This window comes from Rhinatrema bivittatum, chromosome 2 (genome assembly GCF_901001135.1).
Source record: "Rhinatrema bivittatum chromosome 2, aRhiBiv1.1, whole genome shotgun sequence".
In the NCBI taxonomy this organism is placed as follows: domain Eukaryota; kingdom Metazoa; phylum Chordata; class Amphibia; order Gymnophiona; family Rhinatrematidae; genus Rhinatrema; species Rhinatrema bivittatum.
In genome coordinates this window covers 251,697,280-251,769,368 of record NC_042616.1, presented here as the reverse complement: position 1 = coordinate 251,769,368, position 72,089 = coordinate 251,697,280, and the positions used below count along the sequence as shown (strand labels likewise).

The 72,089-nt window shown below is 43.7% G+C and overlaps 2 long non-coding RNA genes across 2 annotated transcripts; one reads left to right on the top strand and one right to left on the bottom strand.

Annotated features, from left to right (window-relative positions):
* Positions 1 to 21,799: 21,799 nt before the first annotated feature.
* Positions 21,800 to 39,106, bottom strand: LOC115086095. Its single transcript, XR_003855071.1, has 3 exons — positions 39,062 to 39,106; positions 24,260 to 24,457; positions 21,800 to 22,145 (listed from the first exon to the last, which is right to left on the bottom strand). It is a non-coding gene; the product is annotated as an uncharacterized LOC115086095 (long non-coding RNA).
* A 136-nt stretch (positions 39,107 to 39,242) lies between these two features.
* On the top strand, positions 39,243 to 65,434 carry LOC115086094. The gene is made up of 5 exons (XR_003855070.1): positions 39,243 to 39,290; positions 48,467 to 48,618; positions 49,209 to 49,388; positions 61,226 to 61,251; positions 64,896 to 65,434. It is a non-coding gene; the product is annotated as an uncharacterized LOC115086094 (long non-coding RNA).
* Positions 65,435 to 72,089: the final 6,655 nt, after the last annotated feature.

Below are 72,089 nucleotides of genomic sequence, written 5' to 3'. Positions count from 1 at the left end.
CAGACCAAGGGTCCATCAAGCCCACTTTCCTGTTTCCAGCAGTGGTCAACCCAGGTCACAAGTAGCTGGCAGGATCCCAAGGGGTAAGGTATATTCTAAACTGCTTATCCCAAGAACAAGCAGTGGATATCTGCAACTCCACCTTAATAATGGTTTATGGACTTTTCTTCCAGGAATTTGTCCAAAACATTTTTAAAAGCAGCTACCCTAATAGCTTTCACCACATCCTCTGGAAACGAATTCCAGAACTTAATTATGCATTGAGTAAAAAAATATTTTCTCTTATTAATTTTAAATGTATTACCTAGTAACTTCATTGTGTGTTCCCTAGTCTTTGTACTTTTTGAAAGCGTACGCAACTGATTAACATTTATTCATACCAATCTGCTCAATTTATAAACCTCTATCATATCTCCCCTCAGCCATTTCTTATCCAAGCTGAAGAGTCCTAACCTCTTTAGCCTTCCTTATAGGGGAATCATTCCATCCCCTTTATCATTTTGGTAATCCTTCTCTGTACCTTTTCTAATTCTGCTATATCGTTTTTGAGATGTGGTGACCAGAAATGCACACAATACTCGAGATTAGGTTGCACCATTGAGTGATACAGAGGTATTATGATATTCTCTGTTTTATTCTCCATTCCTTTCCTAATGATTCCTAGCATTCTATTTGCTTTCTTGGCTGCTGCTGCAGACTGAGCAGAAGATTTCAACTTATTATTAACAATGACCCTGATCCTTTTCCTGAATGTTGACTCCTAATGTGCAGTCTTTCATTGTGTAGCTATAATTTGGGTTTCTTTTCCCTAAGGGGTTGATTTTAAAACAAGCGCGCGTGCGTCCATGTGTGCGCAGTTCCCGACATGCACACATGGATGAGCTGATTTTATAACACGTGCACGCCACCACGTGCATGTTATAAAATACGGTTCCTGCATGCACATGTGCACCGGATTTTAATATCTGCGCGCACATGAGAGGGTGGGTTGCAACTTGTGCTCGCGGGGAGGGGGGGGGGGCTTAAAAAATAATGTGCAGCGACGTGAATAGGCCTACCCCAGTTTCCTCCCAGTCCACTCCAATTAAGGAACGGACTGGGAGGGAACTTTCTTATCCCCCTACCTAACCTTCTTCCCTTTTCCCCTCTCCTCTCCTCCCCGACCCCTAACCCCTTCCTAGCTAGCCCAGTTTTTTTGTTTTCATACTTACTGCTCCTTTGGAGCAGAAGTAATTTTGGCGTGGCTTCCCTGGGTCAGGACCTAATGCCAGCTGTGTTTTATTTAATTGTGTATATATATGAAATATTCCCATAATTTAAAAACCCCACCAATCAACAATCATCAAAGCTAGAATGAGCAAAATTTTTATGTTGGGGCCACATTACAAATTCTTGTCCACAGTGGGAGCTGGAGGCGGTGTCACCCTAGGATCTCCTCAGGGGAAGAGGGGTCCCTCCTGTACCTCCTCGAGAGAAAACACTAAAAATATACACAGATTATTCATATGTTTTTACTTCTTTCTTTATTTACATTTGAAAAATACTTAGCCTGAAAACTCTCTTACCAAATGTCTTCAGTTTTTATTTCACTGCTTGAAAGATGAGCAACCATGTGCACAACCATACAACTTTTTATAGTTATGTATCTTTTAGCAGTGAAATAAAAAATGAAGAATATTTTCTAAATTACAAACATTTCTTCTGTTTTTATTTCATTAGTGGAAGATGCACAACCATGTGCATACACATACAACTATTTTATAGTTGTGCATCTTCCAGTACTTAAGGACTGAAGAAATGTTGTAATACGATTTTAGCAAGCTTTCCTCAGTCTTTATTTCACTACTAAAAGGTATTCAACCATAAACCTGTATTACAAATTTTAAAGAAAAAGGCAGCTTATTTTTTCTGACATCTTTAGTTCTTTGTTGAATGTCAACAATAGAGTTGGCCAGCCTTCTTCAAGATGACATCAAAGTCTGGTGTCAGGTTTGTTGCTGAAATATGCAACACTGAGCTGAGATGCTGGTCTGACAACTGGGATCTGTAGCAAGATTTGTTGCATTTTGAAAATGTTTGCTCAAAAAGGCCTGGATTTATCAAAATGCAGTAAATATTAGGGATGTGAATCGTTTTTTGACGATTTAAAATATCGTCCGATATATTTTAAATCGTCAAAAATCGTTAGGGCCACGATACAATAACAATTCCCCCGATTTATCATCAAAAAATCGTAAATCGGGGGAAGGGGGAGGGGAAGGGGGAGGGCGCGAAAACCGGCACACTAAAACACCCTAAAACCCACCCCCGACCCTTTAAATTAAATCCCCCACCCTCCCGAACCCCCCCAAATGCCTTAAATTACCTGGGGGTCCAGCGGGGGTCCGGAACGGCCTCCTGAAATCGAATCGTGTTGTCTTCAGCCGGCGCGATTTTGCGCCGCCATTTTGCAAAATGGCGGCGCAAAATGGCGCCGGCCATAGACCAACACGATTCGACTGCAGGAGGTCATTCCGGACCCCCGCTGGACTTTTGGCAAGTCTTGTGGGGGTCAGGAGGCCCCCCCAAGCTGGCCAAAAGTCCCTGGGGGTCCAGCGGGGGTCCGGGAGTGATCTCCTGCCGCGAATCGTTTTTCCGTATGGAAAATGGCGGCGCAAAATGGCGCCAGCTGAAGACAACACGATTCGATTTCAGGAGGCCGTTCCGGACCCCCGCTGGACCCCCAGGTAATTTAAGGCATTTGGGGGGAGTTCGGGAGGGTGGGGGATTTAATTTAAAGGGTCGGGGGTGGGTTTTAGGGTGTTTTAGTGTGCCGGCTCACGATTTTCACGATTTTCACGATACTTTAAACACCCAAACGGCAACAATACGATTCCCTCCCCCTCCCAGCCGAAATCGATCGTTAAGACGATCGAGGACACGATTCACATCTCTAGTAAATATTGCATGCGATGGGAAAAGGGGTGCGTTTTAAGGTAATAGGGAGTTTGTTGCAATTATACCAATTATACCAATGTGAAGAGCTAAGTTATATTTCCTACATACAACCACTGGGGGGACCATGTTTACTGAGAGAGAGAGAGAGAGAGAGAACACACCTAGCCATAATGCCCTGACTCTCTACCTGGATAACATCAAGCTAGAACATTGCACAAATCTGATCTTTGGGTGAGTTTTCTCACTCCGAGGACCATCAAATGTTCACAAGAGAGCACTGTTTTGTTCGTACATCTCACATTGAATGTCAAAATGGCCCCTAACCCCCTACACTAATACCTAAACCTCACCTCGAGTTAGTAGGTGGGCCTCCCAAAGAGATATAAATACCTATCTAGGGTCAGGGCATTATGGTCTCTCTCTCTCTCTCTCTATCTCACTCTCTCACACACACAGCTGCATGGGAGCTTCAAACTAACACCTCCTTTTTTTCAGATTTGCATGCATTAACAGCACTTTTCAATAAATGAGGGGGATAGGTAGATCCAAATAAAACTAAGATTTTCTGAACTTCCTTATGGATTTGTGAGAACTTACCTTTATTGAAGCTTCCATAGAATTTATCCACTGTTTCTGATTTGTACTTTTCTTTTAAGATGGAGTCACTCTGGAGATCAACAAGCTCTAACTGCAATTCTTTGGGGGCTTTTTCATAGTCGAATGACAGCGGACATGACACCAGTTCCAGTGTGTTTTAAATCTTCTCAAAGTCCAAGAAGTGACAGAAAGATTCCCTTTGTAAATCACCATTTTGCTGTACCTGACTAATTGCTCTGATGATATTTCTAATACTTGGAGTGTTGTAAAGTAAGCAAAGACATTACAATTATTTTGCAAAAAAAATAGCTTGATTTTGACAGTTAACACTAGAGTACAATTCATGCACAAACATGTTCTTGCCCTGTAGTTTCAAATAAAGATCATTTAAATGTGCCAAGATAGCCACACCAGAGGCAAGGTTGCATATCCAGTTTGGATTTAATTCAAGGAACTCTTTTTTTTTTTTCTTTCCCCTTCATTTCCAAGAAGCGGCTAAAGTTCCTACGCACGTTGCAAGCTCAGCCAGTAGGCATTGCTATGATAAATTAAATACTGGTGTTCAGCATCAGTGTCTTCAAGAAGGGAGATGAACTGATAATAAGCGAGTCCCTTTGCCCTAATGTAGTTCACTATTTGCACCACCGTGTCAGCTACATGATCCATGTCCAGGACATTTTTTGCAAAGTGCATCCTGATATAATACACTGTAGAAAAATGAGTTCTTTTCTTGAGTCCTTTTCTTTTTACTTTATCTTTTTAGTCCAACCTTTTTACCAGTTAAATTTGCAGACCTGAACAGAGCAAGAAAAGAAATAAATGTGGCAACATTCACTATTTTACTCCAGGGGAGCTTCAAACAATCAAGGCAACTAGACACCGCCTCATACAAATCCACTCCTCTTGTTGTGCCTTTCATGGATTCCAATAATAGAAATTCTTCTGTGATTTCAATTGTGCTTTTAATTCCTTTGTCAAAAATCAAGAGCAGTGCTGTGTCCTTGATGTCAGTGTAGTCATCGAGAGACAGTGAAAAGTATGTGCTTTCCTTTTCAACTCAAAGACCCAAGTCTTCATTGACTACTTCAACACTGCGAATAGTTTTACTTGACAAACTAAGGCTCTCAAAGTTTTTTTGGAGAGAGAGGACACAGCAAACCAGCACAATGTCAACCATGCACTCTTTCAAAAACTCTCCAGAACAGGGCTTATTTTCTTTTGCAATCTTCTTGAATGCCAAAACATAGCTCACCTTTGTAGTTGCTTCTTGAAGTGTGGATCATCAAGTACAAATGTTTAGGGATGTGAATCGTGTCCTCGATCGTCTTAACGATCGATTTCGGCTGGGAGGGGGAGGGAATCGTATTGTTGCCGTTTGGGGGGGTAAAATATCGTGAAAAATCGTTAAAAATCGTTAAAAATCGAAAAACCGGCACATTAAAACCCCCTAAAACCCACCCCCGACCCTTTAAATTAAATCCCCCACCCAAATAACTTAAATAACCTGCGGGTCCAGCGGCGGTCCGGAACGGCAGCGGTCCGGAACGGGCTCCTGCTCCTCAATCTTGTCGTCTTCAGCCGGCGCCATTTTCCAAAATGGCGCCGAAAAATGGCGGCGGCCATAGACGAAAAAGATTGGACGGCAGGAGGTCCTTCCGGACCCCCGCTGGACTTTTGGCAAGTCTCGTGGGGGTCAGGAGGCCCCCCACAAGCTGGCCAAAAGTTCCTGGAGGTCCAGCGGGGGTCAGGGAGCGATTTCCCGCCGCGAATCGTTTTCGTACGGAAAATGGCGCCGGCCATACGCGTATGGCCGGCGCCATTTTCCGTACGAAACTTGCCAAAAGACTTGCCACGAGACTTGCCAAAAGTCCAGCGGGGGTCCGGAAGGACCTCCTGCCGTCCAATCTTTTTCGTCTATGGCCGCCACCATTTTTCGGCGCCATTTTGGAAAATGGCGCCGGCTGAAGACGACAAGATTGAGGAGCAGGAGCCCGTTCCGGACCGCTGCCGTTCCGGACCGCCGCTGGACCCGCAGGTTATTTAAGTTATTGGGGGGGGGGGGTTCGGGAGGGTGGGGGATTTAATTTAAAGGGTCGGGGGTGGGTTTTAGGGGGTTTTAGTGTGCCGGCTCACGATTCTAACGATTTATAACGATAAATCGTTAGAATCTGTATTGTATTGTGTTCCATAACGGTTTAAGACGATATTAAAATTATCGGACGATAATTTTAATCGTCCTAAAACGATTCACATCCCTACAAATGTTTTGATCTTTTAAATTAGTAGCAGGTTTCTCAGCTTTTACCACCTTTTCCTCAGTTGTTAAGTTATGCCTATAATTGGGATGCTTCTTAGTGAAATGGCAATTCAAATTGGGGCAGATTTTAAAAATTACGCACGGGGGGTACATTTGTCCGCACTACGCAAAAATGTACACCCAATTTTATAACATGCGCGCGCTACCACGCGCATGTTATAAAATCCAGGGTCGGCGCACAAAAGGGGGTGCACACATGTGCACCTTGCGCGCACCGAGCCCTAGGGGAGGCCCGATGGCTTTCCCCGTTCCCTCCAAAGCCGATTTCGGAGCGGCCTTGGAGGGAACTTTTTTTGTTCCCCCCCCACCTTTCCCTCCCTTCCCCTATCTAACCCACCCCCCAGCCCTACCTAAATCCCCCCCACCTTATTTTGTTGAGTTATGCCTGCCTCTGGCAGGCGTAACTTGCATGCACCGGCTGTCTGCCGGCGCGGCAGGCCCCGACACAGGCCGCTGTGTCAGGGCACTCGGCCACGCCCCTGACCACTCCCGGACTGCCCCCATGCTCCTGGACCATGGCCCCGCCCACGGCCCCGCCCATGCCCCACCCATTTTTGCAAGCCCCGGGACATACGCGCGTCCCGCCGAGCCTATGCAAAATAGGCTCGGCGTGCGCAGGGGGTGTTTAAGGGTTACGCGCGTAACCCTTTTAAAATCCGCCCCATTGTATTCCTGCAAAACTGCGGTGTGCTCCTGACAGATAGGCATATGGGCTTTGAGTGCATATTTATAACAAAATATTTTGCTTTCCATTCTGGATTGAAAACCCACCATTCACTGTCCACTTTTCTTTTGTTTTCTTTTTTTTTTTTTAAGCACTCTTTTTCATTTATCTCCTCAACTGGATGGCTCTTTTTAGAAGATCTGCTGTTAATTAAATCTTCTCTTTCCTGCAAAGAACAGAGCCAGAAAAAAAATGGGCCTTGCAATACTGAACAGAAATGAAGCTGTACAGGGCTTTTTTTTTGTTGTTGTTAAAACAAGCATTGCAAAGACTCTGGTTTTTTTTATATATATATCTAACCCCTGGGCTACATAAAGAAAATTTCCCTTCAATAACACACAGTCTTGTTAGTCTTCATCATGACATATCTTATATTCCCAGAGTACATTCTAAAAAAAACAAAAACAAAATAATAGTGGCTTTCCAGTGCTTGTTAAAGAAGAAAAAAAGCCCAGTGTTACCTCAGTTTTTTCAATTTATGTAGCTTTGCAATAAAATAAAGTACAATTAGAATTTTTTAACTCCAGACCTAGCTACGACATCTCAGGAACATATTATTTCTAACGAGATGATGAACTCATGTAATGCTTTTTCAATATTTTGTGGTGAGTCATAACTTGAAAATTGCAAAAGAAATAAAAAAGAAAACTGAAATTCAAATTCACTTTTATGCTCTTTCAGCCTCTATGGATGTCCATTTGTTTTACCCGAATGCGAAAGCTAAAAAATTAGGGCCAATTTGTTTCTTTGGTGGAGCCTCAAAACAAATTGAGGGGGGGGGGGGGGCAAATTAAATGAATCCTATTCATTTCATTCATTTAAAAAAATCTCCAGTCAGGCCTGGACCTGGGCACAGATTAGGGTGAAGCTCAAAGCAGGGATTACGGATTATGCCCAAGTACAAAGCCAGGGTCTTGGCCTAGGCTCGGGCTCAAGGCCAGGGCCTCAGCTGAGACCCAAGCAAAATCCCAGGCCCTCTAAAAACTTTTGCCAGGGTCGGAAAATTTTCCAGCCCCCCACTTACCTGGGGCCCAAAACCAGAGACCAGGTCCCAAAGCCTAGGCCTCAGCCTAGACCAAGGTCAAGGCCCAGGCCAGCTGGAAGGGCCCAGTCCAGAGACCTATTCCCAATGCCTGGGTCTCAGCCGAGGCCAGAGCATGGATCCAGCCCTGGTGCTTGGGCCTAGCCTAGACCAGATCTTGGATCCAGACCTGATGCCAGGGCCCGGCTTGGAGCCTTGGTCCCAATGCCTAGGTCTCCACCTAGGCCAGAGCTAGGGTCCAGGCCCAATTCTGGGGCCCTGCTCAGAGGCTAGGTCCTGACCCCAAGGCCTCAGCCCAGGGTCAGGCCTAGATCCAGAGACCAGATCCAGGCCTCCTCAGAGTCTTCTTTCTTCGCTCTTCTTTTTTCAGTCTTCTTTCTTCAGATAGTGGCATCTGCTGGTGATGGGCAGGAGTAAATTAACTTTGGCGCATCCTCCTCAGTGGAAAAAAACATTTCACAGTAGGACACTATATGGCACTGCCATACAACAAAATGGCATAGGCTCTAGACTGATATTGCAGTGGCCTACCATAGCCTAGAACCTACGCAAGGTCAAGGCTATGTCTTGGCCTAGGCCTTGCAAGCAGATCCCCCCCAAGACCGGGTAAGTGGGGTGCTGGGGAGCATCCTGGTCCTGGCATTTTTCTAGGCAGGAGGGCTGTGTGGTGTGGAAGGAAGGCCCCATTTTTCTAAGTTTATTTAATTTTTTTAAATCTAAAGAAATGAAATAAACATTAAATAAAATAAAATTTGTGGGGAAAACAAAACATATTTTTTACCCCTGCACTCCCTTGTTCTGCAGTGGTGGAACAGCAGAAGGTTTCAGCCTTTGCAGTTCTAAAAAAAATTCATATGTATGAATGAGCATATATGAGGGACTGAATGGGGTATGTGTATGCAAGTGAATGCACATGAAATATATGTACAACTGTCTGGATATGAGTGAAAGGGAAAAGCCACCAAAGCCAACAGATGATTCTGGGAGTCAATGGAATGTGTTTATGGAAGTAGTAGGAAGTGGCCAGGGAGCTGTGTATGTGACTGTCGATAGGTAGTGTCTGGAAATGTGCAAGTGCGTATGAGTGCATGGACTGTCTCTCACACCTCCAGCACAATATCACCTTCCCATTATGCTCAATTTTCATCTCCCTCTCCCAACCCTCTCTCTTCTTTTCTTGCCCCCCCCCCACTCCCGCCTTCCCTCCTGTCCCATAATGCTGCCTACATTTCTATAAATTCTACATTAATAAGTTGCAAAAATGCAATTTTTAATAAAATAACATTTTTAAGAAAGTAAATATTTTCAAACTTTTGTATGTGGCAGATTTTTTATTTCTTTTTCTCATTTTCAATCTTCCTCCCTCTTTCAGCTTTACTTTTGTGTTCCTTATGCACTCTCTCCTTTTATTTTCCAAATATTGCACAAACTTCCTGATTGTTCAACTGATAGCACCTCCTTACCATTTGTTGCCTTATTTACCATGATAAGTAGAGATGTGTATTCGATTTCCCGAATTAGACAAATTCAATGAAATTGCCTAATTCAGTATGATTCGGGGGAACCGAAAAACAAATGAAAATTTTCCAAAATTTCGGAAAAATTTGTTTTTCATGTTAGTGCGCACTAACATGAAAATTGGGGCCCCCCGGAAAAAAAATCCCCGAACCACAGGAAAAATGAAATTTCCCGCAAGGGGCCCCAAAACAAAGTCTGAGACAAAAAAAAAAAAAAAGATACACGTCTTGTTAAGTATTAAATACAAGTTGTTGTCATTTTACTGCCTCGGGATCTGACAGTGGGTAAATCATTCGCTTGGCCTGCACACAGCTTGTTCAATTCTGGGAGCAAAGTTGCTTGGCCCTAGCTACCCAGGTTTGGCACCTACCACTAACTTGAATTAGAGAGCAGCTTCTCCTGCAGTCTGAAAAGGTTGAGCTTGGGTGACCGAGCTGCTGCTGGACTGCAGAAGTGGAGAGGCTGTGGAAAGAATGAGAAAAGAAGAGAGAAAAATAATTTTAAAAAGAGAACAGTGATAAAAAAAATAATAGACATTTATCCCCCTGGCTCCTAAGCATTTGAGCTGCTTCCAAGTTTTATACTAAAAAAAATATATATATATGTTTTATTCCAGAAGAGAGAGTTAAATTAGAATGCGGGGATATGGCTGTTATCTTTTGTTTCTTGACTTTATTACCTTCCACATGAAATTTCTTTAGATTTTTATAAATCAAGCTTTTACTTATCATGCTACTCAAAATTATAAATATTCATCTTTTGTTACTGTAACCAAAACTTTGATGAGGGCAGATCTTTATCCCGCTGAATATATGGGACATGTTATCTGGATAACTTTAGCCAGATAACTTATCCTCTGAGCGGCCTATTGAATATGATCCCTTTTGTATTATATGGGACTAAACATTCTAATCACCATCTACAAGGGACGGAACCTTACCACTGACCTAATCCATAAGGATAGACAAGGAAAACTATACTTATTAATTTGGACAGTTGCCTTTTATATCTCCTAATAAATGAAAGTATAAAGAAGTCACAAGTTTATTCCAAAACCTTGATTGTAACATCTCTTAATGAAAATAAAGCTGTATGCATCATTTATATCATTGCACATCAATTGAGTAAAAGTAATGTCAGAAACCAAGTCAGCTTCTAATGTGCTTCTTGCTGTTTAATGAATTAAGGAATCATCACTGCCATATACAAGAACTGCATGTTAGGGTTAAGTAAATACAAATGCGAAAAGGGCCTAGAAGACTTGCCTTCCACCTGCTCAGCGAATTCTGGAGATTAATCTAATATCAAGGAAAGTACCATCAAAACTGTGCTACAAGATATGTCCTCTGGACCCATTATATGGGAATACTTAGCCCAATTAAGCAACCATGAAAGCAAGCCCCTTGTCGTTTTTTCTATCTATGATACTGACCTGCCCTTATCACTGCACTCTGTATCTGATCTGTACATGTTTAAACTCTGGCACAGTTTTTGTTTCTACTACTACTTCTGGTAGGCTATTCCTGGCATCTGCCACCTTCTCAGTCAGGAGGTATTTTCTCACATTTCCTCTGAACATGTCTATGTAAAACTTCAGATCATAAATCCTTGTCCTTGAATATTTTCTATAAAAACGTTCATCTTTCCATTTTATTCAAGTCTCTCAAATATTTGAATGTTTCCATCATCTCCCACACACACACACATCGGCTTACTCAAATTGTGTGTGTATTTTATTTTATTTTTATTAGATTGCAACAACAGAGGACGAGATTTAAGTATTAATTTATCTTATAGCTGATATAATTAAAAGTAGACATGACTTATCACAACCACTAAGTAATATTTAATATGAAACTATGTTACAGTATTTGATGGCACCTGTTTAGTTAATATAATTTAACACATTTAAGCAACAAGAAATTATGTGCCTTATTGTGAACCGTTGTGATGGCAGCTAGCTTAACAACGGTATAGAAAAGATTTTAAATAAATAAATAAATAAATAAATAAATAAATAAATAATCTCTCCCCTTCCCCCATCACCCACTCCTCCAGAATGTACAGGTTGAATATCTTAAACCTTTCTTTCAGGGTTTGTGATGCATCATTTTAGCCCTTCTTAAATCACTTCCATTCTCTCAATGTCTTTATGAAGGCTGGGCCTCCAGATCTGATAAAAGTACTCAGGGTGGGATTATCACAAGTGACCTATACAGAGACAATATGTCCTCCTTTTTTCTGCTGATAATATCTCTATTTATACAACCAAGCATGTGTAACCGTGACCTCAGGTATTCTTTAGCAAAGGGGCTTACGTAAGCTACGTTCTTGTCTCCCCACTGGAGAGAAGGATAAACCATCAAGGTCCAAGGTTTAATGTGCACTCTAGTGTTCCAGGTGCCAATAAACCCTTAGGGCTATAGGATGGTGTTCCAACACTGTTCTACTTTACTGAGTTTCTTGTTCAGTGGTAATTATTTGACATTGTGTACATTTTCTTCTTGTCTCATCATTTTTTTACAGAAATAAAATAAAACAACTTTCAGTATAAAACACATATTATATTCATAGCATGATCTTGAAATCCCTCATTTATCAAAGGTACAAGCATCTCACCAGAGTCCCAATTCTTTTCTCTCCCTGTCTGGAGGTTCCCCTTTTTGTTGTGTCGGAGATGGACTCCTGGGCCGAGGTGAGGTTGACACAACCCGTACGTAAGGACCTATGGGTCCCCACCGTCGGCAGGCAGAGTGGGCTGATAGACAGAGGCCGCTGGAGCTTCTCCTACACCAGCCCTCATTCCCCACGGGTTGAGCCTTTGGGTGCCGGGGCTGGCAGGTCTTAGGAGGGCCTCTGTGTGTAATCGAAGTAAGAGTTGGTTCAACCCAGAGACAGCAGGTGAGAGATGGTACAGTCTTACTCTGGACTGGGTAATGTCCTGGAAACTCGGGTGCCAATGGAACGGAGACAGACAGAGGGTGCTCGGGCAAAAGCAGGTTGAAGCCTGAAGAAACCAGGTCCAGGGAGTAAGCTGGAGAGGTGTCCAAGGGCAGGCTTGAGTCAGGGCTGGTGGCAATCCAAAGGCAGTGGCAAGCAAAGCTGAGGTCTGATCACGGAGATACTCAAGAATGTAGTCAGGCAAGGCAGGGATCTGATCATGGAGGTAGTCAAAAGCGTAGTTGAACGAAGCAGAGGTCTGGGTCTGGAGATAGGCAATAGCATAGTCAGGCGAAGCTGAGGTCTGGGTCTGGAGAGAGTCAATGGCGTGGTCGGGCGAAGCGGAGGTCCAGGCTTGGAGAGAGTCAATGGCGTGGTCAGGCAAAGTGGAGGTCTGGGCTTGGAGAGAGTCAAAGGCGAAGTTAGGCAAAGCGAAGTCAAAGTCTGTGTAGTCAATCCAAGGAATCAAATGAGGTAGGAATGAAGGGACAGGAACCAGGAACAACGAGGAACAGGAATGCAGGGATGAGACAAATCTCTAGGAGACAACAAGTACTCGACCAGCGAGGAGACCTGTTGCAAAGGCAACGCTAGGAAGCGGAGCCTGAGCTTAAATACTGTAGTTAAGTTGACATTATCATCCGGGGCCGCAGCTAGGTTCCCGCCGCGGTCCCTACTTAAGGATCAATGGTGCGCGTGCCTAGGGAGGGGCACAGTGCGAGTAGCAGCATCTCTCTACAGGCCACGCGGAGATGCCTGATGAGAAGTGGTAGCAGGACCGGGAATGCCGGGGACTGTGGCAGGGCTGGAGGAACAGGGGGAAGGCCCAAGGATGGAGCTGACGGCCCACCTCCATAAGAGAGGAGGAACCAGAAGCTGGAGTCACTGTAGAAAGGTGAGGGGTCTGTGCCACGGGTCTGACGCGGACGGCACGCGTAACACTTTTATCAAACTGGTTGTCAGCTCTGGTATGGAATGACTGCAAAATTTCTCAGCCTGGTTGTAAGCTCTGTTTTAACTCCCTACAGAGAATTTTCAGTCCAGATATTAGAACTTTCTGTTCTGGGATGCTTTGCATGGTACTACATATAAAAACTGGATTTTATTTAGATAAGAATATTTGCAGTCCACTGATCTTAGAATAAAACCTCAGCAAAGTATAATCAACATAAAGGATAACAATATATAGAAATTTAGTTATACATTAGACAGACTGTTGCTTTATACTTTATTTTATGAGTCAACCATTTTGTTCCAGTTAAATCTTAACGGAGGTGCACCTGTGAAATAAAGTATCACAGAGAAGTGTTTGTTTCCAATTCTATATCTGCTTCATAAATGCAACAATTCTAGGCAATAAACATCACAGCTATAAATTCAGAAAACATTAAACATGACACTTGAAAATTGCTTTTATTTTACTTTTTCCCTCTTAAAATTAGTTCTGAAATTACATTCCCGTAGCTGCTCAAGTTCAAACTAGCTTGCGTACCCTGTTTACTGGTAATAATCTTATTCAACAGACGTGCCCCACCAGAAGGGATTAAAAAGTCTTTTGGGTGAAGGAACTTCTAGCCTCATAAGTAACACAGGAACATGTTATAATTGCACACATAAACATATTTATATATTGTACATTTTCAACTTTTGTAGGAACTGGATCACAAAGGGGGTAAATTTCAAAAGGATTTACATGTGTAAATCTAACTACTATTGTAGCAATTTTCAAAAGTCATTTATCCATATAAAGGGGTAGATTTTCAAACGTTACGCGCTCGCGTCCATGTGGGCGCGCTAGCCGGCGTGCACGCTTAGATGTGCGATTTTATAACATGCGCGCGCTGGGGTTAAATAATGTTTGGTATTTTTCTATTTAGATTTCTGCTGTAGGATACTGAACGGATTTACCTTTAACTACCTGGACTAAATTTAGCTATTGCTGCTTTTGCTATTCGAAACTTGGAACTTCTTTGAATTTGGAAAAATAAATTATTTCTTTTGGAACCAACAAATTGTGTGGACTTGGACTTTTTTTTTTTTTTAGTAAGTCTCCCCCTTGGGCCTCTCAGACGTTTGTTGTTTTTTTTCTGGTCCCCATTTGGCAATCCTGAGTGGATTTAGACTGCTCCCAGGGCTGCAGCAGTATCACTCACAAGCTCTGCAGCATCTGAAGGTGACCCCCAGAGGAGAGGGAGGGTTTACCCAAACTAAACAGATTGCAAAATCAACATATATATCTTTAAAACAATCAATTAAGCCTAACTTATAACAAAAGACATTTTTTTACAAAAAGTCACAGCATTAAAACGACTTTTCATAGTGAACTTCAAACCAGGAATAAGGCTGCAACATTTAAGCTGAAGAAAAAGGCCAGATGGAAAAGTTGGACCCCCTGGAAAATCATTTGGTTGGCTGTGTCCTGAAGCTCTGCTGGCAAGGCATTTCCATAAAATAGGTCCCACGGTGCAAAGTGCCCGCCAGTGGGTTTCCTGAAGGTATGTCTGGAAGCATGGAAATTCAATTACCCTTTCACCACTATCAGGCCGATTCAGTAAAAGTCGCGGGAGAGTGCCCGCTCTCCTATGCGAGCGATTCAGTATTCAAATGAGGGCCCGCGGTGAAAAGAGGCGCTAGGGACACTAACGCATCCCTAGCGCCTCTTTTTTGACAGGAGCGGCGGCTGTCAGCGGGTTTGACAGCCGACACTCAATTTTGCCAGCGTCGGTTCTCAAACCCGCTGACAGCCACGGGCTCAGAAACCGGACGCCGGCAAAATTGAGCATCCAGTTTTCAAGCCGCGGGCTGATTTAAAAATTTGTTTTTATTTATTTTTAATTATTTTTTACTTTTGGGACCCCCGACTTAATATCGCTATGATATTAAGTCGGAGGGTGTACAGAAAAGCAGTTTTTACTGCTTTTCTGTACACTTTCCCGGTGCCGTCAGAAATTAACGCCTACCTTTGGGTAGGCGCTAATTTCTGAAAGTAAAATGTGCGGCTTGGCCGCACATTTTACTTACTGAATCACACGGGAATAACTAATAGGGCCATCAACATGCATTTGCATGTTGCAGGCGCTATTAGTTTCGGGGGGGTTGGACGCGCATTTTCGACGTGCTATTACCCCTTACTGAATAAGGAGTAAAGCTAGCGCGTCGAAAACGTGCGTCCAAACGCGGGTTAACAGTGCGCGCCACCGGAGCGCACTGTACTGTATCGGCCTGTATGTGAGTTCCTGCCAGAACAGGCTTCAGGAACCAAGTGGAGAAGCTTGTGTAGCTTCTGCCTGTGTGCTGTGCCTGCTCTGCGGTGGGGTTATTTACTCCAGGGTTAATATGCTTTTAGGTCTCCTTCTGATGTGAACGCAAGCAAAAGTGAGTCTACATTGAATGTAAATTCACTACTGGATTACAGCTTTATTTGAAAACAGTATTATTCAAGGTATTTCTCATATTCATAATTTGCTAAATATATTATTCCCCTATTTTGTTCCTCCCAATTAAAATATTTCATCGTCATTTATTTATATCGTGCGTTTCCAAGGAGAGATCAAAGCATGTTACTGAAGGTTGGGGTTTACAGTGAGTATAAAATACGATAAATAACAAGAATAAGAACATTCTAGTACAGTACATAAAGGGGCGGATTTTAAAAGGCCCGCGTGCCGGCGCGCCTATTTTGCATAGGCCGCCGGTGCACGTAAAGCCCCGGGACGCACGTAAGTCCCGGGGCTTTCGAAAAGGGGAGGGAGGGGGCGTGTCCAGGGGCATTCCCGAAACGACGTGGCATTTCGGGGGCGTGCCGTGGCGTTTCGGGGTGGGCCCGGGGGCGTAGCGCCGGCCGGGGGCGTGGTCGAGGCCTCTGGACCAGCCCCCAGGACCGACAAAGGTAGGGGGGGGGTTAGATAGGGCCGGGGGGGTGGGTTAGGTAGGGGAAGGGAGGGGAAGGTGCGGGGAGGGCGAAGAAAAGTTCCCTCCATTTTTTTGTTACGTGCGCTAATGGGAGTTAGTGCACACTAACTCCCATTAGCGCACGCTAAGCCGAAAAACGATTTTTCACGAAAAATTGGGGAAAATGTGATCGTTTTTTGATTTTACCGATATATAATGAATTAAGAAATATCGTAAGATATTTTAATTTGTTATAAAACAATTCACATCCCTAATTTTCACTGCTATAGACCCCTACACAGAAATGACACACATACTAGCAGAATATCTCACCTCAATCATACATGCAGAACCCACACAGACAGACCCTCACCAAATACAGAATAAAGAGACCATAAAGTATAAATAGAAATGTGCAAAAACTGAACTGGAAACCACAACAAAACAGACCCTGTATATAGTGCAACTTTGGAACAACAAAAACATCACTTTCCTCATAAAACAATAAAATCAAGAAATATAAATCATTAATCATAATAATAAAATCATATTAATAAAAATAATCAATTTTTCAAAACTGTTGAATAGAATAACATCTGAAAATTAAAAACTCAAACATTTTCCAAACACCAATAAAATATTTCAATACAACAGACACATCAAATAATACCCAATGAATGAAACTAATAAGTATTTAAAAAAATCACCCACTCTTCATACCTGGGATCTTTTGATTTCCACAAGCCCTAAGATTGTCATGGATTAGCAGGGGGGGGGGGGCTTGCTGGGGAAGGGGTTGGAGATGGGGGATGTTGTGCACATACATTCTCTTCTATCACCTTCACATGCACATACTTTCAATCGCACACACTAGAATTTATTATAAAAACTTTCCATGAAAATACTATTTATATTTTAATTGTTGAATTGCAGGATTTTGTATTGGAGCTTGGGTGGGTGATACTTGCCTGGTGCCAATGAGGGGTAAGGGAGTGAATATTAATGAGGCTTTTTAATTAAGTATAAAAATAACAATGATTTTGTTTAAAACAGAGAGAAAGAGAAAGAAAGAGACATGATGTGGTCAAAAGGGAAGACCTAATTGCTGTTCATAACAAAAGAAAGCAATTTTATGTAACCGGAAGATTTCTTGTAGTCGTTATCTGATGAAATGTACTTATCCAACAGTACTGAGACAGAGAGCTGTTTGTTATTTTTTAATGAGGGAAAAGAAAGTGATTTGCAAATATAGTCCTTGACTTTGTTTTATTTCAAGCTAGATGAACAGTATTAAGAATAGTTGCTTATACACTATTAGTATTAGGCTAACTAAGTTGGAGAGAGTTCTCAGAAGATTTATTGTCAGTTTATTCAGAATAAAGAGACAATTTTTATTCTTTATTTTAAATAAGATTCCAGGATCCATGAAGAGTGCTAGAAATACCCCCATGAAGGCTGCATCATCAGGGACTGGTTTCTAAGAGAGATTGCATTACCACCACACACCAACTAACCTCTTCTTATTGTCTCCCTCATATCTAGGTGACTGACAACTTTGAACCAGGAGAACTGTTCTAACCCTGCCCTATGAACTACCCTGCTGCCCAAAGCAACAGCATATCTAACTGCTCTTCTCTGTTTTCTTCTTTACAGGTGCTAGAGGACATCCACTCAAAATCTGTCTCGTGATCCCACTGACTAACCTACAGATTGCTGCACATGTTCACTACAACAGGACCCACCATCAGATTAGGGTAGTCATTGAGAGAATCTTCGGCCTATTCAAAACTTGTTTCTGCTGCCTGAACAGATCTGGGGATGACTTCTCTACAGCCCTCTAAGGTCTGTGAGATCTTTCTAGCCTTCTGCATGCTTCATAACCTAGCCAGAACCAGAGGCCTGCCTCCTTCAGAAGGACTAGAAGATCATTTAGATCAAGAGAAGGAGGAGGAGTAAGAACTGAGTCAGGAGGAATTGCAGGGGATAAATTGCCAGATTTAATGGCAGACTATGTGTTACGTGTGTCGGCGGCGGCAGACCCGCAGTGTGGCCCTCTCACCTTCTTACACAGACTCCAGCTCCTGGTTCCTCCTTGCTGGCGGTGGTGGGCCACCGGCTTCGACCTCGGGCCACCCCCAGTGCCTCCGGCTCTGCCTTGGTCCCCAGTGCTGCAGCTCAAGATGCCATGGCCCATGGAGAGATGCCACTACTCGCGCCATGCACATCGCTGATCCTTAAGAAGAGCCCATGGCAGGAACCTGGCTGCAGCCCCGGATGATGACGTCAAACACTTTAGTGTATTTAAAGTCAGGCCTTGCTCTATAGTGTTGCCTTTGCAACAGGTCTCCTCACTATTCCAGTATTCCTTGCTACTAGAGAATCCTCTCTACTCTTCGTTCCTGACCTTCATTGTTCCCAGTTCTTGTCTTCTTCGTTCCTGCCCTGTCTATGTTTTGGACTGATTCTACAGATATCGACTTTGCTTTGCTTGACTACGCTTCAGCCTATCTCCAGACCCAGACCTCCACTACGCCTGACTACACTACTTCCTATCTCCAGACCCAGACCTCCGCTACGCCTGACTATGCAACTGCCTATCTCCAGAACCAGACCTCCGCTACACCTGACTATGCTACTGCCTATCTCCATACCCAGACCTCCGCTACGCCTGACTACGCTACTGCCTATCTCCAGACCCAGACCTCTGCTACGCCTGACTACACTATTGACTTCTCTGTGATCAGACCATTGCCTTGATTGACTAATGCTATTGACTTCTCCATGATCAGAACTCAACATTGCTTGCCACAGTCTCTGCTTTGCCCCTGATCCAAGCCTGTCATTGACGCCTCTCCTAGCCTACTCCCTGGACATGGACTTATTAGGCTTTGGCCTACCTTTGCTCGAGCGCCCCCAAGTCACCTCTGTTCCATTGGCGCCCGTGTTCCAGACTGTACCCAGTCCAGGGTAAGACACTGCCACCTATCGTCTGCTGTCTCTGGGCTGAACCAATCTCTCTTGTTAACTACCCTCGAGGCCCACCTAAGTCCTGCCGGCCCTGGAACCCAAAGGCTCAACCCGCGGGGAACGAGGGCTGGCATAGGTGAAGCTCCAGCAGCCTCTATCCTCAGCCCACTCCACCTGCCAACGGTGGGCACCCGTAGGTCCTCACCTATGGGTTACGTCAACCCCACCTCGGCCCAAGGGTCCACCTCCGATGCAACACTATGGAGAAAAGGAACACTCTGATACAAAGACAATTTAGAAAATGAATATGGATTTATTTACATGGTGTCATCAATGTGATGAGTAATATATTAAATGAAGTTAGTGCTTACTTGGCCACCCTCTTTTTAGGGGTGGAGGAAGCTCTGTTGCACTTGATTGTCCTATTCTGGCACTGTTCCTCAGAGGTGTCCTGGCTCAGTTGACGCTGACCTCAGAAGGTAGGGGACCTGGGGCAGTGGCACATCAATGGAGCTGTTGGAGGGGTCTGCAGAGAAAATGGACTGTCAGCTGTGGTGGCCTTTCCTCCTCAGATGGCATCTCTATGTGGTAGTGTTAGTAGTAGTGGTGATGCTGCAGTCTGTATGGGCAGAGGTGGTAGTGGTGGTGGCATTACAGAAAGTGGTACTATGATGGACGATGATGGCAGCATAGGTGGAGCATCCAAGGGGGCAGGTAGAACTCCAGCCTGGTGGTGCTGCAAATGTTGGTGGGGGCTGTATCCAGGGCGCCATATTATAGTATGGAGCTAGTGGGAGCTGTGGCTGGCAGGGGAGCATCCTCTGCAACATCTCCCACCACACTGCTTCCTGGGTCTCAGTTACATCACAAATGTCCCCTAGCTCCTGCTGAACACCCTGCATTTCCTGCCACATGTCCTGCATCTCAGTCCTGAGATCTTCCATCTCATTATCATTCTGGCATTCAAGTCTATTAAGTACCTCTCCACTGGCACCTCCCCTTCTTGAGGAGAGATGAGGTCCTCCTCTGCAGAGCTGGGCTCCTCCCGACCACCTGCCAGCTGCAAGTTTAACACAACTGAACCAAATCTAAATGCTGATGTAAGGATAAATAAGAGAAAGTTGGCAATGAGTGGAGAAACCTGCATGGCAAGTGACATGCAGGGCTATGTGTGACTCAGAAGAGTTTTGGCTATAGGATGTCCTTAAAGGGACTTTATTGTTCTAAAAAGTAAAATCATATCTAATAAAGAAATTTAAGTATGTAATAAATAATGGACACACACATCCAAGTAAGCTATCATGTTTCCTGTGCTGGAAATGTAAACTGCAAGTAATTTATGCTTCCAGCTCTTCTAACAGAAGCAGTGCTGGATTGCCAGGAGTAGGTGAGTATAGAGCTCACTCACATCAGGGAGATTTATTTTGCATTGGCAGGTGGGGGATGGGGATCGGGAGGGGTCAGAGGGGGTGCAGCTCATGTATTTTGTACTGCAGGTGAGTGGGAGGGGCCGGGGTTGGGAAGACAGATTAATAAATGATTTTAAATGGGGAAGGGGTGGGAGAGGGGCACAGTCTTGGGTCATCACAATTTTCATTAATATAAGAAAGGTTTGGGGACTGGGAGAATCATAACTCGATAGAGTCATATAATCAAATATAGGGGGGTAGGAACACAATTGGAACACAATCCCCTTTACTTTTTTTTTTTTGTTTTGTTTTGCTTTGACAGTGTTACTTGCCAGGATATCTTTTGAAGATGTATGGCTAAGTAGCAAGTTATTTGGCCACAAAAAGCTGGATCACTTTAGGCCTGCTCTAAAGCAGGTCTAGCTGGATAGAACTGAAATTTGCGTAGGTTAGTTTGATAAGTTGACTTTTCCCCAAAATGACCCTGGAATGCCTCTTTTTTATCCGGCCAGATAATAGTCGGATAATTACTTATCCAGCTAAATATATCTAGATAAGGGACTGAATATCTCAAATCTTACAATTTAGACAGATAACTTTAAGTTATCCATCTAAATGGCTTTTGAATATTGACCTCATAAACTTAAATGTGTACTGTAGCTGCTACTGTGACTTCCATATTGGTCCGTATTTTTGTATTCTACTGACATCTAGAAAGAGTAGCATGACTCTTTTCACTTCCTTAATGCACCTAGAAGTGGTGTGCTGCCACCAGACCCCAAAGTTCCCCAAAACAGGGATAGTCCATAAACTGCCATGGTACCCCCTTTTCATAAGGGAGCAATCCAGCCAGTGGGATATCCCTTGCCAGACAGCTCACAGCTTTGAAGAATAACAAGAACAGTAGGATGGGGCCAAATCTCTCCCTTATGAAAGAAAAACATTGGTTTACTTTGCTATTACATGTCCTAGAGGAAGTTCTAGCTCATAATTGCACATTCACTATACTTGGTTTAAGACATTCCTTGTTATTCTTGCCTATGATTTCAGTCTTGCATTATATTACTTTGGCAACATATGTGAATTTATCATGCTATAAATGGAATATACATCTGTGACCCACGTGGTCAATTTTCTCACCTACATTATTTAATGTTTATTTGGCTCCTTTGTGTTCCTTTATTGACCAATTAGGAGTAGAATTCAGAGTTTATGCAGATGACATGCAGCTGTTTTTTCGAGATATGGGGTCCCTTCTCAGCAGTAATTAAGCATATTTCAAGCTGTTTAATTATTGTTAACACCTGCATGAGTAGTAACAATTTATTATTAAACTTAACTAAATCTGAGGCAATATTTTTCCATCAGCCTTCTCTTTCTCCTCCTGATTTGTGATCAGTGAGGAATCTTGGATTTCTTTCTGATACCCATCTCAGTTTCAAAGATCATATTCAGTCTACGTTAAGATTATAATTTATTAATTTTGATGAATCGCTTTTCTTACACATGTTTATCAATGCGATGTACATAATTAGAAACACACATACCATACATTACAGCTAATAGTGATTATTTTAAACTAAAAATGCTTCGGCATGTACGTATTATTTTAGATCCCAGCAATTTTAGAACTATTGTTCAATCTTTTGTTTTATCGACAGTTGATTAATGTACTGTCCTTTATTCCAGCCTTCCTGCTGCTCATCTCCGGGTGCTGCAGATTTTACAGAATTCCGCTGCCCCTTAAGTCTTGCTCATCACAGGAACATGTGACACTGCTGCTGTTTCAACTTCATTGGCTTCCTATGCATCAGTGGAAAAAAGTACAAAGTCCTGATTTGCATTTTTAAATCTTTGAAAATGGAAAGCCCAAGATACCTGACTGGTCTGTTGAATAATTATTCCCCATTATGCTCCCAGGGAAAGTCCTTCTTGGCAGTACCTTTCCTTAAGATTAGCCATGGAACAAGAAATAGGGCTTTTTCAATAATAGGTCCCACCTTATGGAACTCATAGCCTGAGGCATTGCATTCTTTAGAAGATCTGGGAATCTTTTGTAAACATCTAGAGGTCCATATTCAAAAGCCATTTAGATGGCTAACGTAATAGTTATCTATCTAAATGGCTTACCCAGCTGTATTTAGCGGGGTAAGATAGGGGCATTCCGTGGACAGGCAGCTAGCATTCCAGGAAGGAGCTGAATTAGCTGGTTAAGTTATCCAGCTAACTTCAATATTTGCAGATGGTCAGCTAACCTAACCAGCTAAATCTGGTCGGGTGTACAGCAGTCCAAAAGTTAGTCAGTTAAACATAACAGGCTAACTTTAAGATAGCCAGCTATATTCACAGCATGACCATGCTGCTGAATATACCCTGTTAGTCAGATGTTTATCTGGCTAATGAGCCAAGCCACACAGCAGATAAAAATGGATCCCCTAAAGGCTTTCTTGTTTCAAGAAGCTTTTTCCCATTTTAATAACTAGGGATGTGAATCGTTTTTTGACGATTTAAAATATCGTCCGATATATTTTAAATCGTCAAAAATCGTTAGAAGCGATATTTAATAGGAATTCCCCCGATTTATCGTCAAAAATCGTAAATCGGGGGAAGGGGGAGGGGAAGGGGGAGGGCGGGAAAACCGGCACACTAAAACATCCCTAAAACCCACCCCGACCCTTTAAAATAAATCCCCCACCCTCCTGAACCCCCCCAAAATGTCTTAAATTACCTGGGGTCCAGTGGGGGGGTCCCGTTGTGATCTTCCACTCTCGGGCCACGGGTGCGTTGATAGAAATGGCGCCGGCGCTACCTTTGCCCTGTCATATGACCCCCTCCTGACCCCCACAAGACTTGCTAAAAGTCCAGCGGGGGTCCGGGAACAACCTCCTGCACTCGAATCGTGTTGCCGTATGGCCGGCGCCATTTTGCAAAATGGCGCCGGCCATATGGCCATATTGCCGTACGGCCGGCGCCATTTTTCATTACGGCAACACGATTCGAGTGCAGGAGGTCGTTCCTGGACCCCCGCTGGACTTTTGGCAAGTCTTGTGGGGGTCAGGAGGCCCCCCCCCAAGCTGGCCAAAAGTCCCTGGGGGTCCAGCGGGGGTCCGGGAGCGATCTTCTACGCTCGTGACGTCGGGGACAGGAACCAAAATGGCGCTGGTGCTACCTTTGCCCTGTCATATGACAGGGCAAAGGTAGCGCCGGCGCCATTTTCTATCAACGTACTCATGGCCCGAGAGTGGAAGATCACAACGGGACCCCCCCACTGGACCCCTGGTAATTTAAGACATTTTGGGGGGGTTCGAAAGGGTGGGGGATTTATTTTAAAGGGTCGGGGTGGGTTTTAGGGATGTTTTAGTGTGCCGGTTTTCCCGCCCTCCCCCGATTTTCAATTTACACGATATTTTAAAAAACAAAACCGCGACGATCCGATTCCCTCCCCCCCAGCCGAAATCGATCGTTAAGACGATCGATCACACGATACACATCTCTATTAATAACTGAATATTATGTGTGATTTGGTATTTTAAGTTATAATACAGAAGCTGCTCTATGTTGTTTTATAATGTATTGTTTTGAAATTGTTTTAATATGTTTTATATGCTGCTTAGATCAGATTGGTCTGTTATAGGCGATAAACAAATGTTTTTATATAAAATATATAAATACTGTATTCAGACATGCCTGTTGACTCTTGACCTATATGGAGGCCACTTTGGGGACCCCTCGCATCTCCCTATTCACACACTAACCTGCCCCATCCTATCCATATATCTCTAAAGCTCCCCCTAGCTAACCCCCATGTATATCCTAACCTGCCCTCACCACCATCCCCACATTCCTATAGCCTCCCTAGTGACCCCACTATGCACATCTTAACTTGCCTCCACCTCTGCTACCCACTATTTACTTACCCTATGTGAATATGATACCTAGTGGTTAAATTCCTACTGCAAAACTTTCCAGGCCTGCTTGTTCTCACAGCGGTTCCTCCACACTTCCAGAATGGGGAACAGCATCCTCCTGTGCTCCACCATCAGGGACCCCAGGCAGGTGATGTCCCTGGCGCTGAAATTGGACTGTCTTACTGGTGGTGGCATCACAGAATGAACCTGTCACCGAAGAACCGGAAGTTGCACACTTGCAGAAGCATACACGTGTATAATACGCATGCAAAGATGTACACAAATGAGAAACCACATGCAAATATACACAACGCTGTTCCTGATAATGCTATACTATTTATACCTTAAGCACGCGGCGTGCCATGCTCTTTCCTTGCGGGGGTGATTGTACTCAGAGCTAGTCTGAGTGTCTCAAATCTGTATTCAATTGCTAGCTACTTTGATAGAATTTTCCATTGAAAAAGATATTTGTTTGATTTTGCTGCAGTGCCAGCTAGCCAGGCTTTTTTTGACCGCAATTTTTTTTTATTCATCTCAGATGGTCTCTCTGTCTGTCCCACTGAGACAAGCTGCTATCAGTGGCATTTTGCTGCTTATTTTACCCCCTGGGGTAGGTTGCAAGCAGGATTTGGGTGTTGTGGATTGGAGATATATTCAATTTCCAGCTAGTTTGATAGAATTTTCCAATGAAGAAGATATTACTTCGTTTTTGCTGCTGTGCAAGCCAGGCTTTTTTTTTTAACTGCAGTTTTGTTTATTGAACTCAGACTGTCTCTCTGTGCTCTTTTAAGCCAACAAGGCAGTGCACTGGGCATCAGTGGGCATTTTTGCAGATTCACATATATTGGGACAGCGTTGCTGTTTGAAGCCAAATCCCCAGGAGGCCTCTTTAGTAGTTACAAGTTTGGTATGGGCACATACAGTAGTCCCAGTAGTAGTGTACATCCAGGCACTGCTTCGTGGGCCTGTGGGCAGTTTTGCAAACTCACATATATTGGGACAGCAGTGCTCTTTGAAGCCAAATCCCTAGTAGGTCTCTTTTATGGTTACAAGTATGGTCTGTCCAGGCCTTATGACCCTACAAGGGCTTGACCGCTAATGCTGTGCCTGTCTGTCCAGGCCTTATGTCCCTACAAGGGCTTGACCTCTAATGCTGTGCCTGTCTGTCCAGGCCTTACATCCCTACAAGGGCTTGACTTCTAATGCTGTGCCTGTCCATCCACTATCCAGGCTTTACGTCCCTACAAGGGCCTGACCTCTATTGCTGTGCCTGTCCATCCACTGTCCAGGCCTTACGTCCCTACAAGGGCTTGACCTCTAATGCTGTGCCTGTTTGTCCAGGCCTTAAGTGCTACAAGGGCTTAACCTCTAATGCTATATCTGTCCATCCAGGCCTTATGTCCCTACAAGGGCTTGACCTCTAATGCTGTGCCTTTCCGTCCAGGCCTTACATCCCTACAACGGCTTGACCACTAATGCTGTGCCTGTCCATCCAGTCCTTATGTCCCTACTAGGGCTTGACCTCTAACACTGTGCCTGTCCGTCCACAGTCCAGGCCTTACGTCCCTACAAGGGCCTGACCTCAAATGCTGTGCCTATCTGTCCAGCTTGGAGCTTGGATATTTCATATGCTCAATAGTTTTCTTGACCTTCATAATATGGGTCATTTTCCCTAGATGTTTCTTAGGTGCCAACATTAATGTTTCTAGTACTATAGAAAACTGGTGTGGTTGTACTCTAGTTCATCATCTGTGTTCCCATAGTTTACAGAGGCACTGTAGGGTTCAAAGTCAACATAGGTTGATATTGTAGATTTGGACTTCAGTAGCAGTTTTCTTATTTCTGAGAGCTCTTTACGTTCCTTTGTCATCAGCTGAAGTGCATAAGTACTGTTAATAGCTTTTGGGTATTCACTAGACGCCAATGGAACCACAAAATGTAGGGGCCAACCCATTTCAGGGAGCCCTTTCCTGCGCAAAGGAAAGGGAACTCTCCCCGGGTATAGCCAGCCTATCTCTTAGCACCCTCTGACCCATGTTGAACCGCTGTTCACATGGAAACCTCCTCCATGTTGACTCGCCATGCTTGAAGGCTCATGCTCCACTCTAGGGGCCAACCCATTGTAGGAAGCCCTTTCCTGCGCAAAGGAAAGGGAACTCTCCCCGGGTGTAGCCAGCCTATCTCTTAGTACCCGTTGACCCATGTTGAACCAGAGCCGCTGTTCACACGGAAACCTTCTCCACGTCGACTCACCACACTTGAAGGCTCGTGCTCCACTCTAGGGGCTAACCCATTCTAGGGAGCCCTTTCCTGCACAAAGGAAAGGGAACTCTCCCCGGGGTCAGCCTGTCTTGCCCATATCAAAACCACAGGGACCAGACTACCTCCGCTCTGCCAGCTTGTCTTGCCCCTATCAACTATCTGCCACTCTGCCTTGCTGCCATACACCAGACAACTCACTCTACTCCTTGTGGTGTTCTTTCCACTATCATGGTTCCTCAGTGTGTTGGTGCTAGTCTTTCTGTTGCTTTGTCCCTTTATCGGCGCCTTATGGTTTTTTCTGACACTCTTTCTGCTTGCTATGTTCCCCCTTCATTGTGCTGTAGGATGTTGATGCCACTTGTCTTGCCACTTTGCCTGTCGTGCTGCCTTCGAGGGTTCATGCAACTGTTATTGGTGCTCTCTTATGAAGCTGTGGTGTGTTTTTGACACTCTCGCTGCTGCTTTGTACCTCTGTTAAAGCACTCTTGACACTCCTGGTACTCCTTTGCCCCTTTACAGTGCCTTAGGCTATTCATGTCACTTTGGTGCCACTTTGCCACTCCAACATTGCTCTATGCTTCAATGGCAAGAGGAAATGTGGAAAAAAGGATTTGCATCCACAAAAAAGCAGGGGAGTAGCTTGCTTGTTATGGCAGTTATTACCCCAAACCAAATAAGCCTGCTTGTTACGGCAGTTACTACCCCAAACCAAATAAGCCTGATACTTCACTTTCAATGCATATCCAGCATAGCTCTCTGCTTCAACGGTAGGGGGAATGAAGAAAAGATGACTTATATTCAGACAACTACCAACAAGGACCGAATTACATAGTCTGGGTAAAACAAATAATCATGGGTGTAGCTTGCTTATTACGGTGGTTACTACCCCGAATCAAGCCTGATACTTCACTTGGAATACATATCCAGCGCAGCTCACTGCTTCAGTGGCAGGGGGAATGAAGAAAAGAGGATTTATATTCAAACAACCAACAAGGACTAAATTGCACAGGCTGGGTAAACAAGCCTCACTGGTGGTGGCATCGCGGAATGAGCCTGTCCCCGAAGAACTGGAAGTTGCACGTTGCAGAAGCATACACGTGTATAATACACATGCAAAGATGTACACAAATGAGAAACATCATGCAAATATACACACAATTTTCACTCACAGCATGGATATAAAGTTACACATATTTTATATCATGCATGCACTTGTGCATGCATGATATAAAATTCATGAACATGAGTGTGCGAGCCCATATGCGCATAATTATTGGCTTGCATACAATTCTTTTAAAGTTATTCTCCCTGTGGTTATTTTATGTGGTTTTTATTTTTGCTCCAGCCTCTCCTACCCATCCCTAAGAAAATCTTTAGTTGTGTGGGCATACTGCATATGCTCATTCAAAATCAAAGAGTTGTTGGAATGATGGGTTATTTTCACTTCTATGCACCCTGAGCCCTGGTCTATTTTCTCGTAGCCATTTACGTGCATAAAACACATGTAAATGGCTTTGAAAATTAAGCCCTATGTGCTTATTAGCTTGAGCAGTCTGGTTACGTTTTCTGGATAAAATGAGGTCTTTAATCAATTCTGGGGTGGCTGTTTACTGTGTTGATAAATGGAAGAATTTTAGCTTCCAATGTTGTCAGGTTGACATTTTAAAATCATTAGCATGGTTTTGAAAAAAAAAACATGCTTCCTGTCTGGAAAGTGCTTTATAAATATGTAAGGCAGTAGAACAAAACTTGATTTTCTTTCACAAATAGAATAACTTTCAAACAACCGTGTGCAGCAGCATGTACACACACTTATGACCATGCACAGATTTACAATAGTATTTTATAACCTGCACATATCAGATATGCATATCTTTACTCTGCAACATATGTATGTATGCTTATGCACATACTTTTCGTACCTGTTTTTAAAAATATCTGCACACATATTTTATTTACAAAAATAAAGTAGGGCTTACTTGTGTAAAACATGCATGCATAATTGCAATTACCCGTTTTAACAATTGCTCCACCAGTTTGCCTAGTCCTTCTCCAGGTCATGGAGAAGCTTCTGGTTCTTCAGTCTGAACTCTCCACAGTTCACCCAGACCTCTCACTCAGCCAATAGTACTCAAAATAAACACATTTAATGTCACTTGCATAAGATAGTTGGCACCTTACACGCACCGAGCCTCCCCCCTTCCCTTCCCCCTAACCTGACCTTCCCACCCCTTCCCCTAACCTTCCCCCCCCCCCCCCGCCCTACTCTAACATCCCCAAAAAATGTTTATCTTACCTTTTGCGCCTGCCTCTGGGCAGACACAAGTTGTGCGCACCTGCAGCCTGCCGGCATGCAATCCTCCAACAGAGCACTGTCCCCACCCCTGCCCCACCCCCACCCCCACCCTGCCCCAGGACCGCCTCCTCCCCGACTCTTTTTGCAAGCCCCGGGACTTACACGTGTCTCGGAGCTTTGCGCGTGTCGACGGGCCTTTTTAAAATAGGCCCGGTGCGCGTAGACCGTTACGTGCGTCAATCCTCTGGATTTACGCACATGACCCTTTTAAAATCCGGCCCTATGAGTCTCTAAACAAGAACCATAAATCTCAAATTTAACTGAAGCATCTAGGAAAAAGTCACATAACTGAGAAACTTACCCCTTCAAGATGGATTACACTCTTGTAAGGAATGCCCCAGATCTTCTAAAGTTATGTGCTTGCGTATAGTACCAACTCTGTCTCTCTGTGAGGGAAGGGAACTGGGGCCAATTTTGGGGAAATGACCAGTAAGTCCCCTTTATCATCACCTGTAGTAATACTCTCTCGGACTGCTGCATGAATCTAGGACTTCGACGAAGATTTAGGGAGATGTGAATTGAGTCCCATTTCATATAGTCCATTCAAATCCAACCCACCAGCAGCAGCCTCCTTATAACTGAGAGAGTCCAGGGTGGCTGTTAAACTAGTGTCCACCCAAGAGAAGCAGCTGGAGATAGTGGCCAAGGAGAAATCTGATTCATGGGGCTAAAAGAACAATCAGACACTATATCACTTGTTCCTACTATCATTGATGTCCCTCGTAGAGCAGCCCCAGAAAGATGACAATTTAAGATGGATACCCAAGAATCCAAGGACCCTCTCATGGTAGCCAGGGTCTCAGTGGGAAGGGGCATGATTTTACCTTTCCTTTTTTTGCCCATCTACCACCATAAGGAAGAGAACCCAACCACAGTAACTGCTCAAATCCAAATTCTGAAAAAAAGTACAGTACTTGTGATCAACTTGAGACCTCCCACTTTCTCCCACAGTGCCCCCTTGGACTCAAGCTTTAGGACGCATACCAGTGGCTGCGCACACAATGGGTTGCTGGTTTTATAGCAAGTCCAATCACAATGACTTCAGCAGGGGGATTCAGTACCTCTATCTCCTGTCCGAAATAGGTGACTGGAACAACAGATGATCCCCTCATGACAAACTGCAGTTGTTACCGGTAATTCTAGGCCCCTCAACTATGCGCTTTGGTTGCAAGTTTTATAGCAAGTCTGGTTACAATATGATAATGGCAGGAGTCAGAGAGGGGGTGATTGGTGTCTTCATCTCTTGCCCAAAGCAGGTGATCAGAATGGCAGATGATCCCCTCATAGCAAACGGCAGGTCTTCCAGTAATGCCAGGCCCATCCTTGGAGAGGTTTTAATACAAATCAAAGATAGTTAGTTCTTGTCATCAGAGTTATCTGCTAGCACAGGAGTCCTCACTCTACAGCCTGCATGCCGGACCTGGCCCACCAATCTCATTTGCCCTGCCTGCTGTGCTTTTTCTTTGCACGATTGGTTTCAGCCCATAATGATTTTTTTTTTTTTACCCAGAGTGGTGGCAGAAAGGCTGCTGGGGAGAAGAGATCTGGGACTCTCCCCATTGAAGGATGCCACTGGCAGGAAGGACAGGCTCCACCAATGTAAGGACTCTGGATAAATGATTGAGGGGAGGGTTATAAGAATGAAGAGAAAGGAGGGGAGGCAATGAGAGGGAATGAAGGAGGGGAAGGGGAGTAGTGAGAAGAGAATGGAGTTAGTGAGGGGTGGGAAGGGGATGCAGTAGAATGAAAAAGGTGAGAGGAGAGTGGGGTTAGGAAAATGAGAAGAGAGATGGTAGGGAGAAGAGGGGAAGAGACTGGTGAGGGAATGAAAGGGAAGGGAGGGGACTAGGGTGAGAGAAAAGTGGGATGAGAGGGAAGGAGGGGAGCAGAGAGGAGTAGAATAAGAAGGGGGACTAGGGTAGAGGAATGTGGGCTGAGTGAGAGGGAAAGGAAAAGAGAGGAGGAGAAGGGAGAGGGTGAGAATAAAAAGTAAGGAGATAAAGGGGTGTTCACACACATACACTTCAGAGGGGGGCTGATTCAGGGGAAGGGTAAGCCAGGGAGCAGGGTTCTCAGGCATATGACAAGATTGCCAATTGCCAAGAAATCTATGAATATTATTACTATCATGTTATCTGCCACAGTCCGGGAACCCTGTTTTCCCCATTTTCCAGTATTTGGAATCATCCAAAAAAAGTCAGATATGCCCCCTCCCTCCTCCCACACCACACACACATTCTCAGGAAACCATGCACTAATTTTTAAGCAAATAAGTGCTTTCCCTGAGTACAGTGTTCACATCTCTTTCTTTATATGCACCCATAATCTCTCTTGCACTAGAATAAAAATGGAAGTACAGGGTTTTTCAGTAATAAGGCTCCAGTTGAAAGGGGATTGTGGATACAAATAATATTCATAGGGGAGAGAATTGTCATCCATTCCTAAAACCCTATTTTTTTGTGTGTCTGATGTAAATATAGCTTGGGGCTCAATGCAGAGGGCATAAAATAGTCTTTGCACTGTTTCTGAACAATATGCATTAATAATTTTTTTTAAATATAGTGGATATAGAAAGTCTACACCACCTTGAACATTTTTCACATTTTGTTGTGTCAGTGCGACAGACTTGCATGCATTTAAATGAGGAGTTTTTCTCACTCAACAGCATACCATATGCCACATCTTTCAGCACCAAAAATGTTTTATTGGGGGACAAACCAAATATGTATAAATAAAAGTGAAATACAATTGGTTAATTCTCCATCCCCTTGAGACAATACTTGGTGGAACTATCTTTGGCAGCAATTACAGCTGTGAATCTGTTGGGTTTGGTCACCACCAAATTTGCACACCTAGATTTGTCAATATTAGATCATTCTTCTGTGATGGATGCTTTGATCCATCATAAATAAACTTGCCCATGCACAACTCTAAGGGTAATCATTAGCAATTTTTTTAACTCTTTATTAAAAGAATTTTTAATTTACAAACATAACAATAGTTTGTAACAGAAATATGCGGAAATTAAAAATTTCAGAAAACTACTAAGATAAATTTCAATGAAGTAAAAATGCACTCCAAGCAGAAATTCAGAAAACAAAAGTCGGGGGAGGAGAAGGAAAATTTAAGGGAGAATATACCAGAAACACTTTATTAAGGAGTAAAGGTATAACAGTACATCCTGCGTTAATAACTAATAAATCAAGGAAGCACAAGGGAAGAAGTAAGTGGCCTATGGGACTCAACAAAAGATTTTAGCTGTTCAGGAAGGAAAAAAAAATGAAACATTTGTCTCCTTTTTTAATTATACATTTGCATGGAAAATGAAAAACAAAGGAAAAACCTAAAGAAACAACATCCTGACGGGAAGATAAAAAAATCTTTTTGCCAAATTTGAGTAGTAGAGGTTAAATCAGGAAAACTTTTAACAGATGAAGCAAAAAAGGTAACAGGACACTTCCTAAAGTAATTTCTCATTACAGTATTTAAATCTAATGAGGAAATAAAGGAGACCAATAGAGTACCTTGATCAATAACTTCCAAAGAAGAAAATTAGATAAATCATTTTGAAAGGAAACATTAGGTACAGATCCAGAGGATATAGATTTAGGGAGAAAATAACATGTATTAACACAGATGGTAAATTTTCAGGTGTAAATCCCAAAACCTCTTGAAAAAATGTCTTTAAAGTTATAAAGGGAATTTCTCCATCAGCTCTAGGAAAGCTGAGGAACCACAAATTGAGAAGCCTAACATTATTCTCCAGGTATTCAATTTGCCTAGAAAGGGCCACACGATCCTTCACAGTGGCTATGTTGAATTCCTGGACTGTCCTAATGGTATCTTCAACAATAGAAACTCTAGAGGACACAGAATTAACCTGGGTCTGTAAGTCTGACAGGTTCTGTTGAAAATTAGAAGAAAAATGATCCATCTTTAAATTAAGAGTATTAAGTGAAGACCTGAAGCCAGCCACAAGATCTCAAAGGGCTTCCAAAGGCACCACCGCTGGGTGAGCTGAAATCATTAAGAACTCACCGCTTTCGATATCCCCTGCAGGTAGGGAAGATAAAGATGGTAGCAAACTCATCCTGGGGGCCAAGCTCAACTCCAAAACCATTTCTCCAGTCACTGAAGTGTTCTTAAAAGGTCATTCACAAGGAGGCCCAGTGATACTGAATACGGAAGAGGAGCCCAGCCCAAGCGATAAATCACAGAGAGGAACCCCCTCCACTGCAGGCGCCAAAATTACATCATCACAGGTCTCCGTAGAGGTGCTCCCCCACAAAGATCTATGCGCAGGGGGTGGTCGATGATCTGGACACACACGGTTCTCCCAAACCGCACTGCACATCAGATTCCTCGGTTCCTGACAATGCTGGTGAGGACATGAAGCAAGTTATTGCCAGTTGCTGTATGGAAGAGGGGAGAGGTTCCGGGGGGAAAAACCAAATCTTCCCCTTACGCTTAGGAGGCATCTCAATCAGTAATACAGAAAATCAATGGAGACTCAAGACAGAAAAATGCCACACCTCCTCTCTATACCATCATCTTGTCTCCTCCCATCATTAGCATTTTTTCACACTATATCGACAGGTTTATCCCACTCAAGAGTTTGGGGATTGGTCAGCTATGCCCTATAAAACCTGACTGAACATGTGCAGAGTATAGCTGTAGTTCTGGATTTTGGAGTTAGAGGAGTGTTTTTTGCAAGAACTTTTGTAGGCCTCAACTTTGGGCAATAAGGATTTTGTCCTTACTATTTTATTTATTTTTTTAAGGTTTATATTCCGCTTTTTGCACTTTTTTCAGCACTTCAAAGTGGATTACATTCAGGTACTGTAGGTATTTCCCTATCCCCAGAGGGCTTACAATCTATATATGTATCTAGTGCCATCATGGACCTAGACGGGACCTGTCTTTGAGAGCAGAGAAGAGAAAAGAAAAGAAAAGAAAAGAGAGTTTTTGACTTTTTGAGAGAGTTGGTTTCTTGGCCTGCTCCCAGCTCAGGAGGGAACCACCCCTGCCTGAGGGATATGGGATAGGGTGCAGCTTTGCCCTGTGACCAGTCTAAATGGGGACTGTAGCTCCATTTTGAAGAGTTTGGGGTTTTTTCTATTTTTGTTGGGAGGAAGCACCAGGCGCGAACAAAAGTACGCTGGATTTTATAAGATACGCGCATAGCCGCGCGTATCTTATAAAATCCGGGGTCGGCGTGCACAAGGGGGTGCACATTTGTGCAACCTGCGCGCGCCGAGCCCAGCTCGCACTGCCTGTTCCCTCAGAGGCCGCTCCGATTTCGGAGCGGCCTCGGAGGGAACTTTCCTTCGCCCTCCCCCCACCTTCCCCTCCCTTCCCCTACCTAACTCACCCCCCCGGCCCTATCTAAACCCCCCCCCTTACCTTTGTCGGCAAAGTTACGCCGGCTGCCCCGCTCCGTGGTCCGGTCCTGGGGGCTGTTCTGGAGGCCGTGGCCACGCCCCCGGAATGCCCCCAGGCCGAAACCACGCCCATGTCACTGCCCCCCGAAACGCCGCGTCATCCCGCCACGCCCCCGCCACGCCCCCGACAGGAAGCCCCGGGACTTACGCGCGTCCCAGGCCTCTGCGCGCGCCGGCGGCCTATGCAAAATAGGCTCGCTGGTGCGCGAGGGCCCTGCGCGCGTAAATCCAGAAGGATTTACGCGCGCAGGGGTTTTAAAATCTGGCCCTTGAAGTTTTCCTTTGTCTTGTATCAAGAGATTTCAACTTCTTTTTTTGTAATTTATAACTCTGGTCAAGTTTTCCTAAATTACAGTAAAATTTTATTTCAACACTACTTCAAGTGTCTAGCATGCTACTTTCAAGCTCAAGGACATGCCAGCTGAGACAGCAAGGAGTGAATACATCTGAGATATTGATTGTGCAGTATGAGAGACTGATCCAGGGTTCCATCCCAGTGGTTTTTCTTCCTCCCTGCTGGAAGAACCCTTGCAGCACAGTGGCCATTCGATTAAGTGCATGGAAAGAGGTCCAGGATAAGATTGTCCCTGTAACTATTGTGTGCCCCTGTATTTCAGGAATCACCTGAAGAGGGGAGTTACACTTTTTTGCAAAACTATTCAAGCATTGTCAATTTCCTTGAGGAGCATTGATGGATAGCAATCCTTAAGTCATGCCACAGATTTTCAGTTGGATTGAGTTTGGGGATCTGACTAGGCCGCCAGGAAATTAATCTTTTTGTTCCTTAGCGTCTCCAGTGAGCTTTGGCTATGTGCTTTGAGTTGTTGTCATGCTGAAAAGTGAACTTCTATCTCAGTTTCAGTTTTTTTACAGAGGGCAGCAGGTTTTCATTTGTTTTTCAGTACTCTTCTCCATTCATTGTCCCTTTATCGTGACAAGTGCCCCAGTTCCTGCCAATGAGAAACATCATCAAAACATAATTCTGCCACCTTAATGCTTCACAGAAGGGATGGTGATTTCTGGGTGATGTGTTGTGCTGGGTTTATGCCAAATGTAACACTTTGCATTCAGGCGAAAAATATCTATATCAGTTTTTTCAGACCACACAATGTTTTGCCACATGACAACACTATCCCCCGAGTTTTCCTTTTTAGACTTCAAATGGAATTTAAGGTGGACTTTTTGGAAGTACCTTCCTTCTTGCTTAGGATATTGTTGTCTTATGCACACTTTGACTAGCTTTGGTCATGGAAGCCTTTAGTTCTTTCAAAGTTGTTATTGGCCTCTTGGTTGCCTCTTTGATCGGTCTCTTTCTTGCATGGTCATCCAGTTTGGAGGGATGGCCTGATCTAAAAATGGTCTGCAAAGGATATTTAAGGATTTTTGCAATTCTTTTATACCCATCCTCAGATGTGTGCCTTTCCACATCTTTGTCCCAGATGACAATGCTGAAGGCCACAAATGCAGATAATGCAAAGCTGAAGTGGCACAGGAAACTGGTTGCCCTTGTGATAAAGGTGAGGGAGAAAGCAAAGATGGGTTTGAAGGAGAGGGAGGGCTGAAGGTTGAGGGATGGGTGGGTGAAGGGATGATTGGGTAAAAGGTAAGGGGAAAAGGCCAGGGAAGAGTGGTGTTTCAAGAACAACAGTCATTTAGCAGCAAATCTTTTGCATGTTTCAGCTAGTTATCAAATATATTCCTTTTCACATGGTAGATCATTCTGCAAACTTGCATTATCTCCTCAAAATACACAGCCCTTAAAAATCAAATTATTGCACAGAGATATAGTCTGGTATGCAAGCATCCAAAACAAGTTGCCTCATTTTCAAACGTAGAGATCCCTTGGATCCTTAGCAGGAACTAGTGTGGGATTAAACCACTTTTTGTTTTTGGAGGCAACATAACTATAGTGTGGGTATAGAACTCCCCCATGTGGAAGAGAGCATTTGATAGATTCCTCTTGTATATAAAACCAGACCATCATCTTAGGGTGTGGAGCCTTCTGGTTCCCTTCTTATGCTCTCCCCTGTTTTCCTAATTGATTTAAGTTGTTGAGCCTCCATGAGGATTTTCAGTTACTTTTTGATATGGGAGTTTTATTTCACTCTCCCTATCTATTCAATTTTTGAGTTCCTGAGCCTTAAAAGGCAGAGGTTGCTTCAGTCAGAAGGAACCTGGAGAACTGTCAGTATCCAGAGGGAGGGGTGAATTACAGCCATCCAATGGAGAAGAAGGGGAAAATGGAGAAAGAGTTGCAATGGCCCCCCACCAGGGCCCATGAATATCTACTGGAGATTTGGTTGAGAGGAGTAACAGGAGTATCATTCTGATACTGGAAGGGAGAAGAGGAGTATAATTGGTGCCATTCAAGGGAGGCTTTTAATAAAGATTTGTATTCACATTGCAGCTATGATTGATTTTATGTTAATTATTTTAATTGCGCTTGATTTTATTGTGTAACCCCACCTCACTGTGCAATCCTCGCACAGGTGAGGCCATAAACTTACTTGTACTCGTTGGGGGCAGGTACCCAGGCTAGCTATACTACTTTCCTTCCTTCCCAGGATGTAGGTTCGATAGACTTAGGGATGAATGGAGTCCTCTCGGTTCCCAGTGTGAGGTGGCTAATTCTCTCTTCCTGACTTCTTTAGTGATGTTATAATTAATTTTCTTTGTGTGCTGGGATGCCAAAGAAAAACTGGAGTCACTGTGTTAGTGTCCAAAAACAATTCTTTACTGATGACAATGTATGGACATGGCACAACTCTTAGTCCACAGCAGCACAGTGTAATAATTTGTTACAATTTCGTCCTCAATCTATGCAGGAATTTCTAGAGCCAGAGCAGGGGGAATCCTATCCTCCAGGGCATGGAGTAATAGGGTCCCCAAGTGGACAGGGCATCCTTTGTATGGGCAGAACCACCCTTTTCAACTGGCCTGGATATAAAATTACTGTCTCTGCACTGAGAGATAAAACTCTCTCTCTTCCCCAAAGTTTTTAAAGAATCATCGGATGGGTGTCCTTTTGAATATTAGGCTTTGCCTTTACTCACTATTTGGATGATTCAAACTTTTTTTTAATTCAAATCCCTAATGGGAGGGATCCCCTGGAGCAGGACCTTTTGGGCTCCAGTCAGGCAGGAAGGACAATCAAAACTACCTCCTGGGCGGTGAAATTAACCTTCTCAAAAACTGAAGATAACACTAGGTTCCCCTTACAGTGGGTCACCACCGCTTCTGTGGTAGGTCTTCCCTAACCTGCACAGCCCCAAACCCAGGGATCCCCAATCCCTGTGCCCAGGAGGAATATAGGTTCCAGTAAGGCCCCTACTACTTAAAAGGTTAAAGTCCAAAAAATGCATTCAGAGAGAAAAGTCCCACCAGACAGGTTGTGTACTGGCTAGGCAGAAACTCTCCTCTGGCTGGGCCTGTAAAATAACAAAAACGAACTAGTCACTCTACCTCTGCAATTTGTACAAACGAAAAGGACTGCCTCCTGAGCTGTAGCTGGGGAGCTGTTATAGACTATTACAAGTGGGACGGCCATTCCAGAATCCACAAGAGCAGGATCTGAATTTGAACGGAACCTCCCATTAGCCATCCTACTCTAACTGGAGGACTGATACTAAACACCTTGGATTTACTGGTAACAGAACAGAGTGTCTGATACAATTCTAATGTATTACATTATACCACCTTGTTTTAATCCATCGTTTTTGTACTTCACCCAGCATAACTTTGATCTAGGTGGATGATAAATGCTTAAATAAATAAATAAGGAGTTCAGACTACATGGAAAGGTAGGAGATTACATGACCGAGTAAAATGGATTTAACCTCGGGCCAATCCTGTAAAGTGCGGCTGCATTTACCCTGCTCCTAAGCCGCTTTTAACTCACGTTCCGGCCGCGTTAGCCCTTCCTGCGATCCCGAATCCCCTATAACCTACTCCTACCGCGTCCTAAATTCCCCGGGCAACCCCTTCCGCCCGCGGCATGTATATTGCATGCAAACGAGCGAATTAGCGCGATATTGCATGCAAACGAGCGAATTAGCTATTCCCCTAGCATCCCGTAACCCGCGCCCCGACTAACGCTACCTTTCCCTGCCGCTTTGTCGCGCGTTTAACCTGCAAACTTACCGCCTACCCTGACCCAGGCGGTAGAGGCAGGGGTCAGGGTAGGTGGCAAGCTTTCCTCCGGCCCCCGCTCACCTGCCCCGGCCGCGATCATGGGTGCCGGTCTCCGTGGCAGCCCCAGTCCTCTCCCCTCCTCCCGAAGCCAAAAAAAAAGCTTTTTTTTTTTTTTGGCTTCGGGAGGAGGGGAGAGGACTGGGGCTGCCACGGAGACCGCTTTCCCCCGTGCAAGTAAGTTGTTTCGCCGCTTGTCTCTTCTCCCCCCTCCCGGAGCAGGGCGCGAAAAGCCGCCTTGCTCCGGGAGGAGGGGGGACACTGACAGCGGCGAAGCTTTCCCCCAGCCCGGACACCGGCGAAGCCAGAAGATAGCGGCGGAGAAACGGCGAAACGACTGTCAGTGTCCCCCCTCCTCTCGGAGCAGGGCGCGAAAAGCCACCTTGCTCCGGGAGGAGGGGGGACACTGACAGCGCACAAGCAGCGATGGAGAAACGGCGAAACGACTGTCAATGTCCCCCCTCCTCTCGGAGCAGGGCGGAAAAGCCGCCTTGCTCCGGGAGGAGGGGGGACACTGACAGCGGCAAAACTTTTCCCCAGCCCGGACACCGGCAAAAAACTTACTTTTTTGCAGCCACGAGCACGAACACGATCTGGCCTGCCTTAGCTCCTCCCGACAAGATGGCCGCCTGCACGGGGAAAGCGTGCAATTGGCCGCTGAAGACGTGACGTCACGACATCACGTCTTGAGCGGCCAATTGTACTCTTTCCCCGTGCAGGCGGCCATCTTGTCGGGAGGAGCTATCGGAGCCAGATCTTCGCGTTCCTGCTCGTGGCTCATGGCTGCAAAATTGTAAGTTTTGCCGGTGTCCGGGCTGGGGGAAAGTTTTGCCGCTGTCAGTGTCCCCCCTCCTCCCGGAGCAAGGCGGCTTTTCCGCCCTGCTCCGAGAGGAGGGGGGACATTGACAGTCGTTTCGCCGTTTCTCCGCCGCTGTCTTCTGGCTTCGCCGGTGTCCGGGCTGGGGGAAAGCTTCGTCGCTGTCAGTGTCCCCCTTCCTCCCGGAGCAAGGCAGCTTTTCGCGCCCTGCTCCGAGAGGAGGGGGGACACTGACAGTCGTTTCGCCGTTTCTCCGCCGCTGTCTTCTGGCTTCGCCGGTGTCCGGGCTGGGGGAAAGCTTCGTCGCTGTCAGTGTCCCCCTTCCTCCCGGAGCAAGGCAGCTTTTCGCGCCCTGCTCCGAGAGGAGGGGGGACACTGAAAAGTCCTTTCGCCGTTGCTTCTGCGCTGTCGCCGCCGTTGCTTCCTGGTATCTGTCATTTCAAATGACATTTGAAATGACAGATACCAGCGTGGCGTGAAGCCTTAGGCCCGCGCACCCAGGATCCTGTATAGGCGCTCTATCCAGTATCCTGGGTTGCGCGGGACTAAGGCTTTTCGGACGCGGCTTACATTTACATATAATTAGGCTTCAGGATCGCGCGGTAGGTGAGCTGCTCTGTGCGGGCGGTAACCGCGGGTGCCGTAGGCACTAACGCAGCTCTTCCTACCGCACGATACAGGATTGGCCCGAAAGCATTACCTGTTGCGTCTGTGGACTTTGGCACTGGGGTGAGATTGGCTCTATCTGAGGGGAGGGGCCCTGCAGGTTCTCACCACCAGCAGGCGGACCTAGGCATGGCAGAAACCAAAGTGAGGCTTCACCTGTACCAGCCCAAGATCCCCTTGGGTTGAGCCTTTGGGTGCCAGGACTTAGGCAAAGGTCTCTGGGGGTAGGCAAAGTAGCAGAATCCAGGGCCAGGCTACGATCAAGGCAAGCAGCTAACAGTCGAGACAAGGGTCCAAGCAGAGGTTGGAGGCAGGCGGCTAGCAGACAAGATGATAATCCAAGCAGAGGTCAGAGACAGGCGGCAATCAGGCAAGAGAAGGGACAAAGCAGGGGGTCAATATACCAGAGATCAGTCCGAGGGGCTAGGTGCATGGAAGGCAGAACAGGAACTGGATCAGGCCGGGCAGAGGAGGCGGGATCAGGTTGGGTGGATGAAGGCAGCATCAGGCAGGCAATACACACTACTAAGTAGCCTGACCTGCTGCTGAGGTGAAGGAGGGCGTCTGGGGCAGCCTTATGAGGAAGATAACATTAATACAGGACGCCACAAGGGATTTCCTACCACAGGCCCTTTAAATGTTGAAATGTTGCTGCAAGCGCACGCTAGAGGCACTGGCAGCATCCTGCCTCACTGAAGCTGATGGCGGCATCTTACCGCGAATGTGCCGGGAGGAGGTTTATCACGCGGTTCGCGGTGAGCTGCGGACGTAACACTTGCCATATGCCAATGGGATGGGAGAAACATCAGATTAAAAACGGAATCAATTGGCTTCAACATCTCAAACCTAAGCAAGACTGTGAGAAGTCACAAATTTAAGTAAAGCATTTGTACCATCGAGGAGTGCACTATATTGCTGTAAAGAATAGTTTCATTATTTCACAATATCTCTCTAAAAGTAAAGTTGGAAACCAAAATCAGCCTTCAGTGTGCATTTTACTGCAAAGTGACTTGAGCACTCATCTGTGCTGTTTACAAAAAATTGGAACTGAGACTTTAGTGTTTGCAATGCAAAGGCCCTTGAAAGTAATCTTTCCCCAGCTCAGGGAATCCATGAAGATGATGACACGTTAACAATAAGGGAAGTTTACCATCTTAAACTGCAATTTGAGATCTGGCCTCTGGTACCACTACCCAGGTACAATTAGCTCAGGGCTTACACAAAGATGGCAACTCTGTATTCAGATTGTGTGTCATTAATCAACAAGATTTTAGTTTTTCTTTGGTACTGTATGCAGCCTGTTCTCATGGAAGGAGAGCATTATATATCAGCAACCCATTGTTCTAAGGAAGATGACAGCACAGCTTTTCCAATATGGCATTACACTCCTTTCAACAGTTCTTATTGGCATTTACTACATGATTTCTCTGAATATATAAGCAGAAAGCAAAAAGTCATCTCATTAGAAGTTTAGTTTTTATCCTTCTAAGAAAGTATAGCACTTTATTCCCATGACCTTTCAGGTATTTGCAATTTTGCATCATGCTTAAAACTTCCATTCCCATTACTAGATCTTTAACACTTTCCAGTATCATACATTTGTATTTTATAAAGTCTTTAAGGGATATAATAAAATATAAGCAAAAATTTGTGATCTCACAGGCAGATTTTAAGAGCATTGCTCGCACAAAAACAACCTCATATGCATATGAGTGAAGGCGCAAGTCTGGAGATTTTGGGCCAGAGGAATACTTGAGAGAGAAAGAACGCATTGTACAAATCAACACCTTTTGTTGGTACTTTTCTTTGATTCAAATAGAAAGTCATCAGTCATATCAAATTAACAGTTAATCCTCTGACTGTGCATGTAAAACCAACCTCCCCCCCCCCCCCCCCCAAAGCCTACCCTGTGTTGAAAGTCTCTCTCTCTCGCGCGCGCTCTCTCTCCCTCTTTTTCTTTCTCTCTGTGGTCAGTGTCTGAAATGCTGCCTTTTTATTTTTTTAGCAGATGCCCATGAAGGGGAATATAATGTGATAAGGCCCCATTGTTGCAAAGTAGCAGTAATCTCCCATGGGGATGTTGTGGCACAGATAGCATATTCCTCTACACTACACAGCATGACTTTGCCACTAAGCCATGATCCTCAGTAAGAATACCAATGGGGCATTCTGCCTGTTTAGATTCTCAAGACTTATCTGATATGATTTTGGATGTTGGCTCTACCCCATTTTGGTAGCCTCTCTCTGAACTGCCTCCAACCCATCCATGTATCCTTTTGGAGACAGGGTCTCCAAAAACTGGGCACAATATTCTAAAGGCAGTCTCACCAATGATTCCATACAAAGACATTTTAACCTACTTTTTTCTGCTGGTTATATCCTAGCATTCCTCAACTGTGACCATAACTTACTTTTGTTTTTAGTTGGTTGTTTAGTTTTAACTATTTCTTTATTTTTTATATATCTGTTACTGTTTTTGTATTTTTACCAATTATTAGTAAGTTTTAGTTTTTGTTTTATATATGTATTACTGGTCTTCAATTGTTTTTCTAGTTGTTAGAAAATTAAGCTTGTTAGTTTTAAATTATGATACTATACATCCCTTCAGTTTACCATTGTTAGAAACTGAAATTAAAATTATCATTTCTTTCCCCTCTAGTTTATAGAAATCCATACAGGGATTTTAGGGAGCTTTAAAATAGAGACTATTTTCATGACATCGCTGGGTGGAATAATCCAAAGTGAGATGCCAGTTTTACATGTGGCACCACCGTGGGTTGGCCACCAGATGTCACTGTCCCTGTGTAGAACACACTATCAAGGAGCCTTCCAGCCCTCACAGCCCCTCTCAACCTGGAGAATCTGGATTGGTGGCTCAATTTCTATTTAACCCGGCCATTTTATAAGTCTTGGGAGATCATTTTTAGGAAGCCTTGAAACAGTAAGGATGTATAAGTTTTACACTCTGGTGAGGCCTCCCAGCTTCACCCAAAAGAAGTTTCAGTTAGAAGTTATACCTCACCATGCACTCCCTACCAGAGGGTCCTTCTTCCAAAATTTACAGAAGAGATAGATTTTTATGCCTGATTCCCTTTTGGAGCAAAAGGGATCTTAACCAGAGGACCAAAGACCTGTGAGTCCACTCTAAACCCTAGGTGGACAAGCACCAGTGAGAGATCCTGCTGCGATAGATAGTGAAGGCTGAAGATGCATCCAGAGTTTATATTTAGAAGAATCCTTTCGACTCAGTGAAGGAAGGTTTTGGATCCCCCCCTCCCCACAGAGATTGCAGTGCTTAGGTAGCCTGATCCCATTCTGACTTCTCCCCAAGAGAAGTCGCTAGAGATATCAACTAAGAATGAAAGAACAAGATCTAAAGATCCCAACCAGATCTCCACCCATGGGTGTCCAGGAAGGAGATGGGGCAAGGTAGGATTTTTCCTGTGAAGTGGGGATCCCCCAAATAGGATCCCTGGGTTAGCTGCTGGATGAACTTTGCACAAGAAAAATCACCAAGGGAGCTCCACCCAGATGCCTAAACAAAGAACACCTGCCTACAGACGAAATCATTCATGTATCACAGTCAGATGTAATTTCACTATTTATGGACAAATGAACTTTCATTTAATTATTATCAAATCAGTAAACTTTCCTTTAACACCCAAGCCTGGTCCTGTTGATTTTTCCCAGCATCTCACCCCATGGGATGCAACTACGCTCTTGATTTCAGTGTCTTTAGGGTGTAGTTAGACACCATGGTCCGGGCCACAAGCAAGAGCTTTCCTCCATATAAAGAATCCCCCAAAGATTAAGAGTTAAGCATGGGAGAAAATTGCTAGCCGGAGCAGCTCAGGGATTAAGAGTTATATACAGTTGTTACATCAGATGAGAGACAGTTAAAGGGTTGATAAGGCAGGACCTGTGTGACACCCACTCTTTCCAGAGTGCTAAAATTTGACCTTGTTGAAAGGAACTGTTGGTCAAATACAGAGAGACCATACAGTTAAGTGTGAAACACAATTCACTCACAATATTTTGGGGAATTTTAATGGATTTTTGAGATGTGTTTGGCAGGGGAATGTGTGTGAACTTGATTTAACATGAAAGATTAATTTCCTATAAAGGTAAGAGATAGAAAAAGTTAAATTATTACTGAAGCAGAAACGCAGGAACTTAAATCCTCTGCTTATTTTTAGTAAAATGCTTGAAAGAGGTGAGAGACATACAAACTGTCATAAACAGCAGTAAATTAAAGAAAGTGGGCAGAGAGGAAAATATTAAGTCACAGCATCAACTGAATTAATTAGAAGCTCCTTGGTGAGAAAATGTGTCTATTTCCAAAAACAAAATCTGACCATGCATCACTGACGGTCTTAAGTCACTGACAAGGTGATGATTACAGAGTGAACATCTAACAAACATGAAATCAAGATAATTGTCTAAATAAAAAGGGAGTAAGCAGTAACATAGAAACATAGAAACATAGAAATGACGGCAGAAGAAGACCGAATGGCCCATCCAGTCTGCCCAGCAAGCTACGCACTTTATCCTTTTTTTTTAATCTTTTTCTATCACCCACCCATTACTATTGGCTTCCAGTACCCTCCAGCCCTAATTCCCCTCCACCCCACCACCAATGTAGAGAGCAGCGCCGGATCTGCATCCAAGTGAACGTCCAGCTCAATTAGGGGTAGCAACCGCTGCAACAAGCAGGCCACACCCCTGCCCCATACTCTTACCCACCCCTGTTTTTTGTTTTTTTTTGGAGATGGCAGCCCTCCATCCTTCCGCTCCGTGAAGGTGGAACACCAACCACTGGCATCCCGCTCCGTGAATGCCTCTGTGGCTACTTGTTGTATCACAGAAATATCATAGAAATCAGAACGGGGTGGGCTGTGTGAGTCCTGGCCCTGGCACAACCAAATTTTGAACAGTTCCATCCCAGAAGTTGTAGTGCCAGCATGCATGGCTCAGACTCATAGAAAGCCACTCAGGTTCCTGAATTTTTACACTGATCAGTATATCTTACAAGACCAGCACAAGAAAGAAGAGAGCAACAACAAAGTGCCAGTGCTAATGACAGTAGCAGCAGCAGCACTACATCTGGAACCGTGCGCAGAGACTGCACTACTGTAGGGTAAGGGATTAGCTTATTTCAGGAGGAAGGAAGGAGACTGAATGGATGGCTGAGACGGGAGGAGGGGTTTCCTGGGGCTGGAGGAATTCAAAGACTGGAGGCTGCCTCTGGTGTGGGTCCAAGGCTTGCTAGGGTGTCTTGAGGCTGACTGTTGGTGGCTGATTGGGGGAGATCCATGGATTGAGACTTCCTGGGCATATGTCTGAGACAGGAAGGAGTGTCCAAGGCTGAAGGCCTCCTGTGGTGAGGGAGAGTCTGGCTGGTGGCTGACTAGGGAGACATCCAAGGCTAAAGGGGCATCCAAGGCTGAACGGTGGCCACTGGAGGGGCATCTGAGACTGGAAGCTTGTGACTGGCTAGGGGAGGTCTAAGGCTGATGGCTGTCTGAGAGAGGGGATGGTTTTGGGATGGAGGTTGGGTTTGGAGGCTGGTTGTCTGACTAGCTGTTGTGCACAGGGAAAAAAAAGAGGGACTCAAGGGATACTGGTGCTGGGCAAAGTACTGGGCCCAAGGTTGAACAAAGTGATGGTGCTGGGCATTGATGCTGGGCTGGGAGGAGCAAACTATTGCAAGGAGGAGGGGGGCGAGAGGTGTTATGTTCAGGCCACCAAGACCCTGTTGTTCTTGTGGGAATTGAGGATGGTGTTATCAGGGCCGGCGCAATCCACTGTGCAAGCTGTGCACATGAACAGAGTGGTGGCCTGAAGGGGGCGGCGACCTGGGGACCATAGTCAGCCCCAATGCGGACCCCACCAGGAGGCCAAGAACCGAAAAGACAGCTGCCGTGTGGTGGTTCCCAACCTGCCATGTGGCTGAGAGGAAGGAGCTGTGGGGCTGCCTGTGCTCTCAACCTGCTTCCTGACGTCACAGGTGCTTTCTTACAGCAGAAGAAGCGCGAGCCTGCAAGAAGTGTGCTCAGTCATTCCAGGCTTGAGGCAAATTCCGTGGTGGGGCCCTTGGTGAATTTTCCTAGCTCGGTGGGGGTGTTTGTGTGAAGGTGGCTTCACCAGCTGCAAGATGTCACTTCCAAAAGGGAGGAGGTGAAGCGTCAGTGTTCTCTCTTTTGCAGTTTCCTTGCAGTAACTTCCTCTAGTTAGTATTTCCCGCATGGGCTTTATGTACACCCTTTCCTTCCTCTCTTCCCCAGTTGCAACTTGGGTTTTGCTCTTTATTTTCTGCATTACATGTAGTTATCTTTTCCAGCAGCAGGGGATCACGCATAGTTCTTGTCAAGTGCACGGACTCCTGCATTCATCAAACTAAAACGTTTCACTGTGCCAGGCTGCATTCTTTACTGGTTGTGATGCCGTCCATGTGACTAAAATAAGAATTGATTACAGATAAAATGCTCTCTTCAGAAGTAAGCAATCATTGGAATGCATGTAAGGGATCATGTGTGTGTCAGCATGCATGTGCTGTGTGAGAGAGAGGCTGTATGTGTGTGTCTGAGCATGCATGTGTGTCTGAGCATTTGTATGTGATAGAGGGAGCATGTGTGAGAGCAAATATATGTGTCTGAGCATGTAGATGCGAGAGAGAGATCATGTGTGTGTGTGCGTGTGTGTGTGTGTGTGTATTGTGTATGTAAGAGGCAGCATGTGCATGAGAGAGAACATATATTTGTATGTTTGTGTGTGTGAATATACTATAGGTATATATATCTATATCTATGAGAGAGGGAAGAGAAAGCTTGTACATCCCTCTCTCACTAATCAACAACAATCCCAGGGTGACTGGAAATAGAAAATTCCCAGGTATGGAGAACAGAAATCCTTATCCTTATTATTTATTAGTTTTAATTTTTGGATATTATTTGATGTGTCTGCTGTTTTGAAATATTTTATTGATATTTCGGCAATTTAAAACAAATTTTATATGAGTTTTTAATTAGTTGTTTGGAAAAATTCATTTTATTATTATCTTTATATTATTATGTTTTTTGTATTTATTATTCTTCTTGATTTTATTGTTTAATGGCTGAAGATTGGTGATGGTTCTGTTTACCATTGTTGCACTACATACAGAGTTTGACTTGTGGTTTCCAATTCAGTTTTTGCCTGCATTTATTTATTATTATTTATTTTATTTATGAACTTTTAATATACCGACATTTGTAGAACACATCACGCCGGTTTACAATTAACTCAAAGAAAGGAAAATTACATTTAACAGGGGGGGGGGCGATGGGAGCAGGCAAGAAACAGGGAGAAGAGAAGGGCTGGGAACGAGAGCAACTAAGAGTAGAGAACTGAAACGAAGTAAAGAGGAGAGAGTGGAGAGGAACCAAAAAAGCTATAGAAACTTACTATATTTACATCATTGGGAGAGTATATAAAGTAACTGGGCTAGCTATATACATAAATTTATTTATTTATTATTTTTATATACCGACATTCGATCTCAATTGAGATATCACACCGGTTTACATTCAGGTACTGTAGGTAAGGCGAGTTCTGCGGGGCAGGGTGGGCCTTGTCTAGGTTTGGTTAGTATCTGGGTAGGCCTATTTGAAAAGCCATGTCTTGATGCCTTTTTTAAAATTGTGTAAGGATGGTTCTAGACGGAGATCAGTGGGAAGGGAGTTCCAGAGGGAGGGGCCAGCATGTTTCTATTTATACTTTATGGTTTCTTTCTTATATATTTGGTGAGGGGCTGCCTGTGTTCTGCATGTTTGACCAAGGAAAGATATTCTGCTAACATGTAGGAGTCTATAGCAGCTTGATTTATTCTGTTTTCCTAATAGGAGGTGTATCGGTGTTTTAGGGCCTTGTGTAATGTTTGCAGTGCTGCCTTCTCATTGATAGGGTTCTTACTTTTTAAGTGCTGTCAGTGCTGTTTTGGTATTATATTTTAATTGTAATTTATTCATAGCTTTCTGAGGGTCAAGCCCACATCCAACAGGTGTTACAGTAGTCCTAATGCCATATGGGTTCTAAGTGTCCTTTTTTTTTTTTTAGGGTTTTCTGGTTCGCACCATAACAGTGCATGTAAATATAATATACATGTTGTGATTTTTTTTATCTCAGAAGACTGTACTTTGAATATTCTTTTTCATGTAAAATCTGTTATTATGAATACATATTTTTAACTGTGTATGGGGAAAGCGTGGGTGTGCGATGCAAAGGTATGAGGCTCACTTAGGGCACCTAATACTCTTGCACTGGTCATGGGTTCCAGGGGAGGGGGGTAAAGACCCGGAGGTGGGGGTGTGACAGTTAAAATGGGGGGGGGGGGGGTGGCGCAGCACTTCTTAGGTTTGAATCGGGGCAACACGGAAGGGAATTTTTCATAATGTTGGTATTTGGAAGGGACAGTCTTTGGCTTGGAAAAATTATATTTTTTCAATTAGAGAGTAAAGCCGATTGAAGAATTAAGGTATCAAATTCAAGGACGAGCATGTCAGAAGTGGGATTTAAACCGACTCCATCAGAAGACCAGATGACAAAGCACAGAGAAGAAAAAACACTTAAATTCAACACCTTAGACCACTCAGCCATCAAGGTAACTGATACCAAAAACAGAAATCCATTTATATATTATTTTTCAATTACTGTTGCCTCATAGTTTTCTGCTCTCTCAGTACAGATATGCCGCATAAGATTCTTGAGCTTATGCAATGCTCCCTGATCCATAGTGGTGTGGAGCCCATCATCAACAGGCATTTTGCTTTGTTTCTGGCTAACCATAGTAACCATTTAGGCCAAGTACGTACCTTTCAGAGATTAGAGCTCAAAGAATCCTGCTCTCCATCTCTGGCTTCCTCTCTCTCCTTCAGGTTGAAGTATGATGTAAGCAATGGGACTTAATTGTAACAAAGCCTCCATCTTTACAGCACAGGACAATAAAAGTGTACGCCTTGATATCATTGCTGTGCTGCTCAAGGGCCTATTTAATCACGGTGATTCTTAGCGTGCTAGAAAGCTAATATGGCTGACATAATAGCAAAAGAAATAAGGTTTCTAGAAATAACATTTCAGAGACACTCACCTCTGGGAATTCACCTGCTTGCGATCTCTGCTTCCCTCACTGTTGATCCAGGTTTCACAGTTTATGTTGATTCATTCTGTTAGCCCTCCTTATGTTTTCAACAGCAGAAGAGACCATCGAAGAGTCATGGCTACACACTGATATACAGCGCTACTGCAAAGTGAATACCCTTTTGAATGAGATGGATAAAATATATATGGAACAGAGAGAAGGCATTTGATTAGGCAGGAAATGATGTGGACAGAGTGTTAATAGCCTTATACAATAGCCTACTGACAACTAAAGTAAGTATGAAAAAACAGCATGAACTGCTAATTGTTAAGTTCACTGATAGTTGTGGTGAGTCACGAGGTCGGGGTGGTGGTGTTACATTTTTTGACGAGCTCCATTTCAGCAGTTTCAAGCTGGAATTTTCCTTTGAAATTTCTCTGTAGGAGTATTTCTACCTTAAGGGGTTGGGCCTGCTAGTATCCAGGGATGGGCTATTCCTCTGGTTGTTTAAAAAATAAAAAGCTATGGAGCAGGTTCTTGAGTACAGGTCCGATAAGAACTTGTAAGCAGGCAATCTTGGTGATTGCCACTTCTTATGTTTGGATAGGAGCAACACGGAAGGGATTTTTTCATAATGTTGGGACTTGGAAGGTCAGAAAAATTATATTTTTTGCGATTAGAGAGTAAAGCCGATAGAAGAATTAAGGTTTCAAATTCAAGGACGAGCGTGTCAGACATGGGATTCAAACCAATGACTCCATCAGGAGACCAGAAGACAAAACACAGAGAAGATGAAACAGTTAAGTTCATCACCTTACACCACTCAGCCATCAACGTAACTAATGCCTAAGGCAGTAATCCAGTCATATATTATTTTTCAATTACTGTTGCCTCACAGTTTTCAGCTCTCTCAGTACAGATATGCCACGTAAGATTCTTGAGCTTATGCAACCCTCCCTGCTCCATAGTGGTGTGGAGCCTATCATCAACATGAACATAAGAACATAAGATCCATTAAGCCTGTTTTATCTTCCCAGTTCAATTCCATAGACCCCAATTACTCTTTGGCTTACCCCTCACCATACCTGGGAACTCTCCGGCCTGGAGACTCCAGAATTCTAAAGGAATTGCCAAGTCTCCGGGCCAACATCAGAAAACTCCGGGTCCTGCTGCAGACGCAAACCCTGGAAAAGTAAGTCACTGGGCGTTCAGCTGAAGGGAGATCTATTGGGGCTGCACAACCCAGAAGGAGGAGGAGTGTGGGCCCCACGCCGAAAGGAAGAGACCCGTCGAGCCATATGCTTAAGGAGATGCTTGAGGCCTCAGCCTAGGCCTTGTCAGCAGATCCTACCCAGACCATGTAAGTGGGGGTCAGGGAGGACTCTGGATCTGGCATTTTTCTGGGTGGGAGGGATAGGTGGTGGGAACGGGCAGCCCTGTTTCTTTATTTAATGCATTTTAGGGATGTTTTAAAAAAATATTTATTTGGTTTTGTATGCAAAAGAAAATGAAATACACATCAAATAAAATGAAATTCATGAAAAAAAACACCCCAATAACAAAATTAAAAAATGAAACAAAATTTTTATCCCGTGCACCCTTAATAACAATGATGCATGGTTAACACAAATATTAAAATGATAAAAATTAAGGACTCCTCAAAAGAAGGGTTTCTCAGACCTTATTATCTCATACTACTGAAATATACTGCATGAATTTATTTCTCTGCGTTTTCTTACAAGTCAGTTAAATGTTTTACAGTGCAATCAGCAATAACATCAGATACGGTTTTTTTTTCTAATACTTACTGTTTGTTGTCCCCTAAAATAATTCCTAATGCAAGGATTAATTTAGGGGAAAACAAACAGTACGTATTAGAAAAAAAACTTATCTGATGTTATTGCTGATTGCATTGTAAAACATTTAACTGACTTGTAAGAAAAGGCAGAGAAACAAATGCAGTAAGTTTCAGTAGCATAAGATAACAAGGTCTGAGAAACCTTCCTTATAAGGAGCTTCTTAATTCTTATTGTTGTAATATGTGCATTAGCCATTTATCATCGATACATAGTTCTTTGTGATTCTTTCTGAAATCTTTCGGTTTCCTTTTTCAGGTCATGCACTTTTCCAAGGATTTGGATTCCAGTAAATAAATAAAATTTAAATTTCTTCTTCTATGTTACTATGTTTGCTCAGTCATGAGATTTAGGGGGAAATTTAAAAAAAAAAAACCTAATTGGCTAACTTACCCCTGGATGCACTAAGCCACGATATTTTATCGCAGGAGGGGTCCCACTGTCACAGGAGGTGTTGCCATTATAGAGAGGCCCCTCCCCCCCAAAAAGCATTGTGGCTGTACGGCGCATTCTTTTATCTTGCGGCCAAACACCGCAGCACTAATGAATGCGGCAAGTGGCCCTTTAATGTGATGGGGGCCCCCAACCTCACAAGACCTCCATCGCCTTAAAGGGCCGCTGGCCTAAAAAATAAAAGTCACAGCAGAGAGGTTGCGTGACGGTCAGTGCTGACCCGTGCCCCCGCAGAGCTTAACACTTTAAAAATAGCATCCCAGCCCCTTTCCCCCTTCCTCTCCCCCAAGTCCAATAAAAGGAGTGAGTGTCTCAGTCCCCACACTCTCCCAAATGGTACCAATAAAATAAAGGATCTGGACCCCCACCCCCCACCTTCCAACTAACACTAACAACCCTTCCAATAGTCTTGACCCCCTCACCCTACCCAAATTGATACATATGGCCCCCCCTATAGTGTAGATCCCCCATTTGATACTGACCCCCTGATTTAAAAAAATGGTCCCAGGCCCCACCCCACCCCTCTTTCCACCCTCCCCCTGAAAGGAAAAAATAATTGTAGTGCACTAACCACATCCTCTGGCAACAAATTCCAGAGTTCAATTGTGCGTTGAGTAAAAAAGAACTTTCTCTGATTAGTTTTAAATGTTCCCCATGCTAACTTCATGGAGTACCCCCTAGTCTTTCTATTATCCGAAAGTGTAAATAACCGAAGCAAGACCAAAGCTATAAAAAGGCAACACTATAAATATTAAACCAGGCCCTAAATACCAATACATCTCCCATTAGGAAAACAGAAAAAGCCAAACTGTTATAGATTCCAACACAGAAATAATTGTAAAACTATATGAATAAATCTTTCAAAACAGGTGATGAACAGAATAACATCTAACAATTAAAAACTCTTTAAAATAATAAAAAAATTCTCCACAATCCAATAAAATATTTCAAAACAGCATACACATTACATAATACCCAATAATTAAAATGGCAGCCAATCAAGAAAAAATGAACTTAAAAAGCCACCTTTACTTACCCTCTTCAGGAGTTCTCCTATTCCTTTCTCTTCAGACCGCACCAGAAGCAACAGTAGCTGCTGAAGCTGTCCTCTTGGTCTTCTTCCTTAGGGACCACAACCAGTCTGTCTCTCTCTCTCTCTCTCTCTCTCTCTCTCTCTATCACACTCACACACATACACACACACCAGTCACACCCTCAGGACCAGTTTCTGTCTCTCACACAACAATCATCTCCCCGACCAGTCTCTCTCTCTCTCACACACACACACACACACACACACACCAATCACCTCCCTGTCAGTCTTTCTCACACATACACACATCTTCTCTCTGACCAGTCTCTCTCAATCACACAATGCTTTCTCTTTTTTACTTATACACAGGCTTTCAATTCACACATATACATAGGCTCTCTCTCTCTCACATAGGCTCTCAATCACACAATTACACACATAGGGGTAGATTTTAAAAGGATCGCGCGCAGCGTACATGTGCACGCGCTATCCAGCACACACGTACACCCGATTTTATAACTTGCGTGCACAGGCACGCGCAAGTTATAAAATCAGGGGTCAGCGCATGCAAGAGGATGCACAATTGTGCATCTTGCACGCGCCAAGCTGAGCTGCCTTTCCCGTTCCCTTCCCCCTAACCTAACCTTCCCACCCCTTCCCCTAACCTTTCCCCATCCTAGCCCTACTCTAACCCCTCCCCCCCCCCCAAATTATTATCTTACCTTTTGCGCCTGCCGGCACGTGATCCTTTGACACAGCAGCAATGAGGCTTTCTGCGTGTTGCCGGGAATTTTTAAAATAGGCTTTCAAAATCCGGCCCATACTGTCTCTCTTACACACACAGGCTCTCAATCACATATACAGGCTCTTATTAAAAAAAACGGGCTCTTAATCACACAAACAGGCTCTTAATCACACACTTACACATACAAGCTCTCAATCACTCACTGGCACACACACACACAATCTCAAACACATGTGCTCGCTCACTCATTCTCTCCACCAAACTAGTGGCAGCAACAGCCTCTTCCTCTTCCAACCTCGCGGCCTCGAGAAAGGAGTCCCACTGGCCATGGGACTGACAATGCTCCTCTTTTTGCTGTGGGCCACACTGCTCTTCTTTGGGCCGATGCTGCACACACTTTACCTAGTATGGTCTCTTCTTCCCGCACTCGCAACTGCTGCACTCCATTTCCTCTTCCAGGCCAAAGGGGGGAGGGGGGCGGGGGAGTGGGAAGAAGAGACCATGCTGGTGTCACTGACTCCAACTCTCCTGCTGCGTTCCCCTGGGCTATCAGCATTTTAAACCCAGGTGGAGGAAGAGTTGCCATTTCACTGGGGCAGGGGGAACAGCTGGGCCAGATGGGGACTGGGAAGTGTGGCGACACACCTCTGTGAGCTTGGTGACACACTGATGTGTAACTGCTGTGATAGATAGTTCTCATATGCGTGACACACTGAACACATGACTGCCATGGGGCTAAATGAAAATGTACACTTTTCATTCACAGCAACCCCACTGGTTGAGAACCACTGATGTAAAGGGCAGAAAAAGACTACTAAATAACTCAGTTCAACAGGATTCTCACCCAAGATATGGTTACAACATCACTTAACTGTATCACAAGAATTATGATACCATCTCCAACAGAACAATTCCACTTTCTTCCATTCTTCCCTTTCTCTTCCTACAAAACTTTCTCCCCACAAGAATGCGTAGTTCACATCCTTTAAACCAATTTTTAGCAGGCACATATGTCCTACATCCCTAAAGTGCAACTCAGTCCTTCAACTGATTCACAAGTGGAACATGGAGCTCACATCCATAAATTACACCTCAGGGTCACTAACACACTCCACACATTTTACATTAGTTTCCCCTCTGCTATTCACAATCCATGGTGTTCTTCTAATGGAGATACTCGCACTCCATGGACCACCAGGTGCCTCTCCCCTCAGGTCCTGTGTCCAATTTCTCCTGCAGTGTTTAGTATTTTCCCAGTCTCCTCCATACTCTGGTCCTCCTTGGAGGCATTCCTTGTCTTGAAAACATCTTTTTTCTCCAGTGTCTCCTCTTCCTTGACCATTTCCTCCAGAAAGAGAAGGGAAACACCACCCACTTTAGACCTTGGGCCTCTCCCTTACAGGGTCCACTCTACATGGAGAGGTTCTTGTGCACACCAGCCTGAAGGCTAGATCCCTTCAGTGTTTACATCATGCAGGAGGTTCCTTAGTCTCCAACCAACTATCACTCCTGCCAGACTTGACCCAGGTTATATACCCTCCTAGACTATAAGATCATCTTTCTAGCTCTCTTAAAGGAAACCCCACATTAGAACCCCTTAACAATTGTATCTGGAACATTTCCTTTAACCAGCATATAACATAGGTCAACACTGATTCTTATGCCATCTAATGGCAGTTTACTGGCACTGCAGTCCAATACTATTTTACCTCTTCTAAATCTCCCAGTAGAGACATCATAGGCTTGCCCCATTTAAAGTCTCTCCAAATACCAGATCTCCAGTCATGACCCCAATTTTGGGGCCCCGTCACACAAGGAAATTTCTTATGGTTTCAGGGGACCTGCAGGGCAGCAGATTAAAGAATTTTAAAAATAGCAATTTAACACTGAAATGTTTAATTGATGTAATCTCAGTATTGCTACTTGCTATGTGTACTTTTGAAATATTGTACAGTGCATTGTGGAAAACGTCTTCTATTATGAACTTCATTAGGGAAACGAAATCCCTTACCTCATGTACAATGACGAAGCTGCTCTGTCACATTCAGTCATGAACAGGCAGTTTGAACAGTCAGTAAATTATGTCTCTTTCAGCCTTGTGGAAAGGACCTCCCAATACATTTCCTATAAATCGTTAGGGAACCCACTATAGTTGTTTCCTGCCTACTCCTTTTATTTTCAAATCCTCCAGTATGCTATTCCAAACCAATGTGGTCCTTCCAACTGGGGAAGTTGATAGGCTTAGGAGAAATTCTATCGTAAAGTGAATTGTTTGAGGATCTTTAGGAAGCATGTATGATGTCATGGTTAATATAATAGAGTGTGAATGAGAAGACTGGGATTCCAATCACCCTCCCACAGTGTTATGAACTGCGCTGCCTTGTAAGGTCTTCTGTTCTTCGTGGAGCTCCTCATCTCATTTGCCTTCGTACCACGTCTTCGTGTCTTGATGTCTTGCCTGAGGTCCCTGACCATGTCCTGATGTTCCGTCATGATCTTCCACCTCCTAATGTGCCTGCCTTCCAGGATGTTCTTCCCTGCATCTTCGTCTGGTGCTCCTGAGCCTTTTGTTCCTGTAGAACTGTGGTTCTCGGATGATGTTGTGCCTGAGAATGGAGCGGCCTGCAGGTGGGATTGGTCCCTGTGCTCCTGAGCCTCTGTTCCCGCCAGTCATAGGTGAAGCTTCGGATGACATCGGCTCAGTCATTGGAGTTCCTCCTTCCCTGGATCTTCCCAGCACTTGTCCCGCTCTCCTCGTGGTCCATGACCAGCCTCTTAGGGCTGTGTAGGGCGTGTAGTGGGACAGGGTGGTCCGCGGCTCAGTCTCGCAAGTGGGCTGAGTAGGGCGCCCTGAGAGACAGTGCCAGTGTCCTTCCTCCCAGCTGTTGTCAAGTTCCAAGTCTCGTCTGTGATGCCGTTGCATCAACCCAAGTGTCTTCGTCTCTGATGCCGTTGCATCAACCCAAGTGTCTTCGTCTCTGATGCCGTCGCATCCATCATAGTCCTGTCTATGTGTCAATGCCTCCATCTGCCCTCAACCTCAGGCCAGGCCTGCTGCTCCATGCTGTTCCACGCAGCAGGTCCGAAAGGGCTCGGAATGGTCGGAGGACCATTCAACTTCCAACATCATCCTATTGTTGGCCTTGGGAGCTTGCAGGGCTGGCAGAGGGTCAGCCCGTCAGCCATGCTGGAGCACGCCGTCAACCCTCGGGTTGGTCCTGGACGCGTCTGGGGCCGGACTGAGGCCCAAGGGCACACTAATACACCAGAACTTAACACACAGACACTCCTTCTTACATAAGTAAGTCACTTCAGCCCTGATTTACTAAGGCTTTTTCCCTTTCTGTGCCTATGGGAAAAATAAATCAGGCTCTATATCTCCTCTCCTCTTGTATCTAGTACCGCCTAGATTGTAAAGTTCTTGAAGCAAGGACTTATATTTGTGTTTAATTTTTTGTAATAAAATCCTTTTTCACAGGGATGGTAACTTTAAAATGAACGCACATGCACCCATGTAAGTTTGTATGTGGGTGCGAGAAAACATACGCTGTAATTTTAAATCATCCACACAAGTGTGTGTGTACTATTTAAAATACACCTAACATGTGTATGTGTGCTCCTAATTTTAAAAGGTCATGCTATGAAATGTAATTTTTGTATCTTTCTTTAAGACTTCTTGGCTTTTACACGCACAAGTGGGCACATTTTAAAACATGCACGCAAGGAAATAATCAGTTTGAGCAAGTAGTCAACCAGCCTGCCCAATCTATCTCAAGCTCTTCAAGACCCCTCTGGTACTTCAGCCTGAACTCCCTCCCCCCCCCCCCCCCCCGTTCACCCAACCCCTCAAGCAGTCAGTTTTTGCCTATAGCAAGTTTTTTTTAGACTTACACTTGATTAAGATCAGAAGTAAATATGCACAGGTAACACCCCAATCCGCGCTGTGGTCACCTGATTTAAAATTGGGTTTTATGCATGTAAGTGTTGGCCCCGCCCCAGAATGCCTTGACCCACCTCAAATCCGCCTCTTTTTTTCACTTGCTCTGTTGCTCACTCACTTGTATATACACGCATAATTTAAAATAAGAATTGCTCATGCTCGTCCCATTTACTCGCTTATAAGGGCCTTTTAATGTGATCGACTCTTTTAAGATTTACCACTAAAGGAACATGTGTGACCACACGAAACTACTGATACTTCAGCCCCCAATGCACATTTTAAAAGGAGTAGGATACGGCTGATCTGTGCAAAGACCATCCAGTCTATTTTTGTCACTTTTGATGTGTTTAAAAATGATATTACTTTTAGTGAATATGCTCCTTTATGTCTATCTATCACTCTCTGTCTCTTATTTCCTCCCCTCTCTAGACTGATCTTTGACTTGAAAAACCCAGTGTTCACTATATAAAAGTCTAAATAGTACTACTGCTACTGCTACTACTACTTATCACATCCATAGCACTTCTCAATAAACACAGTATTGTGCAGAAATACATAAGAGACATTCCCTGCTTTATTGAGCTTACAATCTAATTAAGACAAACAGGGCAAATTGGGAAGTTCATTCATTAAGAAAATAAATCAATGAAACTATAAGCAGGATAAATGGGTAAACATTTAAAAGCAGCCTCAAAAAGATGGGTTATTAGACTAGAATTGAATAAGGCCAGATAGGGAGCATGACACCGAGTAAGGAAGTTTATTCCAAGCATACGGTGCAGAAATAGAGAATGGGGGAAGAGGAGAAGTAGGTTTGGAGGGAATGATAAGGAATTCTGTCTTAGCCATGTTAAATTGAAGGTGACGGTGAGAAATCCAGGCAGCAATATTAGACAAGCATGCTGAGAACTGAGACTGAATTCTTGATGAAATTTCTGGTATAGAGAGGTAAATCTGAGAATCATGAGCAAAAAGATGGTATTGAAAGCCATGGGAAGAGATCAGAGCATCAAAGCAATTAGTATAGAGCGACAAGACAAGACGGACCAGAACAGAGCCCTGAGGCACGCCAATTGGTAGTGGTATAGTGGTAGAAGAGGATCTATTAGAGAACACACTAAAAATGTGATGAGGGAGGTAAGAAGAGAACCAAGAGAGGATGGAGTCTCAAAATCCAAGTGAGGACAGAGCATCAAGGATTAAGTGGTGATCAACAGTGTCAAAAGAAGTGGATAGGTCAAGGAGGATAAGGATTGAGTAAAGGCCTTTGGTTTTAGCCATAAATAGGTCATTGGAGACCTTGGCAAGGGCTGTTTCTGTGAAATGTAGCGGACAAAACCCAGACTGGAATCAATCGAGAATAGCTTGAAATGAAAGAAAGTCAAGACAGCAGAGGTAAACAGCACATTCTTGTAGTTTGGATGCAAAATGGAGAACAGAGATAAGACATTGTTAGCAGGCAGATAGAATCCAGTAAGAATTTTTGAGAAGTGGTGTGATCACACCATGTTTGAAGGCAGTGGGAACAATTGCAGTGGAAAGTGATAGATTGAGGATGTGATAGATAGAAGGGATGAGTGCACAAGAAGAAAAGCTAAGAAGTTGGGTGAGAATGGGTTCACAAGAAGAAGCAGTGAGTCTGGAGGAGAAAGGAAGATGGGCAGTTTCCTCCATTGTGATTTCAGAAATAAAGAGAGGTGGCAAGGGGCCAGAGGAAGAGGAGAGGAATGATGTAAGAGACAGTGAGTTAGAAGTGACCTGGTTGAAAAATCAAGACTCATTTTGAGAATCTTGTCATGAAAGTAGTCAGCTAGAATCTACGCTGAGAGTGAAAAGGGGGTGGGGGATGAAGGCATTTTGGGAAGGTAATTGAAACTGGTAAAAAGATTGTGATGTTTGGAGGAAAGAGATTTTGTCAAATGGATGTTGTAGTCTTGCTTGGCAAGTGCAATAGCAAATTGAAAGACGGTCAGCATGAATTTGAAATATATGAAGTCAGAATGGACATGGGATTTTAGCCAGGGACAAACAGACCAAATTCTGAGGGTAGACAAATACTGGGGTTTACTGCACCTTACATCATGGGTAAAGGAAAGGGCAAGAGTGTCTAAAGCAGAGGAGAGTATAGTGGTGTAAGAAGAAACTGCTTCATTAATTGACTCAGACATTATATTAGAGGAGAGATGAGACAGCAGAAGAGAAGATGAAAGGGTAAATAGCCTGGAGATTCCTAAAGATTTTAGTGGAAGAGTCTGTGGAGGAGGATGGTTTAGTGTGAAAGTTATCAGATGATGCTCTGAGAGGGGAAGACCTGAGGTAGGAAAGTCTGAGAGACAGCATTTGGAAGAAGGCTAGGTCAAGGCAGTAGCCATGCTAGTGCACAGGGGTGAGGAACAGAGTAAAAGATCAAATGAGGTTAAGGAAAGGAGTTTTGAGACATAAGAATCAGAGGGATCATAGGTGTGGAGGTTAAAGTTTCCAAAAATAAAGAAAAGGGAAGATAGTGCAAGGAGAAGAAAAGTCAGTAATCAAATTTGGTGAGAAAGGAAGAGAGGGATTTATCAGGGGATCGATAAATGACAGCCACTCGTAGTAGGGTGAATGGGTGAATGGAATGGGCCTCATTGGAAGAAAAGGAGTGGGACTGAGTGTAAGAAAGGCAGCAGTCCAACCCCTCCACCACCATAGCCTGCTGCGTGAGGTGTATGGGAGAAACGATGACTTCCATTGCAGAGAACAACAACTGAAGCAGAGTCCTCAGGGAAATCCAGGTCTCTGTCAAAGCAAGGAGACGAAGTGATGAGAGATAGATAAAGAGGTCATGAATGTAGGTAAGCTTGTTGGAAATAGAGTAGATATTTCACAGGGAACATGAGTAAAGGAGAGAAGAGGGAGGGAGGAAGGCAATAGGGATAAGATTGGAGGTGCAACAGTTTGATGTGCACAGAAGGGATGACATTTGCCTTGTAGGGCCAGGATTGGGATTGATATCCCTAGATGAAAGGAGAAAGAGGAACATGTGAATGAATGAATGAATGAATGTTTATTTATTTATTTACTTTACAGTTTTTTTTACCAGCATCCTCCAAGGTTCGGGGTGTGTTACATCAAAACACACAGAATGATTAAAACATAAATATCAAAGACTAAAAACAAAATACAAGTAACCAGTGTGATTCATTAGTGCCACATATCAAATTTAATTAGACTACTCAAAGGCTTCTTTAAAGAGGTGGGTTCTTTATTCCTTCTTGAAGAAATTTGTATCCAGTATGTTCCTGATTTTAAGAGCCAGGAGGCAGATAAAAAACTTAGACCAGTTGTCTATGTTCTTGGAAATAATTTATTCAGGAGATAAGATGAAAATATAAACATCAATAATCCCAAATGCCCGACTCTGACCGAGTTTCATCTATGGAAGTGGCTGCATCAGGGGCTATAAAATATAATACGATGTACAAATCATAAAACAGCTAAGATACACAATCATACAGATGATGATTTCCAAGTACATAGATGACTGGTCTATGTTTTTTATCTGCCTCCTAGCTCTTATAGACCGTCTTCCGTACTGATTTTAAGAGCGAAGGCATGCCATATTTTTGGGCCAGCAATTGAAAAGGCACTGTGTCGCATCTCTGCCAGATGTGCTTCTCTCAGCGAAGGAATATCTAGCAGATTTTGGTATGCAGATTGGAGGGATCAGAATGGGGTGTAGATTTGAAGGTTTGCACTGATTCATGGTTCATTTTTGTTCATTAATAAATTAAGTATGATAACTGCTATCTTATATTATAGTCATTGATGGACTGGAAGCCAATAAAGAGAGCGCAGAACTGATGTGATCTCTAGAACGCGAGCCTGTTAGGATCTGTACTGTATCATTCTGTAGTAATTGCAAGGGACATATTGTGGATGTGGGAAGGCCAACATATAGAGAAAGTTGCAATAATCAAGGCCGTTTGTTTCCAGTGATTGAAGTACACATACCACCTTCTCCCTCTAAAGTCACAGACACAAGCCTTTCTCCTTACAATCAACACACACTCAAACAAGGCTAACTTATCCAAGCTACATGCTCATTATTTCTCTCTCTTACACAGACTTGCCTGAAGATAGAGATAAAGCTGTGAGTATTTTGCACTTAACTCTGTTTTGACTCTTCTTTAATATTTCCCTTCATGCACTTTCTGCTTTTCCTAACGAGACATACTGTAGATCTCTGAAATGGGGGGGCATATTCTTTCTGAACACTTGTTTCTGTCACTCTGATTCTCCTAGGCTGGGTTTAATACCTAACATGCTGACATAAATTTGTACTTTATCTTCAAAATTATATGAAAGGGATCTCTGGTGAAGTAAGAAAACAGCTTTAACCAATGCAATTAACGGATATTCCTCGCACTAGCTGGCTGTTTCCCCGGTAACTCAATTTACTCTTGGGGTAGATACAGTTCAAACAAAAATACAAAAAAAGAGTTAAGTCTCTGTGGTAACAAGATCATCATAGAATTGGACTTGGACTTATTGACTGAAACAGTAACAAACAAAAGTACAAATTAGCTGAGTCACTTCCATTCAGATGCAATAAAAGGTGACATTTCTAAATATCAAAGTTGGCACTAAACTCTGCCTCTACATCATAGGAATATCTGATCTAGGGACAGTAAGTGCTCGCCAGCTATGTTTAATCCAGTCATTTAATTCCATTTATGGATCCCAGCTAAGCATACAAGATTCTAGGATTGCCTCCTTATCCCAAATAAGCATGGTTACTGAGGGATCTGCCCCATCCCATAACTGGATGTTATGGGGCTACACTCTTGCCCTTCCCTTTACCAGCATGAAGAAATATAACTACTATCATCCTTAAACTTAACTCTTCTAGGAACATGGATACAACAGGTGGTTAGCTTAGTAGGAGCCACAGGAGTCTTCTCCCTTTGCTTGTTAACTGGTTACAGCACCACTTTAGAATCATTACAATATTGGGTTTCTGTGCAGCAGGTCTCCAACAAAAAGAGATGGCAGCTCCCCAGTCTTCTAGTACAAAGTCTCTACCAGAGCCTGACTGTACCCTCCAAAAGTCACAGCAGCATCAGCAAAGCACTCTCCCTTTGTCTGACTATAGCAGTGGTTCTGGTTATCCCAGAACTCACGGTTACCTCCAAACATCCACTGGATCTATATACCACCATAAACAAGGGTTCTAGGTTACATTCATTTTCTAGCTTTTAGTGGAATGAGGGCCCGATTTAAGGACTCTGTCATGTTTATTGAGATAAACACACCCAACCCTCAGGTCCGTATTTCTGGGTTAAATAGACACAGAGGTGTTGATATGCAAAAGATTTGCCTGGCTAAAATCAGGTTTTAACTGGTTAAATCTACCCATTTTAAAATGTAGACTCTCTCACCAGCTAAATGTGTGTAACTTGTGATGTTAATTGCACAAATTTCGCTGGGTAAAAGAGACCAGGTCACAGGCATTCCCAGGGTGGCCTTTTAAATGTAGCCACTTTTAGCATGATATTCTGTGCTAACCAGCTAAATTTAGTAAATGTAACCCCGGCCATGCAAATGGCAGGCCTAAATTTACCTGTTCAGACTTTCAGTGGGTAGATTTAGAGGGATATTCAGCCACACAACAAGCTAGGTCAGTGAGGCTGAATATATGTGTAAAAACTAGAGATGTGAATCGTGTCCTCGATCGTCTTAACGATCGATTTCGTCTGGGAGGGGGAAGGAATCGTATTGTTGCCGTTTGGGTGGGTAAAGTATCGTGAAAATCGTTAAAATTGTGAGCCGGCACACTAAAACCCACCCCGACCCTTTAAATTAAATCCCCCACCCTCCCGAACCCCCCCCCCCCCCCAAATGCTTTAAATTACCTGGGGATCCAGCGGCGGTCCGGAACGGCAGCGGTCCGAAACGGCCTCCTGCTATTGAATCGTGTTGTCTTCAGCTGGTGCCATTTTGCAAAATGGCCGCCGCAAAATGGCGGCGGCCATAGACCAACACGATTCGACTGCAGGAGGTCTTTCCAGACCCCCGCTGGACTTTTGGCAAGTCTTGTGGGGGTCAGGAGGCCCCCCCAAGCTGGCCAAAAGTTCCTGGGGGTCCAGCAGGGGTCTGGGAGCGATTTCCTGCTGCGAATCATTTTCCGTACGGAAAATGGCGCCGGCAGGAGATCGACTGCAGGAGGTCGTTCAGCGAGGGTTCCGGACCCCCGCTGAACGACCGAGAATCCCAAATCAACCATGCAATAGTGATATTTCAGAGAAAGCCAGTAGGCATAGAAGGATAGTAAAAGAAATTTTTAATGGAAGAAAAGAGACAGAAAAGGGAAGTAAGGCAGTAATAGTTGAGCATTATCTTAGAGTCACATGGTGGAAATACTCTTAGCCTTGTCATGAAAATCACTCACTTGGGGACCATATCGCACATGGATCTGATTGAAATCACAAAGTCTTAATGCGCTGCAGATCACACTTGGGATGTTACCATTTCAGGGTGTACTCTCTTTAGAAGATATGGAACAGGGGGAGAAAGAGGAGGATTAGCTTTATACATTAGAAACAAATTAAATAGAAGTGACCAAAATGCAGATAGGCAGGCAGCTCAATTACACTGGATGGATTCCTGTTGGAAAACCTAAAGGGCTACTACGGTATGTAGAAATAAATAAAGTACAGACATCCAGCAAAGAGAAGAGGTAGATTTAGACATAAAGATAATGTACAAAGGGGAGGAGGTGTGTTCAATCTGCCCGAATAGTGGGTTTGTCCTTTGCCATCTTTAGATGTATATTACTTTAGATTGGTCTCTTTCTTCCTTGTATATATAAGAAACAAGTGCCTGTTCTTCCTGCTTTTGATGTTTTGTGCGTAATTGTCATTTTCTACTTTTTTTTACTTTATGGATGTTTTTATTGTACTATGCCCTAAACCTTTGGGAGAGTGCAGGTTATAAATATTTTTAAATAAAATAAAATAAACAAACAACAATAGCAGTAATGCAGTACAAGCCTCCAGAAAGCATTTACAAGGAGAGTGTTTCCCACAAAACTTCTCTCAACTTGGGTTAAATAAGAAGGTTTTCAATTCCTTTTAGATGGTAAAAACTCCAATCCACTGGTGACATGAAATACAAGTGTCCTCTGTAAGTCCAGTGTGAACTGAAGATCTCTCCATTCCTTTCTGGATGCCATACTTGCCTGCAATCATCCAGTACACCTAATATGGCTATGCCATACATGAGACAGAAGAGATGTAACTGTTTCTATGATACAGGACACTTTCTTAATGAAATATGAATATATGTTGTTCTAGGAGGGGTGTAATGAAGAACCAAGCCTCAGATTAGTGTAATGTTGCAGTTTTGTAAAGGGAATGGTCTTATTTGGTGCTCTGAGCCTTGGATAAGACAGTGAAAAAAAGGAAACGTGCACATTGTGAATGAGCATTTGTGTTTGGTTTTCTACATACACATGTGCGTTCCCTGACGCTTGTATTCTTTTTCTCTGTAACTTCTGTAAAAATAGGTAATTGGGGTTTGTTTTTTTTATACCAGGAAAATTAGATTTCTATTTTTCTTCTATATGTCCTGTTTTTCCATTGATTCCCATGGAATTGGGGTGGTGTTTTTGACCATATTTAAATGGAGCAGCGCAATGATGAATGTATTTCCAAACATTTTGGGCTTCTTGCCATTACCTTGTGAAGAAAACACAGCATGAGCATGCTAATTGTTGTTCCTCTGTTCCAATTCCAGATGTTGGTAATGCCAGCAGAGCAACTGCATATCAGTAAAGTGATGTTAAGAGTCCTGCACGTTGTAATGGAGCTGCTAATGTATTGTATGACTTCAATCAGAGCCCAATCTAAAATATCATGTAAAGGAGTTTAAGCAACTTTCCAAAAGTAAAAAGGGCCTCTAATGTATAGAATGTGATCATTTTTATGTGTCAACATTGGCAATGTTTGCTGATAAATTTGAGTGAATTGAGCCTTGAAATTGTAATTAAAAATTACATAGTGTCAAGTCAATGAGTCCTACACTAGTAAATAATCGTCTGTTATAGGCTGTAAATCCTCCCAAAACAGGGCAGGCAATTTTTTTAATTCCCTGTGATGCTTTCAACTCCCACGCTAGGGCAGCGGGGAGTCTTTTCCCAATGTGCTTTGCAAGCACATATTATATGGCGTAAAAGCCATGGAGAGATTTCAAGATGAAATGCCTGCATATTCTTATGGGGGCTCAACCTAACCCTGTCCCCCAGGACCATCCCTTTTCCCTGCAGGGAAATGTATGCATGCTAGGGACAGGGGAAATCCATTTGAAAATTGACTCCAGAGCATTTTTTTCTTCTCTTAATATGATAAAAGTAGATTGCTTGAACCTGATGAATAAAAGAATTAGCTTGTTTAACAGACTTCATGGTTTTAGAATTCAATTTATAAACACTTTAGTTCTCAAGTTTAAAGGATAATTTTCTGAGCCTTACAAAGAGAATACCTGCCTCCTATAGACTGAAGTTGTGGATCTGTTGATAATGTAAACCCTGTCAAACTGAAACTATAATAACCTAGCTTGTCATTTTGACTCATCTGCTAGCAACTTTGCCAGTTATGGTAAAAGATTGTTTTCATTTTCTAAACATAAATGATCAGTGCCGTTGGCATTTAATGTTGCAAGGTGAACATCCTATTTGTAAATAGAAGAGATTTATTTCCTTCCTGGACAAATAAATACAGATAGATTCTGCTGGGGAATTGTGAACGGCAGCAAAAACTGTGCCACTTCTGAGATCTTCCGAGATAATCAGCCAATTACTTCAGCTAACTGAGACGCTCTGATGGGTTGACAACTTGAACCAGCATTCAGTATAGGTCTCATTACTAAGAATCACTGCCTAAGGTTCAGTCACTACCTGTTACTTTTGCCCAGCATTCAAGGTACTCCTATTTTTTGCCTATTAAACAGGCGTCTAAAAAATGGAGTGACATGACTGGACAAAGAACAGTGCATTCTGCTCACCTATATTAAGCATGACTACACAATACTATTCTTGCTATCATTAATCGCATCATCAAAATGATTGCATATTCATTGCTAAGGCCAGATACCATTGTCAATTAGTGTTTAAGAATAAGTACGGCTGATTGTAGGAAAGAAATCTGTTTAGCAAAGTTAGATTTGAAAAGCATTTTTCCTTCTTGCCTGGGTACAGTACATATTTATTTTCCCATTATCACTGCATGTTCTCAAACACTAATTGAAAGTCACAAGTAGAATAGTATCCGGCATTAACAATGCCCACAATTATTCAGGTTTTTTTATTCAGACACACACATGCAAAATACTTTGGAAAATTTGAAAACTAACTTTGATAAATATTTATTTTCCAGTCATTCTTAATTTGAGATTTGCAAAAAATCATATTCAAGTTTTCTTTCAGTAAGGGAAGACAAGAACTGACCAATAATTTTCTTCTTGTGAGAGGCAGCAGGCATCAAACCCACAGCTATTAAAGGCTAGGGATCTGGCAGTAGAGCCACAAGGGCTCTGGATCACCAGAAATCCTGTAGAAAATGCTAAGTGAAGCAAAGCTAGGGAGATCCTCCTCCAGTCTATATCAAGTCTGATTGCAGGGGTGGGGCTGGCACCCCCTCGTAGAAATACCAGAGACTGACAAAAGAAAACCTAGGACCAACTGGGGCATTAAATTTGGCCTGAATTGAGGGCAAGTGCCTAGTGTGTTGCGCTGATGGTGGACCCTTGGCCCGAGGTGGAGTTGATGCTACCTCCAGGGCAAGCCCTACAGGTCCCCACCATTTGGTGGCAGATCAGGCTAAGAGGCGGAGGCTGACTGGAGCTTCGCCAATACCAACCCATGTTCCCCATAGGTTGAGCCCTTGAGCCCTTGAGTGTCGGGGACGGCTGGACTTAGGCAGGCCTCCATGTGATGTAGACAAGGGTACGCCAGGAACCAGCAGAAGTATTGGAAGGCCAAGGACGGTCCGGATGAGGCAGGGTCCCAAAGACCCAGACACCAACAAGAACAAAGGAGAGCAGGGGGCGTCCAGGAAAAGATAGGCCGAAGCCTGAGAGGCCAGATCCATAGGATACAAGGAGAATCCAAGGCAAGCTGGAGAAAGGGCAGGTGGCAGGAAGGTACAGTACCAGAAGCAGAGCTGAGGTCAGAGCCAGGAGATCAGATCAAGCATAGTTCAGATGAAGCGAGGGTCAATACCAGAGAGTCAATCCAAGCATAGTTCAGATGAAGTAGAGGTCAATACCAGATAATCAGTCCAAGCGTAGTCCAGCAAAGCAGGGGTAAACAGGGGTGTGCATTTGTTCCCTACGAATTGGCAATCCACAACGTATAGGGACATATTTGTTGTATTCGTGGGGAAGCGAAAAGTATCGCGATTCCCCACGAATACAACGAATCTTCGCCGAATTATTCGGCCGTCTAAAGGAGCCAATTTAAACAAACCCCACCCCACTCTCCTGACCACCTCCCCCCCCCCCCCCCAAGACTTACCAAAACTCCCTGGTGGTCCAGCAGGGGGTCCGGGAGCCATCTCCTACACTCATACCCTCGGCTGCCAGTATTCAAAATGGCACCGATAGCCTTTGACCTACTATGTCACGGGGGCTACTGGTGCCATTGGTCAGCCCCTGTCACATGGTAAGAGCAATGGATGGCCGGCGCCAACTATTCTCAAGATCAAAATCATAGAGCATATAGAAAATCGTAGAGCATATAGAAAGACATATGTGTATAATTTTATTAGTTTCATTTGTAGTTCATCAATAAAGGATAAAAGTACAATGATAAAGCTAATCTCTTTTCCTAAACTGATACAATGAGGAATGGACATGATTCATTACACTTACCAATTAATATTGTTTACAAACTATGTTGCCGATCCTTAATGGCACCTGTTTAACTTAATATACGTTAGCATTATTTTTATGTGCCTTAATATAATATAATATAAATAATATAATATAAATAAATAAATTTAATGGAACACAGTCAACATGGATTTACCCAAGGGAAGTCTTGCCTAACAAATCTGCTTCATTTTTTTGAAGGGGTTAATAAACATGTGGATAAAGGTGAACTGGTAGATGTAGAGTATTTGGATTTTCAGAAGGCATTTGACAAAGTCCCTCTTGAGAGGCTTCCATGAAAACTAAAAAGTCATGGGATAGGAGTCCTTTCGTGGATTACAAACTGGTTAAAAGACAGGAAACAGAGAGTAGGATTAAATGGTCAATTTTCTCAGTGGAAAAGGGTAAACAGTGGAGTGCCTCAGGAATCTGTACTTGGACCGGTGCTTTTCAATTTATAATGATCTGGAAAGGAATATGACGAGTGAGGTTATCAAATTTGCAGATGAAACAAAATTATTCAGAGTAGTTAAATCATAAGCAGACTGTGATACATTACAGTAGGACCTTACAAGGCTGGAAGATTGGGCATCCAAATGGTAGATGAAATTTAATGTGGACAAGTGCAAGATGTTGCATATAGGGAAAAATAACCCTTGCTGTAGTTACACGATGTTAGGTTCCATATTAGGAGCTACCACCCAGGAAAAAGATCTAGGCATCATAGTGGATAATACTTTAAAATCGTCAGCTCAGTGTGCTGCAGCAGTCAAAAAAGCAAATAGAATGTTAGGAATTATTAGGAAGGGAATGGTTAATAGAACGGAAAATGTCATAATGCCTCTATATCGCTCCATGGTGAGACCGCACCTTGAATACTGTGTACAATTCTGGTCACCGCATCTCAAAAAAGATATAGTTGCGATGGAGAAGGTACAGAGAAGGGCAACCAAAATGATAAAGGAGATGGAACAGCTCCCCTATGAGGAAAGGCTGAAGAGGTTAGGGCTATTCAGCTTGGAGAAGAGACGGCTGAGGGGGAATATGATAGAGGTCTTTAAGATCATGAGAGGTCTTGAACAAGTAGATGTGACTCGGTTATTTACACTTTAGAATAATAGAAGGACTAGGGGGCATTCCATGAAGCTAGCAAGTAGCACACTTAAGACTAATCGGAGAAAATTCTTTTTCACTCAACGCACTATAAAGCTCTGGAATTTGTTGCCAGAGGATGTGGTTAGTGCAGTTAGTGTAGCTGGGTTCAAAAAAGGTTTGGATAAGTTCTTGGAGGAAAAGTCCATTAATGGCTATTAATCAAGTTTACTTAGGAAATAGCCACTGCTATTAATTGCATCAGTAGCATGGGATCTTCTTAGTGTTTGGGTAACTGCCAGGTTCTTGAGGCCTGGCTTGGCCTCTGTTGGAAAAAGGATGCTGGGCTTGATTGACCCTTGGTCTGACCCAGCATGGCAATTTCTTATGTTCTTATGTTCTTAACAGAGTTCACTCTTTGATAGCTATCCTGTTGCCTGGCTGATTTATAGCATGGTACTGGTGCTTGCTGTATCCTAATTCCTAGTTCTTGGCATCAGTTCTGGTCTTTAGTTCTTCTCCTGGGTTCTGCTCCATTTCTGATTTCCAGCCTTCACCTGGTAAGTCCTGCTGGACACCTGGACCCAAGGGACCAAAACTTGGGGAACAGCAGATTGTAGGCAGAAGACATCAGCTCCAAACCAAACATGGCCTTTCTAAAGTACACCCCTGCCTAGGCACAGTATATCCTCTCCGCCCAGTGGAGCAGACCATGACATTTCTTCAATGACTATGAGGATGCTACAAAGCCTTTCATGCAACTCACATTTTCTGGTGGTACAAGAAAATGGATCCCCTATGTGACTGAGATCATCATTTGCCTGTGAGTGTGCTAGGCATAATTAATAGGTATATGTTATTGTTTCATGTCATTTTTTAAACTAAACAATAGAAAAAAACCCACATTGCATGTTTTTGTCTATAAATTTTATGCACCTTGGGCTGGATTTTAAAAAGGTTACGCGCGCCGGGCCTATTTTAAAAAGGCCCAGTGATGCGCGTAAAGCCCCGGGAAGCGTATAAATCCCGGCACTTGCAAAAAGGGGCAGGGAGGGGGCGGGGAGGGCTGGGCCAGAGCCATCAGGCACAGTGTCCATTTGCCATTGTGCTTGGGATCGCGCGCCAGCAGTCGGCCAGCACTCGCAACTTACTTCAGCCCCAGGGCTGAAGTAAGTTTTGCAACAAAAAAAAGATGAAGAAAAGGTAGGGGGGAAAAGATGGGGGAGGTAGGGGAAGGGAAGGAAAGGTGGGGTGGGGGGTAGAGCACGGGGGAAGGCAGCGCGGCTTGGAGGAGCCTTGGCCCGCGCAAGTTGCACAATTGTGCACCCTGTTGCGTGCCGACCCTGGATTTTTTAACATGCGCGCGCCTGCGCACGCATGTTATAAAATCGGGTGTACATGTGTGTGCGCCAGGTAGCATGCGCACATGTACGCTTGCGTGCACCCTTTTAAAATCTACCCCATTGTTTGTAAATAATGTGCACAGTTAAGTTATTCCCAACAAACATCCCAATCCAGGGGTCACCAAAGACCCTCTTGTCCCACCCTTCTGCCACTCCTGGAGGCAGCTGTTTCCTGAGAAAAAGTAATATTTTTAAAAATAAAACCCATCTTCTGGCCACCTTTTGCCCTTATCATGTAACAGGGGCTACCCAATGGCACCAATAGCCCCTGTCATATGATAGGGACATAGGTCAGCCGAAGCCATTTTTCAAAATAGTGGTCATCAGGTTCAGGAGCAGAGGGATCACTCTATAACCCCCAGTAGACCACCAGGCATGACTTGGTGAGTCAGGGGTGTGTCCGGAGAAAGGGCTAGGGTAAGCCATGAGGGGACTAGTTTGGGGGGGGGGGGTATTTTTCAACAAAGGGGAGGGGCTGGGGGTGGGAGCAGGACCTGTGACCAAGGTTTTATTAAAAAATATATTATTTTTTTCTCAGGAAATAGTATCTTCAGGGGTAGTGGGGAATGGGACTGGGGTTCTCCTGAGAGACTCTGGGTTTTTTCCTTGTTTTTGGTTTCAGAGTATAGTAAGTGCACACTATTTGCAAATAGCGTGCACTATTTTCTAAAACAAAAACAAAAAAAAAGAAAATACAACCATGAAACTAAAAAAAGTCAAAAAAGCATTTTTGTGAAATGACAATGAATCTAAACAATTTTTGCTGTGGACACACCTAATAATTAAATTGGACAGTCTAAAATCCCCAAAAGGATTAAACAAGCTTTGAAATGTATACAGGAAGAGGATGAGGAGCATGGTAGGATCAGTGACAATATATGATTCTTGCTATATTGTGATTTTATCCTCAATTCTCCGGACAGTATCCCAGTTACTTTTAAAAATAATGTTTCTTTCCCAGCTCTTTTTCCCCCTCCCTCACTCGCATTGTCCTTGTGACTTTTCCTCAAAGTGGTTCTTAAACCAGAACTGGTCCCCGGGGCTAGTACACACGAAAGAATGCATGATTAAAGGCATTCAACTGAACTTCAAGCCCACAAGATCAGGGCGAATCTGGTGGCTGACAGAACCACCCTAATCTATAATGGGCACCAGGCAGTCATAGACCAAAGAACAAAGGATAAGCCGAAACCAGTAAAACAGACCACATTAGCCACCACCTTGTTGAATTGTATTCCAAAAGTCCTTGACTGTATAGTAACAATGATTTAAGAAAGGGGTAGGAGAAGGTTCCTTCATTTTCTCACTCACCCTCTTACACACATGCACATGAGAAGTTGCAGCACTCCTTGACATCACACAAAGGTGCCAGTTGTAGGCCAGACGCTAGCTCTGGTGCCCATGTAAAGTCAATGAAAGGTCCAATCACCCAGGAATCACTCACATCTGGGTAGATTATGCTGTACTGTTTTGTGTTGTAATTTATGGCTGAACCATTAATTCTCTGTGCCAGAGGTTGTATAATAAAATAGCTTGTAGTGACATAAAGGTATGCTGTAGAATTATT